The 70,465-nt window shown below is 49.2% G+C and overlaps 2 protein-coding genes across 12 annotated transcripts in view; both read left to right on the forward strand.

Annotated features, from left to right (window-relative positions):
- Window positions 1-390: 390 nt before the first annotated feature.
- HEYL (hes related family bHLH transcription factor with YRPW motif like) lies at window positions 391-16,640 on the forward strand. 4 transcript variants are annotated; one of them, XM_016959758.3, is made up of 5 exons: window positions 391-540; window positions 7,367-7,433; window positions 8,503-8,586; window positions 9,771-9,852; window positions 12,897-16,640. In XM_016959758.3, exons 1-5 carry the CDS (start codon window positions 461-463, stop codon window positions 13,568-13,570), a joined length of 987 nt encoding a protein of 328 aa, XP_016815247.1. In that variant the 5' UTR covers window positions 391-460; the 3' UTR covers window positions 13,571-16,640. The 4 variants fall into 4 exon arrangements, with proteins under 4 accessions (XP_016815247.1, XP_016815257.1, XP_016815250.1 ...); XM_016959768.1 differs by having other exon boundaries at window positions 445-540; window positions 7,371-7,433; XM_016959761.3 differs by lacking the exon at window positions 391-540 and adding an exon at window positions 6,922-7,097.
- A 51,148-nt stretch (window positions 16,641-67,788) lies between these two features.
- Window positions 67,789-70,465, forward strand: part of PABPC4 (poly(A) binding protein cytoplasmic 4) — a 16,076-nt gene continuing 13,399 nt past the window's right edge. For 4 of the 8 annotated variants that reach the window (XR_010147084.1, XR_010147085.1, XR_010147086.1 and 1 more), the window contains exon 1: window positions 67,811-68,944. Coding sequence is in view for 4 of the 8 variants with exons in the window: in XM_513344.9 (XP_513344.3) it covers window positions 68,752-68,944 (193 nt within the window). In the remaining 4 variants the exon portion in view is untranslated. Of the gene's footprint in view, window positions 68,945-70,465 lie in introns of all 8 variants that reach the window. The other 4 variants (XM_513344.9, XM_009454443.5, XM_003307994.7 and 1 more) reach the window with 3 other exon arrangements.

Here is a 70,465-nt window from a genome sequence, read left to right on the forward strand (position 1 = left end):
CTCGACAAACTTGATGTGTCTGCTGCCTCCAGAACACCAGGAGGCAGGAGCGCGCGGGGTTGACCCTTGCGGAATCCCGGGCATCGAAGCGGCGCCTCTACAGGCCAGCAGCGCCCAGGCGACCCAGGGACAGACGGGGACTCCTGGCTTCCCCGCGGGGCCTCCCAGGGCACCTGCCCAAGGCCACCCAGCGCGCGGCAGCCGAGACAGCGGAGCAGAGCCGGACCTCCCAGCCGTCGGTGAAGGCGGCGACCGCCTAGGGCCTTCCCACGGCTCGGCGGCGCGTCACCGCGGGGGCGAGGGGGCGCCTGGGCGCCCGGAGCTGCGGCGCAGGAAAGGGCCCTGGGAAAGGGCGGTGGCGGCGCCCCCGAGGCGGGGCCGGGGCGGGGCCGGGGCGGGGCCCGACTTCCCGACTGGGAGCCTTAGCCGCGGGGCTGAGACCAGGCAGCCTGCGTTCGCCATGAAGCGACCCAAGGAGCCGAGCGGCTCCGACGGGGAGTCCGACGGACCCATCGACGTGGGCCAAGAGGGCCAGCTGAGGTAAGGGCCGGGATGCGGGGACTGAGCAGGCGGAGGGCGAGCGGGGTGGGGGTCGGCCCGACGGGCTCGCCGAGCAGGCGGGCCAGCCCTCCAGCACCGCCTGGGCAGAGGCAGGTGAGCGCGGGGGTCACAGGTGTCGGCGTGGGGGGCGTGTGCGGGCCGTGCCGTTACACGCACGAGTGCGTGGATCCTGCGCGCTCTCGGTCGTGCAGGGCTGGGGATGCTGGCATGGAGGGAGAGTTCAGCTCGGGGGATCAGGTGGCTAGTGGGTAATCATCTATCTGTTGAAGTGGCCTAGGGGAGGCCATTGGCAAGTTTTCCCTGGAGATCTTAGAAAACTCTCATAGACTGATGGTACTCTGGCCCCTGTCCGGAATCTGCTGACGATGCAGAGTAACCCCATTCTTTCCCAATTTTACCCTAGTTTGGATGCAGTTTTCATGTAGTCCACAAATTATTTCAGGAAGAAGAAAATTTGTCCTCCTTTGAGCAAATTGGAGTTTGGATTTAGGGACTTAGTATTGAAGAAAATAATAAGCGACTTGCAAGGGCCTAGACTCCAATTCCAGTGTTCCTCCTGTCGTGCCCCCATACTGCCAGTGTCTTTCAGCTCCTGGTAGATAGTCTGACCTGCTTCAAACCTGTCGAACAAACTGTGCTTGTATAGTTCTGCTACCTCGCAGTTCTGTAAACTGTCTAAGCTTCAGTTTCCTTATCTGTTAAATGAGCATGAATAATAGAACCAACTTCATGGAAGTATTGGGAAAACCAAATGAGGCAAAGTATGTCAAGGGCTTAGCACAGCACATGCCTAGGCACACACCATGTGATTCCCAGCACCCTGAAAGAGCTGCAGGGCTGACCGGGAGTCTGCAGACCTGGGTCCCAGCCCCAAATCTGCCACCAACTCACTATGTGGTCTTGGGCCATTGGTTTCCCTGACAGAGTCTGTCATCAGTTTCCCCACAGTAAAACAAAGACAGCAGTGGAAAAGAAAGAGATATACTTCATCTCTCTTGGCTCATCTAGACTCGACTCTCTAGAACAGAATTGGAGGGGAATTCAGTTAATTCTTTCTTTCTTTCTTTTTGACATGGTCTCACTCTGTTGCCCATGCTGGAGTGCAGTGGCATGATCATAGCTCATGGCAACCTTGATCTCCTGGGCTTAAGTGATCCTCCTGCCTTGGCCTCCCAAAGAGTTGGGATTACAGACATAAGCCAGTGAGCCAGGCCCAGTTAATTCTTAGGGATGTTTTTGAGGACATTTTGTAATTTTAGTGCTCTCCAGTTTTCTGAGATCCAAGGATCCTGCCTCAGTCTCAAATCCCAGGAAAATGCCATAATAGATATTCCTCTTGCATCCTGTACATTTGTTTTTAGGGAGTATAACACAATTTGCTATGCAACATATTAGCCTTTCTTAATTGTTTAGCAGAAACTGCTATTTAGAAAAGCAGTTATCTTAGCCTGTGCCTGTTAAGGGCCAGGAAAGGGCACAGCACCATGTGGTGGTGGTGGAGCGGGGTCTCAAATTCAATGGCATTGGGTCTTCATAGATCAGAGGCACAAAATTGATGCCAGAGAACTAGGTTGATCAGAGCTGGCTTCTGTCCTCCACAAGTTTGCAGCCCAGTCAGTGACCTGCCAGGTCCTAAAAACACCATGGACAGGATGGAAAGGAGACAGACTGTGGGCTGTGAGGGCACTTAAGCAAAGAGAGGTCACTCTCAATCAAAGATGGCAAGGAGGGCTTCTTGAAGATGGTAGCATCTGGGCAACTGCTCACATGAGGCATAAAGGATCAGTGGGCAGTTTTTTCCTATACATACAGCATTTCCTATATATACAGAGCCCATTTTTAGACACTGTTCTTAGAGGAGCAGACCCCTCTGAGGAGAGAAAGCAGTTGGACATCTGGCAGAAGCTGACTTATAGACGCCCCTTTGTAGCACTCACCAAAGGGCCCTTCCCCCAGCAGACATCAATGCTTCAATTCAGGGAGCACTGAATGATGCCTGCTGTGGCCCAGACCCCGGGCTGGGCATAGGGGGCCCAGATGTATCCTGCTCAGCCTCTGCCCTCAGGGAACTCTCAGGGAAGAAGACCTTCATGTACAAAGAAAGCAGATAAACACTGACAAGGGCCGCAGGACGGAGGCAGCCAGCCTCTTGGGGTCAGGGGCAGGGCGCAAATCCCCCACACTCAGAAACATGAGAGTAAAGAGCAGGGTGTGTTCCACCGTCACTGTGGCATCTGCCTGGTGGCAGTCCTGCCACATCTGTGAAACTCACCCACAGAGCTCTCATCTCAACCTGGCCCCATGACGCAGGATGAGTCCAAACTGAGAGTACAGCCTCTCCTCTCCCTCTGCAAACATCTAATGAGCACCTGCCACATGTCAGACACTGGATCAGGGTCCTGTTCCTGCACAATATAAGGTGGTGGTCTTGGAGTCAGATAGACCTGAGTTTGAATTTTACCACCATTAACTTTGGCCAGTGACTTTTACCCCTTTCTGAACCTCAGTTTTCTCCCGTTCAAAATGGGAATACATTAGCGTTCCTGCCTCACAGGATAAGATTTGATGAAGTAACATACATAAAGTTACATAGCTCCCTGCTTTGGCACAAAGTAACTTCCAATAAACGTTGCTGTCAAAGCGGTCACCATTCAGTTGGGGGGCAACATATTTATGAGACAGCATGGTCTAATGAAAAGACCGGAAGTGTGAAGACTGGACTTACTGGAGTGATTCTTAACTCCAGTGTCTCTGTCACTCCACCTGTAAAATGGTTATTTTTCCTAAATGTGAAATGGCCCCAAAAATACTTCACTTACAGTGCTATTGTGCAATAAATTAGACAAATGGATGTGGAAGTGCAGTATAGAACAAAAAGCACTGGCTCTGAGATCTACATGACAGGATGATGTATATATGGGGGGCACTGGCAAAAGCCCCAGATTAAAAGCCACTAGAGGCCGGGCACGGTGGCTCACGCCTGTAATCCCAGCACTTTGGGAGGCTGAGGTGGGCGGATCACGAGGTCAAGAGATCGAGACCATCCTGGCTAATATGGTGAAACCCCGTCTCTACTAAAAATACAAAAAATTAGCCGGGCATGGTGACACGTGCCTGTAGTCCCAGTTACTTGGAAGGCTGAGACAGGAGAATCACTTGAACCTGGGAGGCGGAGGTTGCAGTGAGCTGAGATTGCGCCACTGCACTCCAGCCTGGGTGACAGAGTAAGACTCTGTCTCAAAAAAACAAAAAAGAAAAGAAAAGAAAAGAAAAAAAAAAGCCACTAGAGTAGACCTGGCTGTAGTTCCGATTTTCCTCTAATTTGCTGTGTGGCCTGGGGAAGATCCCTTCCCCTCTGAGTTTCCTTATTTTACAAATGGACTCAGTTCTCTCTGAGATTCCTTCATTTGGGACATTGTGATTCTGCCTTTGGCTGACACAAAATGATTAGGGTCATCTGCAAGGGTTCCACGGGGGAGTTCCCAGGGGAAGTCAGCACTGAGGGTGGTCAGGACCACCTGGAAAGCTTCCCCCCATAAGAGACCGCCCCAGAATTCTGGCTAGGAGCCACTAGAGGCCTATGGAGCAGATCTTGATGGTCAACATATCTTCTCTGGGTCCATGAAAATCTGTGTCATTTTCAGATTCTCAGACAAGAGAATCCCACACCTCATCCCACTGTCAGGGCCAGATCGCGGGCTGGAAGGGAGCTCTGGCTGGGCTCTTGGGAACTTTAAAAATAAGGGGACTGGAGGGCTATTCAGACAGACAGGAAGTAGGAATTAGAAGGGAAACAATGCTGAAGCAGAGCCAGAAGATGCGGATTCCCTGCTGGCTTTGCTCCTTAGCAGCTGGTAGGCTGGGCAAGCTGCTTTAGCTCCCTGAAGCTCAGCAACCTCATCTGTAAGATGGGCTTTTGTAAGGCTCAAAGGAGGGAAAGACATATAATGTTGCCAAGAAAACTGTAATGTGAGGTTTGCCTCTGAGATATGGGAAGAGGAGAAGGGGGGAAATAATACGACAGGGACAAGCTGACCAGGAGATTGGAAAAAGGGATGGCAGCACTGCTTTGCCCTGAAATGGGTGCGTCAGCCTCCAACAGATGGTCCCAGCGGAGGGATCAGGCTGAGAGGCAGTGACGTGTGCAAGGCTAACCTAATACCCGGAAAGACGCTTTATCAAGCTGGGGGGAACAAAGGCCGTGTTTCTTAGTGTGTCTTGGCTCTTGGGGTTTGTCCCCAGTGAACCAGTGAGGCTTTGTAAACAAGCTGCCCCATAGATCTCAAGATCTGGCCTTCCAAGCCCTGGACCTAGCTTGCTGGGTCCTCCCTCCCAGGAGCTATTACAGACCTCTTACCAGGTCTGCTTGTCCAGATGTTTGGGTGGGAGATATCCTTTTCCAGATGTGTCTGGACAAAGCCAGAGACGTAGCAGTAGGATTTGACAAATGCTATCTGGTCTCTTCTGCAACCTTCTCTGAGCAGTTGATGAAAATGATCCAAATTCAAATGCTAAAAGGGTTGGGACCCTTGGGCTGGGACCCTTGTGTTAAGTCATATACGCCCCCATTCCACAAAGTCCTAGGCCGTAGATTTTATGGTGCTTACATCTCTGTTCCCCAGTGATGCCAAAGACATGGGTGAGAGAAGAAAGCTCTACCATGAGTTCTGCTGTATTCCAAGCCCTTGCTGAGTACTGAAGCTGCAATAGTGAATGTAACAGACATGGTTCATGGCCTCATGGAGCTTATGGATTTGTTGGAGAGATAGACATCAATCAAATAACCATATAAATATAAAACAACGAACTGGCATAAATGCTGTGAAAGCAGGGTGCTAGGAGAGTATTGAGCAGGGGACACTAGTGGGAGGAGGAATGTTAGAAAAGGCTCCCCAGGGAGGTGCCATCTGAGTTGAGATCTGATGGGTTGTAGAAGTTATGGGGCAAAGGGACTGGGGCTTGGGGTGATGTGTGGACCAGAGACGGTGGACCTAGGCTAGGGGACAGTGCATGCAACTGAATGAAGGAGTTGGTGCATTCATAGGCTGGGGCATACAGAAGAAGATGGTTGAGTCTAGAGGGGTTGACAGGGGCCAGTTGGACCACCTGAAAGATGGTGGCCTTGATCTTAAAAAACATTGGGGCCAGCCATGGTGGCTCATGCCTGTAATCCCAGCACTTTGGGAGGCCAAGGCGGGCAGATCACCTGAGGTCAGGAGTTCAAGACCATCCTGGCCAACATGGTGAAACCCCGTCTCTACTAAAAATACAAAAATTAGCTGGACGTGGTGGTGGGTGCCTGTAATCCCAGCTATTTCGGAGGCTGAGGCAGGAGAATCACTTGAACCGAGTGGCGGAGGTTGTAGTGAGCCGAGATCATGCCAGTGCACTCCAGCCTGGGCAACAGAGTGAGACTACATCTAAAAAAAACCCAAAACAAACAAACAAAAATTGGGGAGCCACTGAGGAGTTTTAAGTGAGTGATATGATCAGATTTCAATGATCACTCTGCCTGCAGTGTGGAGATAGGCTTGTAGAGAGTAAAAGAGGGTGTAAAAGGACCCAACAAGAAGCTCTTGCAGTCACCCAAATGAAAGATGATAAAGGCGTAGCATTGAGAGAAGTGGCGGAGAGGAAGAGGACAGACGTGAGATATATTTTAGATATAGCATGGGCAGGTTTTGATGAGGTGGGGGTGAGGAGGAGGAGGAATCAAAGACAGCATCAGCTTTCCACCTTGCAGAACTGGGGTACCTTCACTGAGATGGGGAAACCCAGGGGCAGCAGGAGCAGGTGTGGGTGAAGGCCAGCTTGCAGATTCCTGTTCAGATGTGTGGCGTTGTGTCTTCTGAAACGGCAGGGGAGTCACCTTGTTTGTTGTTTGTTGGTGCAGTGTCTGCCCACTGGAGCTGAGTTGAGGAAGGGAAGGGCTGGGGTCTGGCTGAGTGCACCAGCACCCACCCAGGCCTGAATAGGGCCTTAGAAGTGTTGGCCAAATGAATGATGCCTCAGTGGACCCAGCGAATCCTCACCATTCTAAGAGAGCTTCTGAAGCAGAAAACCTTAAGAAGGGTTAGCAGTTGGGCTGGACATTATTTTGGTCAGAGTCTGGGCAGGAAAAGCCCCCCCAGGGCTGAGCCTCTTCTCTGTAATGGGAGCTCCTGGGGTGTGAGCAAACATCCATCATTCAACCGGGGCTGCAGAGGGAAGGCCCGGAGTGGGAGGAGAGGCCGAGGTTGGAGGGACGGGGCCTTCTGGGAGGCCAGGGCAGTGTCCCAGAGCATCCGAGAGGGGCATGTGACCCAGATGCCGCCTCCCCTTCGCCCCCGGCCGCACCGCGTGGGAGGAGGCGGCAGCTGCAGGCGGGGCGGAGGGCGGGCGGCCGGCGCGCCCGGCCCGTGGGAAGCAGCGGCATCTGCTCTTTCCACGCTCGTTCCCAGCGGCTCCCTCTGAAACCCAACCCGCCCGGCCCAGCCCCGCCTCGCCCGCCCCGCCCCCGGGGATCGGGTTACAGGAGCCGGAGCTACCGCGCCGCGGTACGCGGTTCCCCGACGGCCGCCGCGAGGGGCGAGGGGCGAGGGGCGAGGGGCGAAGGGCGAGGCCGAGCAGGTCCGGACCAAGAGCCCAGAGTGGGCCCAGAGTGCATGAGAGGACTTGACCCGGGTTGAAATGAGCCCCCAGGAAGAAGGGGAGAGCAAGCTGCCCCTTCCAGGCCCAGCCTGTGGCTCCTCCTGGCCCGAGGTCGGCCCAGGCCGGGGAGACGGTCCCCCAGCCCTGAAAAATCAGCTTTTCTTTTCCTTTTCAGCCAGATGGCCAGGCCGCTGTCCACCCCCAGCCCTTCGCAGATGCAAGCCAGGAAGAAACGCAGAGGGGTGAGTGTCCGTCTCAGCCTCTGAGTTGCCCAACAAAGGGTTGCCATGAATCCCCTGCAGTCTGGCGGCGGGGAGAACCCTAGGCAGAAATTTCACCATGAAGCTAACTGCTTGGGTTCACATCCCGGCTCTGTCACTAGCTATCAGGGTGATTCCAGGCAAGCCTGTTAACCTCTCTGAGCCTGATTTGCTCCTTTGTGTAACTGGAATAATGAGAGGGCCCACCTCAAAGGGCTGCTTTACAGATTAAGTGCATTAATGTAATGCTCTAAACAATAGCAGACACACAATAGGCCATTATGATTGTTGTTCCTATCTTCTGTCTCCTCTCTGAGTCCAGAACTTTCATCCCCCTCAGTGTGCCAGGGTGGGGGAGGGGACAGAAGAAGGATCCCCACTTGCCGCTGTCATCTGTCCATCATGTTCAGCCCCACTTTCCTCCCAGGATGCAGCTGTGCTTCTGCACTGGGAGTCCAGACACCTGGGGTCTGGCAGAGAGCAGCCTGACACTCACTGACTGTAAGCCCTTAGGCAAACCACTTCCTTCCAGCCCTCATTTTCCTTATCTGTAAAATGGGGTCATATCTGTCCTGCTCCCGGTGTTCTGCTACCAGTATTGGAGGGAAGAATGAGAGTGTGTGGGTGGAAGGGCCCTGCAGCTAGAGAGAGCAACACGTGGGACTCCCCAAACCATCTCATGACCTCACAGATGACGGGGTCACCCTCCTGGCCCAGCACGGGCCTCCAGGGCCTTCTCCAGCACCGTGGCTGGTGTCCTCATTGTGATTGGCTGTGCCCTGCTGTACCAGTGGTTAAACATCTTGAATATCACCCCTATAGACCGAGACAAGAGATCTGAGTTGTACTCCCAGCTCTGCGCTTTCTTGCTGTGTGACCTTAAGCAAATCACTGTCCTTCTCTGGGCCTTGGTTTTCTCCACCATAAAGTAAGACTAGATTGATCTCCCTCACAAAAATACTGTGTGGGTAAATATGAGTTGATGACCATCAAGGCACTTTGGAAACTGTGATGACACACCTGTGAGTAACTTCTTGTCATGATTGTTTAGATCATAGAGAAACGGCGTCGAGACCGCATCAACAGTAGCCTTTCTGAATTGCGACGCTTGGTCCCCACTGCCTTTGAGAAACAGGTATGTGACATTGCTGATTGTGCTAGAGGAAATACTGTGTGGGTGGCAGATAAGGTTCGTTTCTCATGGCATCTCTTGTTGATTGGTAGCAGCTGCCTGAGATGCTGTGATCATTTACCAATATCTGTCACTGGCCAGGGTAAAAGGAATGGAAATTTATACTTAGGTGTCTCAGGTGGCTTTATGTCTATCATCCCATTGAATTGACTCCTCAAAATGATCCCAAAGGTTAGGGATTATTATGCCCATGGCACAGGTAAGGAAACAAGCACAGAGAGGTGAAGTAACTTATACCAGATCACGCAGCTAGTAAATAGCAGGGCACAGGACTGTGTGATTCTCAAGCCCTCATCCCTCTGCACTACAGACATTTCTAGAGTGACTTGAAAGTGGAAAAGGCTGCTCAGGGAGTGAGCACTCTACCATTGAGCATGTTAGGTGGGGGAACTACAGCGGGGAATCAGACAGTGGACTCAGCCTCAGAAATTCTCACCCTATGCACCAAGGCATAGGTCAAGGGTCCTCTGCCTTCCTTTATGCTGGTGAGAACAAGTCAGTCATCCCACAGATGTTCACTAAAACCGTCACAGGACCAGCCATGAACTAGACCTAGTATCTGCCCTCAAGGGACTCCCATGGAGCCTCTGATCTTCAGGCTTCACCTGGAAAGCTTAGGAAGCATTTCCCAAGAGAAAAAGAGGAAGAACAAGTGGTCTGGGGATAAGACGATGAGCTAGATCTTGGGCACATTGAGTCTGAAGTTGGATTCCCTGAAGAGCTGGTTTAAGAGGCATTCTGAGGATGGTGGCTAAAGCCATGGAGGTGACAAGCCTCTCTGCAGGGAGCAGCAGAATGCGAAGTGACACAGAAGGGACAGTACTGTGTTAAGAGACGGCAGATCAAGAGGCATGGTGAAAGGAGAGCCCAGAAACAGTGGTGTCATGCAAGTCAAGGGAGGAGTGGTTTCAGGAAAGATGATCGGCAGCTGTACAGTGGACAGATGGTCTGAGAGGAGAACTGAAAAGAATGTTCTAGATTTGGAGAACTTGGCCAAAGCAGAAGCCCATTTGCAGGCAGCAGTGGAGTGGGAGGAAGGTGAGAAAGTCGAGACAGTGAGTGCTGATGATACTGCACAGCTACATGGTCAGCTGCAGGCTCCACCCTTCTGTCTTCTGTACCCGCAGGGCTCTTCCAAGCTGGAGAAAGCCGAGGTCTTGCAGATGACGGTGGATCACTTGAAAATGCTCCATGCCACTGGTGGGACAGGTACCCATGCTCTTCTCTTTCAGGCGTCATTCATACAACAAATATTTTGAGGCTGGGCCCTGGGGATATGCTGGTGAGCAAAGTCCACACGCTGCCCACTCTGAGGAGCTCAGTCAATGGAGGGAACATTTGCAAAGCTTCTCTCTCTCCTTTCAGCATCTCGCTCTCCACTTTCAGTGTCTCCATTTGTCGCAACCTTTTCCTCAGTTCAGCTCCCTCCAGTCTTAGACCTGGGAGGCGCTTTCTTCTGTAACAGACTGTTCCTATGGGTCCCACTCTTGTCCAACCCAGGACCTCATTAAGGATTCACCTGAATGAGCTAATTCTCACTGGGATCCCAATCTGACCCCCCTTAACCCAGGGAGGAGCCTGGTATCCTACCCACTGGTCTAGCCTTCTGGGCTACTGTGGGGTCCTTGGCAGAACTGGGGTGACATATCATGCTCACCACAGGTCTCAGGATTGTAGCAGGACACAAATTAACTCATTTTGTTATTTTAAGCCCATCAGTTACAATAAAGTAAGGAAACAGTGGCTTTAAAGACATTTCCAGACAAATAGAAATTCTGTCTACTCAAAGTTTCTCTGTGTATTTGGTGATTTCAAAATTGGGAAACCTTGAAAGCTCCACAGGCCTTGGCCACAAAGACCTAAGTTCCAGAGACCTAACTTACTGCTACAGAAGAGGACAGTAGCATTTTAAGTGGCCCATTCTGGTGCTTCTGAAGCCTCAGTGTATACCATTGTCACCTTGGGGCAGGCAGAATCAGGAGTCATCCCCCAGAGATTCTGAGGCAGTAGGTCTAGATTGAAGTTTAGGAGTTTGCAAGTTTAACAAGCCACCCAATTATCCTGGTGCAGGTGGTCCATTTGGGAACTTCTGCCAAAAAAAAATGCATTGCTAAGAGTGGAGACTTCCATCTCTAATGAACCAATGGGGGAGATTCAAATTACATTTATGGGTATCCAGTGAAAAGAAAAGTAGTGACTAATATGTGGACATCATTTGACAGTTTTAAAATGCTTTCACTTGTGTTGTTTCATTTGATTCTCACAAGAACCTGCAAGATGGGGGTTAGTGTTACCACCATTTTCTGACTGTGAACTAATGGGAAGACAGAACTGTGGTTCACGGTATAGGCTTTAGATTTGAATCGGGCTCTACTGGTTACTAGCAGTATGACCTTAGACAAATGATTTAACCTCTCCCTTCCTCAGTTTCCTCATCTCTAAAATGGGAATAATTAGAGGGTTTTATGAGGATTAAATTAGATAACTTGATGAAATGCTTAGTAAGAATTCAGCAAATGTTAGTTAGAAAAAAACAGCGGGCCGGGCGCAGTGGCTCACGCCTGTAATCCCAGCACTTTAGGAGGCTGAAACAGGCGGATCACAAGGTCAGGAGATCGAGACCATCCTGGCTAACACGGTGAAACCCCATCTCTACTAAAAATACAAAAAAAGAAATCAGCCGGGTGTGGTGGTGGGCGCCTGTAGTCCCAGCTACTCGGGAGGCTGAGGCAGGAGAATGGCATGAACCCAGAAGGCGGAGCTTTCAGTGAGTCGAGATCGCACCACTGCACTCTAGCCTGGGCGACAGAGCGAGACTCCGTCTCAAAAATAAAAGAAAAAGAAAAAGAAAAGAACAGCAAAGGCCAGGCGCAGTGGCTCACACCTGTAATCCCAACACTTTGGGAGGCCGAGGTGGGCGGATCACCTGAGGTCAGGAGTTCGAGACCAACCTGGCCAACATGGTGAAACCCTGTCTCTACTAAAAATACAAAAATTAGTCGCTGTGATGGCTGTTGCCTGTAATCCCAGCTACTTTGGAGGCTAAGGCAGGAGAATCTCTTGAACCTGGGAGGCGGAGATTTCAGTGAGCCAAGATCTTGCCACTGCACTCCAGCCTGGGGGACAGAGCAAGACTCCATCTCGAAAAAAAGAAAAAAAGAACAGCAAACGCAGAAAGGTGAAGGGATTTGCTTGAACTTACATGGCTAAGTGTATAGCAGATTTGGTTCTCACCCACAAGTTGACCTGACTCCAAACATAGTCTCCAGCTGAGCTGTTCCTCTGTGGGGGCCGTGAACCAAGGACTAGATATTTGCTGCCATCGTCATGAGACCAGTGCTGGCTGGGGTTGTTGTGTCTTTGCCCAGAAGGTGGTCAAGAGAGGAACAGGTATGGAGAGGCAGTGAGGATGTGAATATTTGTGCAGGAAGTTCACCTGGTTATCCATCAAAGAGAGGGTCCCTGGCCGATAACAGCAGCTGAGGATCACAGTGGGGTCTTGCTTTCCAGATTGCCTTTTGAGCCAAGGGACAAACTCAGATGCCAACAAGGCCAAGCCAGTAATATAAGTGATAGCTAACTTTTCATTTATTCAGCATTTTCTGTGCACTATTTTAATTTCACCCTCACAACTCTATACGGTAGGCACTGCTATATCCCCATTTTACAGCTAAGGAAATTGAGGCACAGAGAGATTAAAGAGACTTGTCCACAATCAGGCAGCTAGTTAAGTAGCAGAGCCAGGATTTGAACCCAGCTCTCCTGGCTTCCAACGACCTCACACTTCACTGCTACACTACGCTGCCTTCTCCAAGGGGCCTCCTCACTCTGATGGCTGCTGCTGCCACCTCCCTTCCTGGGCATCTGCCCCTCTCAGCAGGCAGAGTTGTTCTACACCTCCAAGTGCATAACCTTTCATATCTGTCAAGTATCTACTTCAATGAAGTTATCTTGGCCACAAAGTTTTTTCTTTGCATTAATCATGAATTGTGATGAAAGCAATATTTTACATTTTATAATGCTTCATAGTTTAGTGAATTCATTGATCATTATAACCCATCATCCTCCACCCCAGGAAGGGATTTTTGTTCTCACTTTGCAGATGGGGAGTCAGGCTCAGAGAGGCAGGATGACATGGCCACGGCTGCCCAGGGAGTGAGTGGAGGAGGCAGGTCCAGAACTCAGACAGTCAGACCCAGGCTCCATGCTTCTCCCCACACCTGGCATGACCTTCATCACGCCTCCCTTTGCAGGATTCTTTGATGCCCGAGCCCTGGCAGTTGACTTCCGGAGCATTGGTTTTCGGGAGTGCCTCACTGAGGTCATCAGGTACCTGGGGGTCCTCGAAGGGCCCAGCAGCCGTGCAGACCCTGTCCGGATTCGCCTTCTCTCCCACCTCAACAGCTACGCAGCCGAGATGGAGCCTTCGCCCACGCCCACTGGCCCCTTGGCCTTCCCTGCCTGGCCCTGGTCTTTCTTCCATAGCTGTCCAGGGCTGCCAGCCCTGAGCAACCAGCTCGCCGTCCTGGGAAGAGTGCCCAGCCCTGTCCTCCCCGGTGTCTCCTCTCCTGCTTACCCCATCCCAGCCCTCCGAACCGCTCCCCTTCGCAGAGCCACAGGCATCATCCTGCCAGCCCGGAGGAATGTGCTGCCCAGTCGAGGGGCATCTTCCACCCGGAGGGCCCGCCCCCTAGAGAGGCCAGCGACCCCTGTGCCTGTCGCCCCCAGCAGCAGGGCTGCCAGGAGCAGCCACATCGCTCCCCTCCTGCAGTCTTCCTCCCCAACATCCCCTGGTCCTACAGGGTCGGCTGCTTACGTGGCTGTTCCCACCCCCAACTCATCCTCCCCAGGGCCAGCTGGGAGGCCAGCGGGAGCCATGCTCTACCACTCCTGGGTCTCTGAAATCACTGAAATCGGGGCTTTCTGAGCTGCCCCTTCACCACCCCGCCCCAAGGAATAAGGAAGGTTCTTTTACCAGGAGCCCAAAAAAGGGCACTGCCTTTTCTTCTTTGCTTCGTGGACTGGCTCATATGTGAAGGCATGTTCTCCAGCCATCAGAGGCCCCCTCCTCCTCCAACCCATCTCTCCTCCTCACTGTTATCCCAGCTTATCCACCCAGCTCTCCTGGAGCTGTTCTCGTCTCAGAGGCTTGGTTCCATTTCTCACTTGAACAGATGAGTCCTGGGAGAGACCCTCAGAGATGCGCCCAGACCCCTTTCCTGCCCTCTGCACACCAGCAGCAGGCATGAACCTTGGGTCTGGGAAAAAGCTTTAACCTGCAGGGCACCAGGACCCAAGGCAGGCTGTTCCTTGGAGCGGTCAGACCCCAGTCAGGAGCAATGACTGACTGGCTGCAGCCTTCCCACGCCAAGAGGCTGGAACATAGTGTCTGCCTCGCTTCCTGGAGATAGTAACTGAGCAGGGGCTACAAAGAGGTCTCCTGGGAACCCTGTCTGCCCCTTCCCACCTGTCCTTGGGCCACACCATCACACTGAACCACAGGACAGACCCTTTCTCCACCACAGCCAAGGCCTGGAGACTGGGGGCCCAGCAGAGCCTGCTCCCACCCTCCTCCCAGCAGCAGACACCCACCCTCTCACTGACTAACAGGTCCCTGCACACAGCTGGCCTGGTAAACCCAGCTGGGAGGTTTCTAGGCAGCAGCAAAACTCTGTGACAGGGTGTCCTCACACCAGGCCTTGGACAGCTCTCCCAGACAGGAGCCAGGGTTGAGCAATGGAGAGCCCAGCCCCCGCGTCTTACAGTCGCCATCCTCCAGGCGTGTGGTCCCTCCCCATTGGGTGCACAGTGCAGAGGGGCCGTGGCCCCATGTGATGGTGCGCAGAGAGGAACCTCTTGGGATTCAGCACCAGACGTCTGTGCTGCCTGGTTTGCATCCGGCTCACAGAGCCCAGACTGCTGGAACAGCCAAGGACTGTCAGGCTGGACAAAAATAACTGCGAGGAGGGGCAAGAGAAAGGATGATTCGAGGCACCTCGGCCCTTCAAGGTCATGCAGTGGGTCGAGGGCCTGAGATCCTGTTCACCAGGACTCCACAGAGCTGGCTCTGCTCAGAAGCCATTTCATTCCCCGGCTCCACCCTAGGGCACTTTTTCTAACAGAGGAAACAAATGGTCCAGCAGTCGTTCCCAGCAGAACAGCAGAGCCTGGACTGACACCCAGTGGGACCAGTGTTGCCACACCAGTTGATAAAATGCAGAAACCCTTCTGTACTCGTTGGTAAATATCTACTCCCCCAAGTGACTCCAGGTGCCGCCCACCGCCTGGCACTTCCCCCAGGACTCCTACGATCTGGTTACTGCCTGGCCGATCCAAGGCTGTGGAGTCCCAGAGCCAGCAGTTCACTGGTGCTCATTCCACACTGGTTAGATACTTCAGTTGTCACCCCTGGGAAGATTCTCCCACCTCCTCCCTTTGATGGAACCACCCTCCCCAGAGGCTGCATTGAGGAGACTCCACAGACGAAAAGTGAGTTTGCAGAAACCTTGGGGAAAAGGGCCCTTTCAAAGAAGTGGATAAGAGGGAGGAGATCATTGAGTGACCCAGAAAGCTCTTTTGAAAAGACAGACTCCTCAAGGAGAGATAAAGAGGAAAGCACCTCTTTCATTTTTAGTGTGAGCTAATTCCATCAGACTGCTGTCCTCCTGGACCCATCTGAGATGTGCAGTAGCAAGGAGAGGGGGGATCATTTTAGAGAGTGGGTCATTGGCAGGGAGTGCTCCTGAGGGAGGCAGAGGGGAGACTGTGGTAGAAGGAAGACAGAACTCACACGTGCTCCCAGGATTGGGGACAGGGACAGACGAGGTAACAGAAGGCAAAGGCCAGTTTCCCCTTTATCATGAAGGGGCCCACTCAGGACAGGAACAAGGACAACTCCTCCTCCTCCTCCTCTCCTGCTGCTCCTGGGATACCAGGTCAGTGATGTAGTCTTGCAGTTTGGCAACTTCCTAGCCTGAGAATCCCTAGCGGGGCTGTGGGAAACACATTTCCACGTTGCAAGTATGCAACTCCAAAGAATCTGTGATGCCACTGAAATGAGATGGGAATGATCCAGCTCTTTCAGCATCTTGGTTGAACTTGCTTTCATTGTCCCTGGGATATTGTGGAAGGAAAGGTGACTGTGTGATCTGATTCCGTGGTCAAGGACTTGCATCTTCTGTTTCTATCCCCAAGCCTTCCTGGTGTCTCCAACTCCTACCCCATTGCATGGGTTGTTGCGGACATCCAATAAAGATTTTTTTAGTGCTTCTGGAAACTTCCAGTAGATTCTACTTCTAAACTATCTCTGGAGTCCATCCACTTCTGTCTGCACCCACAGCCACCCTGGCCAGGCCACATCACCTCCCCCAGATCACTGCCCTGGCCTCAGAAAGGTCTTCCCTCTTGCTTTGTCAATCAGTTCTTAGTAGCAGCAGAGAGAAATTGAAAGCTGCAGGTCATATCATATCATCTTTAGTTTGAAAACCTCACTCTCTTACCCTATTATTCTAAAGGTCTTCTTCTTTTGGTCCCAACCTCACTTCCAGCCTCATTTCTTGCCAGTCCCAGACTTGCTCCCTGAGCTTCTGCCACCTGCCCTTCCTTCATTTCCTCGACATTCCAGCCTCGTTCCCACCTCCAGCACTTTGCATATGCTGTTCCCTTTGCCAAGAATGCTCTTCCCCTACCCTGTGCATGGCTGAGTTCTGCAGACCCTCAGGCCTTGGCTTCAAAGTTGCCTCCTCCAAGAGGCCTTCCTCAACTACTGTACTTGTGGAGTTCCTCTATCACAAGGCCTCTGTTCTTTCCCTTCATGGAGAATTTGCCACTGCATATCCATTTGTGTAATTTACTTGTTGGTTGACTGTGCCTCCCACTCGAGTGTAAGCTCATGAGGCCAGGTGCCATGCCTGGTTCACTCTCCACTCTGTACCCAGCATTGAGCACAGGGCCTGGTCCATAGTTGGCGTTCAATAAATACTTGTTGAAGAAGTGAACTGAGAAGGTGAGATATCTTCTGGACTCATGCCGTGGATGGTCCGGGCCCCTCTAGGTGTGAACCCCCTGCTGGCCAACTTTGTGGGGAGGCTGCAGAGCAGAGGGAGAGCCAGGGCCAAGGGACTGGAAGTTCTGGCAAGTGGCCAGGAGGCCCTGGCCAAAGGCAAGTGCGAGTGTCCACTCCGAGTGCACACTGACAGCTGGGAGCAGGCAGGCTGTCCTGCCAGCAGGAATTGCTCTCCATCCTTGGCTTGGCTCTGTGATGGATTTGGCTCGCAACAAATCCAACAAACACAGAGGTCTGCTCTGTGCCAGCCAGGCACAGTGGAGCCAGAGCTGGGAAGGACACAGTTGCTTTGAGTAGGGGGCACACCCTCCATCAAGATGATAATTTGGTGAGATGAGAGTAGGGAGGTTTGTTAGGAAGGCTGAAGGGAGCAGAGTTGGGGTATGTGGCCCTGCCCGGGGTGTCAAGCGGGTAGGGGGCCCTGGGAGGAAGCTTTCCAGGAGGAGAAGGAAGGGAACCATTCTATGTGCAAAGACCTGGAGACCTCATCAAGGAGAGCTGTAGACGTTGGCTCTGAGTTGAGCACGGGCCCTCAGTGACAGGGTGAGAGGTGGGCTAGCCTGGGCACTGAAGCCAGACTTCTTTATTAATGAGTTGTATGTAGTCTTGGGCAAGTTACTGAACCTCCCTTATCCTCAACTTTCTCATCAATAAAGCGGGGAAGATGCAGTAATGGCTACTATTGGTTGAGTGATAACTGTGTACCAGACACTGTACCCAATGCTTTTCTTGGAATGTCCCATTTTACAGATGAGGAAACTGAGCTAAGACATCATCTCCTAAGGTTAGGTGGTAATTGAATGAGATAACACGTAAAGCTCTCAATAGAGTGCCTGGGTCATATGAACCGCTCCAACAATCTTAGCCGTTAGTGTCATTAATGAGAGGAGGCTGGATCCAAATTGAAAGGCCAGGAGCATCATGCAGAGTCTGGGCTTCAGCCTATAGGCAGTGAGAGCCCTGGAAGATTTTGCCAAGTGAATGCTCAGGTGGGACCTTGTTTAAGAAACTTGGCCGGGCACAGTGGCTCACACCTGTAATCCCAGCACTTTGGGAGGCCGAGGCGGGTGGATCACCTGAGGTCAGGAGTTCGAGACCAACCTGGCCAACATAGTGAAACCCCATCTGTACTAAAAATACAAAATTAGCAGGGCATGATAGTGCACACCTGTAATCCCAGCTACTTGGGAGGCTGAGGCAGGAGAATTGCTTGAACCCGGGAGGCAGAGGTTGCAGTGAGACAAGATTGCACCACTGCACTCCAGCCTGGGCAACAGGTGAGATTCCACCTCAGAAAAAAAAAAAAAAAAACGAAAAAAAAAGAAACTTGGCACTTGGAGTGATGTGGGGTGACTGGGGAGGAGCAGTGTTCAGACTCAGCTCCACCTATTCATGGGAAACACTTAGATGCTATTTTAAAATATCCGTGGCCAGGCGCGGTGGCTCATGCCTGTAATCCCAACACTTTGGGAGGCCGAGGCAGGTGGATCATGAGGTCAGGAGTTTGAGACCAGCCTGGCCAATATGGTGAAACCCCGTCTCTACTAAAAATACAAAAAGTAGCTGGGCATGGTGGTGTGAACCTGTAATCCCAGCTACGCAGGAGGCCGAGGCAGAAGAATCGCTTGAACCCAGGAGGCAGAGGTTGCAATGAGCCGAGATCGCACCACTGCACTCCAGCCTGGGCGACAGAGCGAGACTCTGTCTCAAAAATAATAATAAATAAATATAACAAAAAATAAATAAATAAAAATATCGGTACCCAGGCCCCAGAGATTATGATTTAACTTGCCTGGGGTGGGGCCCAGGCACCTCATCAGGAGGCGGGAAGAAGGGTTGGGATTTCTTTCCAAGCTGAGGTAGATTGGCATTCAGTAGGTGACTGGACTCGAACCTGTAGGCCTGGAGAAAGCTAATGCTTTCTGAGGAGCAATGCAGAAATTAATTTCCACAAGGGCCTCTCTGTCCCCTGGTCCCTCTCATAGTGCCTGGCCCATAGTAGGTGACTAAGAAATATTAGGTGTGCTGAAAGCCTTAGGAACTTGTAATTTACTAGCACTGAATATTTATGACTTTGTGGAAAACTCAAGACATTAGCCTCCTTCCCTCCTTCCTGGAGAGAGACAGTAGGAAAAATCAGGTCTATTAGCTGATCCCATTAATAACAGTAAACATTTGTGAGCCATTGATCTACACTGTCTCATAAAATTCTCACATAGCTCTGTGAGTAACTACTGCTATCATCACCATTTTACAGAAGAGGAAACTGAGACTCAATTCGTTAGTGAAAGTGCCCAAAGTTCACAACACTAATAAATATTCCAGCCAAAATTAAGACCTAGGCCTGTCTGATTCAGTCTTAGCCAATACAGGACACTGCTTCCTTCCCAGGCTTCCCCTTGGGATGCAATCCCGGCGATGTTCCGTGGCAGCCATGCAGGCCTGGTGGCTGGACTGCCGTGTTATCCTGGGAAGCCTTTGGTTCTGCCATGCTCTTCTCCCCTGTGCTTAGTAAGGAAGGGTAAGGCTCAGCCTCTATAACAAAGAGGCCTAGCAATCATTCTGCGGATGAAAGAAGATGGAAGTTTATTTCTCTCCCATGTAACTGCCTGGTGAACATTCCAAGTCAGCAGGAAGCTCCATTCAACACAGACATCCTGAGACCCGGATTCCTTCTGTCTTGATCCCTCACCACCCACTAGGGCACTGTTGTGCCTACAAGGCTGAAGCTAGGTGTCCACAAGTTCAAGCCAGCAGGAAGGGGAAGAGAGCCTGGTAGAGACATGACCACCGTCTTTTTTATTTTTTATTTATTTACTTATTTTTGAGATAGAATCTTGCTTGGTTGCCCATGCTGGAGTGCAGTGGCTGGATCTTGGTTCACTGGATCTTGGTTCACTATTGCCTCGACCTCCCAGGCCCAAGGAATACCCAGCCTCCCAAGTAGCTGGGACCACAGGTGTGCACCACCACACTTGGCTACTTTTTTAGTTTTTGTAGAGACAGGGCCTCCCTATGTTGCCCAGGCTGGTCTTGAACTCCTAGACTCAAGTGATGCTCCCACCTTGGCTTCCCAAAGTGAGGGGATTATAGGCGTGAGCCACCACACTCAGCCTTGACCACAGTCCTAAACACTCAGAAGGAGCACATCTCCCTCCAGCCATGTTTCACTTGTGAGAACTTAGTTGGCTGCATCAAACTGCAAAGGAGGCTGGAAATGCATTTGAGCCAGTTCTTTGAAATACACGTGAATGGATATTGGCAGATAGTCTCTCTCCCCTCACCTTTACTTCATGGCTCAAAGAGTGAGAGGAATGAGGGAATTAAGGACATTAGAAGCTACTCACTGGTGTGTGCGCACACACGCACACATTGACCTGGAGGTCAGTTTACTTTGAGCTTGAGGAACCAGGTATAGAGGCACCACCTGCCACTCTGATCCTACAAGGGTGGGTTGGATGTCTCCCAGTGGAGCAGTGTCTGTACTGGGCTTGCCTCCCCAGAGAACTCCCTCAGAAAACCTAGTGTAAGACAAGAAGGTTTGTTGCTTTAGGATGGCCAAGGGCCACAAGCTGCCTGGTGATCAGCATGACCTGGAGGGATTGAGTACCATGTGGCATCCTGAGGGGCTCCTGTCACCATCCTGGCTCTGGCCTAGGCAAGAGGTACTGGCCGATGCACACACCTTCCCTGTCCTGTTGACTGTCACTGATTTCTCCTCCCCATTGCCCAAGACACAATGAGCCCTGTAGCTCTGGTGCAAGGCCGTGACCTCAGAGGGCTGTGGGGTGATTTGTGAAAGTTGAGTCTCTCATGGATTGGGCTGCTGAGAGGCGCTCATTAATTACTTGGTAGTGGCAGGTGAAAACAGGGCAGGTGTTGGATATCCAAATATAGACACCAGGATCTCTGGACTCTTTCTTTTTGCTTCATGTGGGAATCAAAAGGAGCAAGGCTGTTGTTCAGCCCCTGAAGCTCAGAAAGCTGGCTGACTGACCTACACTGCCCTCAGCCCAAGGGCCATTTCAAGCCTACGCTTTTGCTCAGGGCTTTCAGCAAAATCTGGGTTCCACTGCTCTGCTCCAAGAAGTCCAGTATAGTCACCCCCCATATTCTGGGCACCCCATATATTCCATTAGAGCCTTTGAAAATTAATGGACCGACCGGGCGCAGTGGCTCACACCTGTAATCCCAGCACTTTGGGAGGCTGAGGTGGGTGGATCACTTGAGGTCAGGAGTTCGAGACTAGCCTGGCCAACATGGTAAAACCCTATATCTACTAAAAATACAAAAAATTAGCCGGGTGTGGTGGTGGGCACCTGTGATCCCAGCTACTCGGGAGGCTGAAGCAGGAGAATCTCTTGAAGGCGGAGGTTGCAGTGAGCCAAGATCACACCACTGCACTCCAGCCTGGGCAACAAGAGCGAAACTCCATCACACACACACACACACACACACAAAAAAAAAAAAAAAGAAAGAAAGAAAAAAGAAAACTAATGAACCATCCATTGCCTAAAACTCCAGCAACCCTAAAAGGACCCAATCAACCAGAAGAAAAAATACTAATACCTCATATCATACAGCAACATAACATTTCAAAGTGCTTTCACATGTGTTAGTTCATGCATACCTGACAACAGTTTAACTGAGGGAGCCAGGGCAGGAATTATTATCTCCATTATGCAGATGAGGAAACTGAATCTTATTTCAAGTAAAATGATCTGCCCTAGATCAGAAAAACAGTAAATGAGCTGGGCATGGTGGCTCACACCTATAATCCTAGCACTTTGGGAGGCCAAGGTGGGAGGATCACTTGAGCTCAGGAGGTCAAGACCAGCCTGGGCAACATTAGTGAGACCTCGTCTCTTTTAAAATGGCAAAGCTTGGCCAGGCACGGTGGCTCACGCCTGTATTCCCAGCACTTTGGGAAGCTGAGGCAGGTTGATCACCTGAGGTCAGGAGCTTGACAACAGCCTGGCCAACATGGTGAAACCCCATCTCTACTAAAAAGTACAAAAATTAGCTGAGCATGGTAGCAGGAGCCTGTAATCCCAGCTACTCAGGAGGCTGAGGCAAAAGAATCGTTTGAACCTGGGAGGCGGAGGTTGCAGTGAGCCAAGATCGCACCATTGCACTCCAGCCTGGGCAACAAGAGTGAAATTCCATCTCAAAAAACAACAACAACAACAAAAAAAACCAAAGCTTATTTGGATCATAGTGGAAAATCCAATCACAAACAGCCACAGAGAAATAATATATGTTACCCAGCAATTACCAAGCACTCACCATAGGCGGGCACTGTACCAAGGGCTTTGCATGCAGAGTCTGGGCTTATCTGCATGACTCCATGATTTAGGTTTCAGTTGATTATTGTCTCCAATTTACAGATAAGGAAACAGAGGCTCAAAAAGATCAACTAACTTGTTCAAGGAGACACAGCTATTATGGGTCATAGCTCTTAGCTGTCAAGTTCTACAGCCTGCGAAATGCTGTATCTTCTGTATCCACTCCTTCCAAACAATTGAGAGAGGGTATCCAGGCCTCTCAACAGCTCCTGGCTTATATCACAAGGCTTTGGCCTCTGACTCATCAGTATCAACTCACCAACCCTTCAGGACACAGAGACCAGCTCTGTCTGCCTCCATCCAGTAATATTCATGGGGCACCGAGTCTGTGCCAGGTTCTCTTGTAGGTGCTGGATATAGCAGTGAAGAAAACGGAACCCCAGAGGCATGGAGCTGACGTTCCTGTTGGAGGAGACAAATGAGAAACCACTAGGCAAATATATATGTACCATGTTTGATGGTAAAGGGAGATAAGGGGACAGAGAGTGATGGGAGAGGTGATATTTTTCTATAAGATGGACAGAGAAGGCCAAAGGTAGCAGCGTGGACAGAAACTTCAGGGAGGGAGGGGGCCATGAGACTCTGAGGGGAGGGAGGCCAGGCAGGGAGCAGCAAGGGCCACCCTAGAGTGGAATTGCAGTGTAGACAGCAGGAGAGAGTGGCAGGAGACAGTCCACCAGGGGGAAGGGGAGCGGGTCACGGGAAGGGTTTAGATTTTCTCTGAGGCAGGCAAGAGGGCATTGGAAGGTCCAGAGAAGAGGAGATTCATAACCTGCATTCCCTGTGAGGAGGGTCCTGGGGCCCCAGTGGGAAGAGCCGACTGAGATGGGACAGGGTGGAGGCAGGCAGGCCATTAGACCCCTCAGTCCCACTGACCTCCTTCCCACCCCCTCAATCATCCCTCACAGAACCCACCATCACTCAAAGCCACTCCTTTCAGGAATCCTGATTTCAAACATCCCATTCTCCAGCCACCACTTCCCTTCCTTCCTCTTCCTCTGCTCAGGATCCTTGTCACAGAAATTCTCCCCCTTCAAGGAGGTCTTCAAACCATTGACTGTACCACCCGCTTACCAGCCATTCCTGGCTTCACATCCCTCCCTCCCTAGCTAGTGGCCCATTGACCCTCATCTCTGTCGTCGCCCCTTGCAAGCAGCCTCTCTCCTTTAACCATCTCTCCCTCCATTGCCGTCACGAGGTGTGGAACAGATTTCAGAGTGGCTCCTTGCCCCTGCCCCATGATGTCCATGCCTTGTGTGGTCCCCTTGCATCCGGACAGAACCCATGACTTGCTTCTAACCAAAAGAATATGGCAAACGTGAGGGATGTCACTCCCGTGAGCAAGCTGCATCACGTGGCACAGATAAGGGGATACTGCTCCCATGACTGCCTTACCTTGTGTAAGACTGACTCAGGGCTGGGTGCAGTTGGCTCACGCATGTAATCCCAAAACTTTGGGAGGCCGACGCAGGTGGATCACCAAGTCAGGAGATCGAGACCATCCTGGCCAACATGGTGAAACTCCGTCTCTACTAAAAATACAAAAATTAGCTGGGCATGGTGATGTGCACCTGTAGTCCCAGCTACTTGGGAGGCTGAGGCAGGAGAATCGCTTGAACCTGGGAGGCGCAGGTTACAGTGAGCCGAGATCGTGCCACTGCACTCCAGCCTGGCAACAGAGTGAGACTCCATCAAAAAAAAAGAAAAAAAAATTGACTCAGCCGGCTGGAGGCAGAGACGCCCCTGCTGGGTGGAGGCAGTAATCAGCCATGTTGGAGAAGCCCCCGTGGCAGGAACTATGGGTGGCCGCAAGGGCTTCAGGGGCATCCTGCAGCTGGCAGCCAGAAAAAGACCAGGTGCCCAAGCCAGGGCCCAGTCATATGGCACAAGGATATGAATTCTACCAACAACCTGAGTAAGTTACTCAACCTGAGTAAGTGGCTTTTCTCCTGGAGGATCCTCCAGGTGAGCCTGGCCAACACCCTGCGTGTAGCCTTGTGCAATACTGAGCCAAGGACCCAGCTAAGCAAGCCAAGCCATACTCCTAAGCCACAGAAGCTATAAGATATTCAATGGGCATTGTTGAAAGCACTAAGTTTACGGTCATTGTTACATAGCAATCAATAACTAATACACCAGGCGAAACCTGACTCCTGCTCTACACCTGCTAGAAAAGAGTCATTCAGGCTGGCGCAGTGGCTCACACTTGTAATCCCAGCACTGAGGGAGGCCGAGGCAGGCGGATCACGAGGTCAGGAGATTGAGACCATCGTGGCTAACACGGTGAAACCCCGTCTCTACTAAAAATACAAAAAATTAGCCACGCGTGGTGGCAGGCACTTGTAGTCCCAGCTACTCGGGAGGCTGAGGCAAGAGAATGGTGTGAACCTGGGTGGCGGAGCTTGCAGTGAGCCGAGATTGCGCCACTGCACTCCAGCCCGGGGGACAGAGGGAGACTCTGTCTCAAAAAAAAAAAGAAAAGAAAAGAAAAGAGTCATTCAATCACGGTGACTTTGAGTGGGGGAACCTACTCTACTTCTGCACCCGGCTGGCTCTCCTGGTTTCCATGGTGACTCCGTGATTACTTGGCCTCTCTCCTCACAGCCCCCTCCCCTTTCCCACATTATTCTCCAAAAAAATGGTCCTGTTTCATGCCTCATGTTGAATATGGAGGGTTCTGGTAGTCTCGAGGATAGTAGTATTTTTAAAAATCTGTGTTATCGAGGTGTAATTTATGTACAACAAAATTCGCCAATGTTAAATGTAAAATTTGGTGAGTCATACCAATGTAAATACTCAGGCAATCACCTCATAATTGTGATATAGAGCATTTCTACCACCCAGAAACTCCCTCTAAACCCTTTGCAGCCAATCACCTCCTCCAGTCTCAAGCATTGATCTGGTTTCTGTGTTTCTGCCACCATGGTTGTTTTTTGTTTTTGTTTTTGTTTTCGTTTTTGCTTTGAGACAGAGTCTTACTCTATCACCCAGGCTAGAGTGCAGTGGCACAATCTTGGCTCACTACAACCTCCGCCTCCTGGGTTCAAGCCATTCCCCTGCCTCAGCCTCCCCAGTAGCTGGGATTACAGGCACACACCATCATGCCCAGCTAATTTTAGTATTTTTAGTAGAGACAGGGTTTCACCATGTTGGCCAGGCTGGTCTCGAACTCCTGACCTTGTGATCTGCCCACCTTGGCCTCCTAAAGTGCTGGGATCACAGGTGTGAGCCACCACGCCTGGCCCACCATGGTTTTGTCTATGTATAAATGGAATCAGACAGCAGGGAAACTTTTGAGTCTGCCTTCCTTCACTTAGCATAATGCTTTAGAAATTCATCAAGTTCTGTGAATAACTTGCTCTTTCTTTTTGTTGCTGTGTAGTATTCCATTGTATGGATGGATCCCAATTTGTTTATCCATTCACCTTTTGATGCATATTTGGGTTGAGTCCTGAGGATGGTTTTCAGTCACAGAAAAGACTATTTGGAAGTTTATTTCTGGAGTAAACAATTAGTTTCTATTTATTAAAGTTACTAGTTCAAAACACTACTAGTTCTTTCTTAACCTTAAGATTCAACCTATTGGCCAGGCATGGTGGCTCACACCTGTAATCCCAGCAATTTAGGCAGCCGAGACAGGAGGATTACTTGAGGCTAGGAGTTGGAGACCAGCCTGGGCAACATATCAAGACCCCATGTCTACAAAAAATTAAAATTTAATAATAATAAAATATTTTAAAAGTATAAATAAAATTCAGCTTACAAACTTTGTTTGAAAATCTAGATTTTAGCAAATGCTTCTAAGGGGCTTTTTACAACTTTATATCTTCAAACATAAATGAATAGGTTTGATTTTCTTTTTCAGTATCTCAGTGTGGAAGAAAAGTTAAATATTAAATTTGAACTCAATTGAACATGGACACAAACAATGGTCACCAAGTCCCTGAACAGGTTGTGTGAGCCCCTTGAGGCGTTCATCCAGCACTGTTTCGGAGGAATCTCTATTTCAATCTATTCCTATACGTTAGTTATTGAAAAACAACAGACAATCGCAAAAACAAGTTGACCTTTTTGTGTTCCTTGAGACCGATCATGAAGGGCCCTCGTGACCGGACCTCATGCCAAACAACTCATTACAAAAAGAGCTAGGGTCCCAGCTGCGCTGAAGCTTCATGAGACCTCTCCTCATCTGTGTATGGATGAGTGGCCGACTCTGGAGCCCAGGCTGTTGCTTCCCAGTCTGGTGGTGAATCCTCCACAGTCTGGTGAGTGTAAATATATGTATATCTCTTTTCCCTTCTCCCCTTCCCATTGCAATTTGCTTATTATGTCATTTACTTATATCAATTTGCTTATTATATTAATTTCCTTATTTTATCATTTGCTTATTATATCTGCATTGCCATTTACGTGGGATAAAGCTTGTTTACCCTTAAAGGTATTGTGTGCGTGCCTTTTCTTCTCCCCTCATGCAGCTCCTGCGGCTCCCTCACAGAACGCTCAGTTATCTGTATAAACAAAACCTTCCTGAAGATTTAAATCATTCTTATACATCAAGTAAATCCAAGTTATAAATAGGATGAATCTTAAGTTCTCTCAAAAATCTGTTTATCTAAAAAACTAGGGCCGGGCACTGTGGCTCACACTTGTAATCCCAGGACTTTGGGAGGCTGAGGCTGATTGCCTGAGCCCAGGAGTTTGAGAACAGCCTGGGCAATATAGTGAGACCTCATCTCCACAAAAAATTTAAAAATTAGCCAGACATGGTTGCGCACGCCTGTGATCCCAGCTACTCAGGAGGCTGAGGTGGGAGGATCACTTGAGCCGGGGAGGCAGAGGATTCAGTGAGCTGAGATCCAGCTACTGCATTCCAGCCTGGGAAACAGAGTGAGACCCTGTCTCAAAAACAAAAACAGAAAACAAAACAAAAACCCTAAATGTATCTAGATTATTTCTTTGAACAGAAATATTAATGCTAAGGTTTTTTGTCTTTGTTTTTTATGAGAACGGGGTCTCACTCTGTAGCCCAGGCTGGAGTGCAGTAATGCAATCTCATCTCAATGCAACCTCTGCCTCCCGGGTTCAAGCGATTCTTCTGCCTCAGCCTCCTCAGTAACTGGGATTACAGGCACGCAGCACCACACCTGGGTAATTTTTGTATTTTTAGTAGAGACGTGGCTTCACCATGTTCGTCAGGCTGGTCTCGAACTCCTGACCACAAGAGTTCCGCCTGCCTCGGCCTCCCAAAGTGCTGCGATTACAGGCGTGAACCACCATGCCCGGCCAATGCTAAGGTTTAAATTTTTGGTTTAGCATGCTAGCCTTAGTTCTAAATCTTCCTGAGGTTATGTTACATAAGTATCCTCATCAAGGACACTTTAAGGAAGAAAGTTCCATCACCGGTAACAGAGGTTAATTAATTTTTCATCTTCTAAGGTTACAGATGTGTTCCACAAAGAAAAAAAAAAAAAAAAAAAAAAAGGCCGGGCACGGTGGCTCACGCCTGTAATCCCAGCACTTTGGGAGGCTGAGGTGGGCGGATCACGAGGTCAGGAGATCGCGACCATCCTGGCTAACACGGTGAAACACCGTCTCTACTAAAAATACAAAAAATTAGTCGGGCGTGGTGGTGGGCGCCTGTAGTCCCAGCTACTGGGGAGGCTGAGGCAGGAGAATGGCGTGAACCCGGGAGGCGGAGCTTGCAGTGAGCCCAGATGGCACCACTGCACTCCAGCCTGGGTGACAGTGCGAGACTCTGTCTCAAACAACAACAACAACAACAAAACAAAACAGACCAAAAAAAAAACCACAGTCCTCCCAGTTAATTGAGATCATGTGCCCCCTAAGAAAGACACCTGTGGGGCTGCAGTGGCCAGCCATGCCCTCAGCACGGCACAAATTCTGTTTGTGCCACTGAATCTCTCCCCAAAGGGCTGCTGAGAGGCCTGGTTCTATAGCTGGGCTGGGAGTGAGACAGAGCCCCTTGCAGGCTTTAGAGCTCTTCCTGTTGATTCAGGACTGAAAGCTTTTCATTCAACCTGTGATGTCAGAAAGCTGGGTGACTGACCGCCACCGCACAGTGACTTGATGGCCCCTTTGAAGCACAGGCCCACAAGGATTTGCAGGTAAATTGCAAATGGCCAATATCCGGTACAAACAGCCACCCACTGTGCCTGTCCCCCTGGCAGCCACTGCTTTTGGATTACTGCCCCTTCACCCTTGGTAATGCAGGCACACGGGCACGCAGTGCGGGACTGGTGGGCAACTCCGCCCACGGCCAGGCGCAGGATCCACTAGGCAAAGCCAGCTGGGCTTCTGAGTCAGGTGGGGACTTGGAGAACTTTTATGTCTAGCTGGAGGATTGTATATGCACCAATCAGTACTCTGTGTCTAGCTGGGGGTTTGTGGATGCACCAGTCACCACTCTGTATCTAGCTAATCTGGTGGGGACTTGGAGAACTTTTATGTCTAGCTAGAGGATTGTAAATGCATCAATCAGCACTCTGTGTCTAGCTAAAAGATTGTAAATGCACCAATCAGCACTCTGAGTCTAGCTAAAGGTTTGTAACGCACCAATCAGTGCTCTGTGTCTAGCTAATCTAGTGGGGACTTGGAGAACTTTTGTGTCTAGCTGAAGGATTGTAAATGCACTAATCAGCTCTCTGTGTCTAGCTCAAGGTTTGTAAAGGCACCAATCAGTGCTGTGTCTAGCTAATCTAGTGGGGACTTGGATAACTTTTGTGTCTAGCCAATGGATTGTAAATGCACCAATCAGCACTCTGCGTCTAGCTCAAGGTTTGTAAACACACCAATCAGCACCCTGTCAAAACGGACCAATCAGCTCTCTGTAAAATGGACCCATCAGCTCTGTAAACTGGACCAATCAGCTCTCTGTAAAGTGGACCAATTAGCAGGATGTGGGTGGGGTCAGATAAGGGAATAAAAGCAGCCTGCCAAGCCAGCAGTGGCATCCTGCTTGGGTTTCCCTTCAGCATGTATAATGCTTTGTTCTTTTGCCCTTTGCAATAAGTCTTGCTGCTGCTCACTCTTTGGGTCTGCATGCCTTTATGAACTGTAACACGGTGAAGGTCTGCAGCTTCGCTCCTGAGGCCAGCGAGACTACAAACCCACTGCGAGAGATGAACAACTGCGAACGGGAGGAACGAACAACTTCAGGCGCACTTGCCTTAAGAGTTTTAACACTCACCGCAAAGGTCTGCAGCTTCACTCCTGAAGCCAGCGAGACCACGAACCCACCAGAAGGAATAAACTTTGGACACGCTATCTTTAAAAACTGTAACAGTTGCTGTGAGGATCCGCAGCTTCATTCTTGAAGTCGGCAAGACCAAGAACCCACCAATTCTGGAACACAGTAAGACATCCCTGCCCAAAGCTAAACCTAACTCATCAAGGGAGGCATAGGAGACAAGACCCACCTGCCTTCTCTGGACCAACTGGTGCCAGCTCTGGTGAGAAACTGAGGCCTGTCTGCTGGGCCTCACTCAGGACCCAGTTAATGGGTGACTGGGTTTGAAGATTTCTAAGCTTGTTCCTGTTGTCTGTGAGTCACTGACCTGAAGGGCCTGGCCCCGTGCACTGAACAGGGGGCAGGAGTGAGTGTCACCCCCGCTGCCTCGGCCCCAGGACGGTGCTCCTGGTGGGAGACCCCGCCTGGGGAGGCGCAGGGCGGCTGGGAGAAATTCTGAGGACAAGGCCCGCGCTGCAGGCGCAGAGGGAGGAGCACAGGCCCCGGTCCCGCGCAAGCTCTGCTGTCCTCCCTGTGTGGTCGGGACGAGGCCTGGCTCAGAGCCGCCAAATTCACATCTGCAACCCAGGCCCCTGAGGGTGCAGGCTTGGACATCAGCAGCCAAGGCCCAGAGGCGTCCAGAACGAACACGTCCAAAGCCCAGCTCCTGCCCCCGCGGCCGGCTCCCGGACAGACTCCTCCCCAAATCTTCCTGCTCTCGGGAAATGGCAACTCTGTTCTTCCAGCTACTCAGCCCGAAAGCCCTGGAGTTGACCCTGACACCTCTTCTCTCACAGCCCGCACCCAGAGTGCCCGCACATCCTCTCCGCTCCATCTTCAGGATACATCAGAAAGTGTCCGTGTCTCACCGTGGGCGCCACGGCCGAGGTCCAAGCCCGCACCAGGTCCCCTCGCCCCTGCGCCTCCTCCGGAGGCTCCCTCCCATCACCCGGGTGCCTGCAGCCCCCGCTCCTCCCGGCCGCCAGAGGGCGCTTTGAACACTGCAGGCCACCGAGTCTCCCTTCTACTCTGAGCCCTCCAGGGACCCCCAACCAGTGCAAAGGCCGGCGCCCTCCCAGCGGCTCCAGGCTCACCATCGGCTCCCCACCTCACTTCACCGCTGGCCCTGTTTCATCGTCCTCGCCCCATCCTTCCCTCCCTTCTGCGACCGTGGCCAGTATTAGAGCATTCCTGAGAAGAGAGATTTATTTTAAGGAACTGGCTCATTTGATATTCAGGTGAGAGGCAACTCTGAAATCCACAGGGCAGGTTGGCAGCCTGGAAATTCAGGAAGAGTTGATGTTGCATTTTCAAGCGCGAACGCTGGAAACTCAAGTCGAATTTCGATGTTGCGGTCTGGAGGCAGAAATCCTCCTTCCTCGGGAGACCGTAGTCATTATTCTTAAGGTCTTCAACCGAGTGGCCCGCCCACCATATAGAGGGTAATCTGCTTTACTCAAAGTCTACTAATTAAATGTTAATCACATTCCAAAGTTTGCCTTCGTAGCAACAGCTAGACTTGTTTGTCCAAACCATGGGCACCACAGCCTGGCCAAGACGACATAAAATTAGCATCACATGGCCCCTTTCCCCTTTCTTGAAGGCCGGTGTGGTCCAGCCTCCAGCCCTTATCCTCACTCCTCTTTGCGCAATATTCTGCTCCTACGCATGCGCATGAGTCTTAGCCTCCTAGCTGGCTGCCTCACCTCCTTTGGATTTTTCTGGATGTCGCCTCAGAGCAGCTGCCTCTGACAGCCCCATTTAGGTAGCAAGCCTTCCTCCACCAGCACTCCCAGTCCTCTTCCATGCTCTATTTTTGGCCATATTCGTTCATATTCATGGGGAAAAAAATACAAACTTTTCTTATTTTGTTGTCCATCTCCCTTTCTAGAATATAAGCTCCAACAGGTAAGCTCTGTACGAGTATGATTGCTACCCCAGTACCTAGAACAGTGGTACTAGAACAGGGTAGTTGCTTAAGAAATACTGGTTGAGTTAATAATAGCTTGAATTTAAGTACTTATTAAAAGACCATACGCTGTTCTAAACACTTTTTGTGTTTTGTTTTGAGATGGAGTCTAGCCCTGTCGCCCAGGCTGGAGTGCAGTGGCGCGATCTCGGCTCACTGCAAGCTCACCTCCCGGGTTCACGCCATTCTCCTGCCTCAGCTGCCAGAGCAGCTGGGACTAGAGGCGCCCGCTACCACGCCTGGCTAATTTTTTTGTATTTTTAGTAGAGACGAGGTTTCACCGTGTTAGCCAGGATGGTCTCGATCTCCTGACCTACTGATCCACCCGCCTCGGCCTCCCAGAGTGCTGGGATTACAGGCGTGAGCCACTGCACTCAGCTGTTCTAAACACTTTTAATGTATCATTTCATTTTTGCAATAATTTTACAAGGTAAGTTCTAATATCCCCATACACAGATCAGACAATTCAGGCACAGATCACTTATGGTGCTAGCTGGTATGTGAAAGAGCCAGAATTTTAATCCAAATGGTCTGACTCCAGAGACTGAATTCTTAGCCACTCTGTTATGCTGCTTTCCATGAGTGAATGAATTTTTTTTTTTTTTTTTTTTTTTTTTGAGACAGAGTCTTGCCCTGTTTCCCAGGCTAGAGTGCGGTGGCGCGATCTCCGCTCACTGCAAGCTCCAGCTCCCGGGTTCATGCCATTCTCCTGCCTCAGCCTCCCGAGTAGCTGGGACTACAGGCTCCAGCCACCACGCCCGGCTAATTTTTTGTATTTTTTAGTAGAGATGGGGTTTCACCGTGTTCGCCAGGATGGTCTTGATCTCCTGACCTCGTGATCCGCCTGCTTCGACCGCCCGAAGTGCTGGGATTACGGGCGTGAGCCACCGCGCCCGGCCAAATTTTTTTAAAAAAGAATGAAAGAAGAATAATTGATTTGTACCCACACCAGAAACCATGAAATTTGGAGTCAGAAAAACCTAGGTTAACATTCCAGATTTGCTATGTACTGGAATATATGATTTGGACAACTTTCTTTCCTTTTCTCTCTCTCTTTAATTTTTATTTTTTCACACAAGGTCTCACTCTGTTGCCCAGGATGGAGTGGGAGTGCAGTGGCATGATCTCGGCTCACTGCAGCCTTCCCCTCCAGAGCTCAAGAGATCCTCCTGCCTCAGCCTCCTGAATAGCTGGGACTACAGGTGTGCGCGCCAGCAGGCCCAGCTAATTTTATTTTTTTGTAGAGATGGGGTCTCCCTATGTTGGCCAGGCTGGTCTCAAATTTCTGGGCTCAAGCAATCCTCCCACCTCGGCCTCCCAAAGTGCTAAGATTACAAGCATGAGCCACCACACCTGGCCTGAACAAGTTTCTTAGATTTTTTTTTTTTGAGACGGAGTCTTGTTCTGTGGCCCAGGCTGGAGTGCGTTGGTGCAATCTCGGCTCACTGCAACTTCCGCCTTCCGGGTTCACACCATTCTCCTGCCTCAGACTCCCGAGTAGCTGGGAGTACAGGCGCCTGCCACCATGCCTGGCTAATTTTTTGTGTGTTTTTAGTAGAGATGGGGTTTCACCATGTTAGCCAGGATGGTCTCGATCTTCTGACCTCGTGATCCGCCCACCTCGGCCTCCCAAAGTGCTGGGATTACAGGCATGAGCCACCGTGCCCGACCAAGTTTCTTAGATTCTTGAAGTCTGAAGTTCCTAAGGACAGAGAAGGGGGAAAAAAATTGACTTTTTTTTTTTCTTTTTCTTTTTTTTTTCATTTGAGACGGAGTCTTGCTCTGTCGCCCAGGCTGGAGTGAAGGGGCGTGATCTCGGCTCACTGCACCCTCTGCCTCCCGGGTTCAAAAGGTTCTCCGGTCTCGGTCTCCCGAGTAGCTGGGTATTACAGGTGCCCACCATCATGCCTGGGTAATTGTTGTATTTTTAATAGAGACGAGGTTTCGCCATGTTAGCCAGGCTGGTCTCGAACTCCTGAGCTCAGGTGATCTGCCCGCCTCGGCCTCCCAAAGTGGTGGGATTACTGGCATGAGTCACCACGCCCGGGCAAAAAAAAAAAAAATCTACCTTTTAATCCACCATACGTTAGCTTCTTTAAAGCCCTTTTGTCACACTGGATCCGGTTTTATAAGCCATCACTGCCCTCTAGTGGTCAGTTGAAATAACGGCATAACTGCTATGATAAATACAAACTCCCCAAATGGTGTCGCCCAAAGGCTAGTAGTTTCTACAGATAAAACAGCCCATCGTTTTTTAGTCTCCTGGATGCTGTTAGTCTTCAAGGACTAAGATCAGGGTTTCTCCAAAGGAGCCAGGGAGGATCATCCCATGTAGGCCCTTGTAGGAGAGAATGGCTCCAGAGGAATTATCCTGATGAAAAATACGTCACCCACACTTCCACACCCAAACAAATGAGCAAAGGATAACAGGCTTGTTGGGACTCACAGCTCAGTTGTCCAGACCTTCAAAGAATATATTCTCACTATGTGATTCATTTTATGTGTCAACTTGACTGAGTCATGGACTGCTCGGTTTATTTGGTCAAACATTGTGAGTGTATGTGTGAGGCTGTTTTTGGATGGGATTAACACTTGACTGAATAAAGCAAACTGCATGCCCCCATGTGGGTGGCCCTCATCCAATCAGGCCTGAATAGAGCAAAAAGGCCACCCCTCCCTCAAGTAAGAGGCAATGTCTCCTGCCTGACCGTATGAGCTGGGACATGGGTCTTTTCCATTCTATAGATTTGAACTGAAACATTGGCTTTTCTTGGATCTCAAGCCAGTAGACTTTCAGACTGGAACACACATTGGCTCTCCTGGGTCTCCAGCTTGCTAACTGCAGATCTTGGGACTTCTCAACCTTCATAATCACATAAGCCAGTTTCTCATAATAAATAAATGGGTCCTGGCCAGGTGCAGTGGCTCACGCCTGTAATCCCAGCACTTTGGGAGGCCAAGGTGGGCGGATGACAAGGTCACGAGTTCAAGACCAGCCTGGCCAATATGATGAAACCCAGTCTCTACTAAAAATACAAAAATTAGCTGGGCCTGGTGGCAGGCGCCTGTAGTCCCAGCTACTCGGGAGGCTGAGGCAAGAGAATCGCTTGAACCCGGGAGGTGGAGGTTGCAGTGAGCCAAGATTGTGCCACTGAACTCCAGCCTGGGCGACAGAGCGAGACTCCATCTCTAAATAAATAAATAAATAAATAAAAATAAGTCCTGTTGGTTCTGTTTCTCTGGAGAGCCCTAATACATTTTTTTTTTTTTTTCGAGACAGGGTCTTGCTCTGTCACCCAGGCTGGAGTCCAGTGGCGCTATCTCGGCTCACTGCAACCTCCGCCTCCCGGGATCAAGAGAATCTCGTGCCTCAGCTTCCAAGGTAGCTGGGACTAAAGGCATGTGCCATCACACCCAACTAATTTTTGTATTTTTGGTAGTGATGGGGTTTCACCACGTTGGCCAGGCTGGTCTCAAATTCCTGACCTCAAATGATCTGCCCGCCTCGGCCTCCCAAAATGCTGGGATTACAGGCGTAAGCCACCACGCCGAGCCCTAATACATTCTGTTTTATACAAACTGTTTTTACTGGGTGGAAAAAAAGGGAAAACTGCCTAACTTGTTTTGTAATACTAGTATGCCCTTGTCATCAGCCCACGACAGGGCAATTAAAGGTAAGAACATTTTAGAACAAGCTTAGTTATGGTTATAGATACAAACATCCTAAATAATAAAACAGAATCCATATGACATCTAAATTAGAAGCAAATATGTAGTAGAGTTTAGCCAAAAATGCAAGGATAGGTTAACAACAGGGAAAGAATTCCTGTTCTGAACCTTAATACATTAAAAGATAAAAAGTATATAATCACTTAAATAAATAATCATTTGATGAATTCATTCATTTTTCAAATCTTAGCAAATTAGGATTAGTAGGATAATACCTTAACCCTATAAAGGATATTTGCCAAATTCCTAAACATCAAATTCAACGGTGAAACTCTAGCATTCCCATAAAAGTTAAAAATATGAATGCTCTTTATTCAAAATTTGATGGGCATTTCTAGCTAATGTAATAAATATAATAGAAATCAGAGGCTTAGGAAGTAGGAAGAGGTAACACCATTCTTATATGCATGATTCATTTTCTATCTGGAAAATAAAAATCTACATGCAGAGCATTAGAATTGATAAGAGTATTTGACAGGTTAGTTGAATACAAGATCATCCTACACATTCTGATAGCACTCTTGTTAATTGCTTATTGGAGTAACAACAAATAAGAACATATTGTGTCCAGAGTCGGTTCCTTCTGGTGGGTTCTTGGTCTCACTGACTTCAAGAATGAAGCCGTGGACCTTCCCAGTGAGTGTTACAGCTCTTAAAGATGGCACGGGCCCAAAGAGTAAGCACCAGCGAGTTTTATTGTGAAAAGTGAAACAACAAAGCTTCCACAGCTTGGAAGGGGACCCAAGCCGGTTGCTGTGGCTGGCTGGGGTTGGGGGGGGTGGCCAGCTTCTATTCCCTTATTTGTCCCCGCCCATGTCCTGCTGATTGGTTCATTTTACAGAGCACTGATTGGTCCATTTTACAGTGTGCTGATTGGCGCATTTTACAAACCTCTAGCTAGCCACAGAGCGCTGATTGGTGCATTTTTCAATCCTAGCTACAGAGTGCCAATTGGTGCATTTTACAATTTTCTTGTAAGACAGAAAAGTTCTCCAAGTCCCCACCCAACCCAGAAGTCCAGGTGGCTTCACCTCTCAATATGGCTGGGCTTGGAGGCTCACACCTGTAATCCCAACACTTTGGGAGGCTGAGGTGGGTGGATCACCGAGGTCAGGAGTTTGAGACCACCCTGGCCAACATAGAGAAACCCTGTCTCTGCTAAAAATACAAAAATTAGCCAGGTGTGGTGGTGCTTGCCTGTAATCCCAGCTACTCGGGAGGCTGAGGCAGGAGAATCGCCTGAACCCGGGCAGCGGAGGTCGCAGTGAGCCGAGATGGCTCCCCTGCACTCCAGCCTGGGGGACAGAGCAAGACTCCATCTCAAAAAAAAAAAAAAAAAAGAAAAAAAAAGCTGGGTGGGGTGGCTCACGCCTGTAATCCCAGCACTTTGGGAGGCTGAGGTGGGTGGATCACGAGGTCAAGAGATCGAGACCATCTTGGCCAACATGGTGAAACCCCATTTCTACTAAAAATACAAAAATTAGGTGAGCGTTGTGGCACACACCTGTAGTCCCACCTACTCGGGAGGCTGAGGCAGCAGAATCACTTGTACCTGGAAGGCAGAGGTTGCAGTGAGCCGAGATCACACCACTGCACTCCAGCCTGGCGACAGAGTGAGAATCTGTCTCAAAAAAAAAAAGAAATAATGTATTATTTATAATGCATTTCCAATAGCAACAAAAATTATAAGGCACCTAGGAATATACATGTAACATATTGATCTGCATTGATCAATATACAAAATATACATATAATAAAAGATGGCTAGATGTTTTCTCAGAAAACTATGAAACATTTTTAAATGTAAAGGAATACAAAACTAAACATACTCTTACCATACAACACAGCAGTCATGCTTTTTAATATTTAACCAAATGAGTTAAAAACATATCCGTCCAGAAAACCTGTGCATGGATGATTATAGCAGTTTTATTCATAATTGTCAAAAATTAGAAGCAACTAAGATGTCCTTTAGTAGGTAAATGGAGAAACTGTGGTACATCCATACAATTGAATATTAATTCAACTCTAAAACTAAATCAGCTATCAAGCCACAGAAAGAAATGGAGGAAACAAATGCATGTTACTAAGTGAAAGAAGGCAATCTGAGGCTGGGCACAGTGGCTTATGTCTGTAATCCCAGCACTTTGGGAGGCAAAGGCGGGTGGATCATCTGAGGTCAGGCGTTCAAGACCAGCCTGGACAAGATGCTGAAACCCTGTCTCTACTAAAAATACAAAAATTAGCTGGGCGTGGTGCTGTGCGCCTGCAGCTACTTGGGAGGCTGAGGCAGGAGAATCGCTTGAACCCAGGAGGCAGAGGTCGCAGTGAGCTGAGATCGTGCCATTGCTCTCCAGCCTGGGCAACAGAGCAAAACTCCATCTTAAGTAAAAAATAAAAATAAATAAGCCAATCTGCAAAGGCTATGTACTGCATGATTCCAACTAATTGACATTCTGGAAAAGGCAAAACTATGGAGACAGTAAAAAGGACTGTTGTGGTCATGGGTTAAGGGGAAGGGAGGGATGAATAGGCAGAGCACAGATTTTTTTGTTGTTGTACTTTTTTGTTTGTTTGTTTGTTTGTTTGTTTGTTTTGCAATGGCACGATCTCCTCTCACTGTAACCTCTGCCTCCCAGGTTCAAGCCATTCTTCTGCCTCAACCTTCTGAGTAGCTGGGACTACAGGCATGTGCCAGCACGCCTGGCTAATGTTTACATTTTTAGTAGAGACAGGGTTTTGCCATGTAGGCCAGGCTGTTCTCAAACTCCTGACTTGAGAGGTGAAGCCAGCTGGACTTCCTGGGTGGAGTGGGGACTTGGAGAACTTTTCTGTCTTACAAGAGGATTGTAAAACCCACCAATCAACACTCGCAGCTAGGATTGTAAAATGCACCAATCAGTACTCTGTAACTAGCAAGGGGATTGTAAAATGCACCAATCAGCGCTCTGTAAAATGCACCAATCAGCAGGATCCTAAAAGTAGCCAATCGCAGGGAGGATTGAAAAAAGGGCATTCTGATAGGACAGAAATGGAACATGGGCGGGGACAGATAAGGGAATAAAAGCTGGCCACCCCAGCTGGCCACAGCACCTTGCTTGTGTCCACTTCCGTGGTGTGGAAGGTTTGTCCTTTTGCTTTTCCCAATGAAGCTTGCTACAGCTCACTCACTGGGTCCGTGCCATATATATATATATATATATATATATATATATATATTTTTTTTTTTTTTTTTTTTTTTTTTTTTTTTTTTGAGACTGAGTCTTTCTCTTGTCGCCCAGGCTGGAGTGCAGTGCGCCATCTCGGCTCACTGCAAGCTCCACCTCCCGGGTTCACAGCATTCTGCCTCAGCCTCCCCAGTAGCTGGGACTGCAGGTGCCGGCCACCACACCCTGCTAATTTTTTTGTATTTTTAGTAGAGAGGGGGTTTCACTGTGTTAGCCAGGATGGTCTGCATCTCCTGACCTCGTGATCCGCCCGCCTCGGCCTCCCAAAGTGCTAGGATTACAGGCGTGAGCCACTGCTCCCGGCCAGGTCTGTGCCATCTTTAAGAGCTGTAATACACCCCATGAAGGACTGCAGCTCCATTGCTGAAGTCAGCGATACCACGAACCCACCATCAGGAACCAACTCTGGACACATGACTTCAGGTGATCCATCCTCTTCGGCCTCCCAAAGTGCTGGGATTACAGGCATAAGCCACGACGCCTGGCCCAGAGCACAGATTTTTAGGGCAGTGAAATCATTCTGTGTTATATTATAATGGTGGATACATGTCATTTACATTTGTCAAAACCCATAAAATGTACAACACAAAGAGTGAAACCTAATGTAAACCATAAACTTTGGATGACGATGTGTCATTGCAGGTCCATCAGTTGCAACAAATGCTTCACTCTGGTCAGGAATGCACCGCTTTGATGTGGGAAATAGGGGATATGGATATTGGGGAGGCTGTGTGTTGGTTGGCGGGGAGGCAAAGGATGTGTGGAAACTCAGATTTGCTGTGAACCCAAAACTTCTCTAAAAAATTAAGAAAAATCTAAATAAATGGAAATATTTAATTTGTTCATGGATACAAATATTCAATATAGTAATGTGGCAGTTAACCTATAAGTAAATCTGTAATTCCAAAGCTATTCCAACAAAACAAACTTACCAGCGTTTTTCATGGAACAAGACAAACTGATTCCAGATCCACGTGGATATAAAAAGGTCGGGCCAGACGCCGTGGCTCATGCTTGTAATCCCAGCACTTTGGGTGGCCGAGGCAGGCGGATCACGAGGTCAGGAGTTCGAGACCAGCCTGGCTAACACAGTGAAACCCCGCCTCTACTAAAAATACAAAAATTAGCTGGGCGTGGTGGCAGGCGCCTGTAATTCCAGCTACTCGGAAGGCTGAGGCAGGAGAATCGCTTTAACGCGGGAGGCATAGGTTGTAGTGAGCAGATATGAGGCCACTGCACTCCAGCCTGGGTGACAGAGCTAGACTCCATCTAAAAAATAATAATAATAAAAATCAATAAAGGTCCACGAATAGGCAAGAAAGGACCAAAAGGGAGGGAAGGGAAAGAAGGAAGAAAGGAAGAAGGAAGGGAAAAGAAAAGAAAAAAAAACTAGAAATAAAGGAAAAACAATGCCAATTAAAACCACACAACCGGCGGAGCATGGTGGCTCACGCCTGTAATCCCAGCACGTTGGGAGACAGAGACGCGCGGATCACCTGAGGTCAGAAGTTCAAGAGTAGCCTCGCCAATTTGGCCAAACCCCGTCTCTACTAAAAATACAAAAATTAGCCAGGCGTGGTGGCGGGCACCTGTAATCTCAGCTACTTGGGAGGCTGAGGCAGGAGAATCGCTTGAACCAGAGAGACAGAGGTTGCAGTGAGCTGAGATCATGCCACTGCACTCCAGCCTGGGTGACAGAGACTCCATCTCAAAAAAACACAAAGTAAAATAAATGAACCAGTTCTGTATGTAGAAATACAATGTGACAAAACGAGTTGCAGTAGTATGTCTACAGACAAATATTTTTAAATTACAGTTTGTAAAATTATTAAAATGATATAACTTCTTGGCCTTTGGACTAAGATCAGGTGTAAAAATTATCCAAATAAATAAAATCACTTCACACCCATTAAAATGGCCACTATCACAAGAACAGGAAATAAGAACTCTTAATGAAGATGCAGAGCAATTGGAACCCTTATGCCCTGGGTTCCAATTCTCTGAACATTGGGTCGGTGGGAATGGGAAATGGTGCAGCCACTATGGAAAACGGTATGGAGGTTCCTCAAAAAATTAAAAATAGAACGACCATATGATCCAGCAAATATCATTTCTTAGTTTTTGTCCGAAATAACTCAAAGCAGGATCTCAAAGAGATAGTTGCACACCCACATTCATTACAACATTATTCACAATAGCCAAGAGGTAGAAGCAACCCAAAAATGGCCATTGATGATGCAACAATAAAGAAAATGTGGCTTATTCACATAGGGGAATATTATACGACCTTGAAAAAGGAAGGAAATGCAGTCACATGCTGCAACATGGATGAACCTCAAGAACATTATGCCAAGTGAAATAAGCCAGTCACAAAAGGACAAACACTATATGATTACACTCATGTGAAGAATCTAAAGCAGTCAAAATTACAGAAGCAGAAAGTGGAAAGGTGGTTGCTGAGGGTGGAGGTGGGGGAGGGAGAATTCATGTTTAGTAGATACACAGTTTCAGTTTTGCAGCGAGAAAAAGTCCTAGATGTCTGTTTCACAAGCCTTTAAATACACTTAACGCTACTGAACCTGCACTTAAAATGGGTCAGAGGGTAAACGATGTTACGTGTTTTTTTTTAAGTACATAGAAGTCATCATTTAAACCATTTTAAAGTACACAACTCAGTGGTTTTCAGTATATGCAGATGTTTTGCAACCACCACCACTGCCTAATTCTAGAACAATTTTATCACCCAAAAAGGAGCCCAGCACCCATTAATCAGCCACTTGTGTTCTCCTCTTCCCCCTTGGCAACCACTAATCTGCTTTCTGTCTCTGGATTTGCCTATTCTGTGTAAATGTAGTCATGTAATAGGTAGCCTTTTGCATCTGGCTTCTGTCACTTAAGATGTCTTCAAGGTTGATCTGGCGGGGCACGGTGGCTCACGCCTGTAATCCCAGCACTTTGGGAGGCCGAGGTGGGTGGATCACCTGAGGTCAGGAGTTCGAGACCAGCCTGGCCAACATAGTGGAACCCTGTCTCTACTAAAAATACAAAAAATTAGCCAGACGTAGTGGCAGGTGCCTGTAATCCCAGCTACTCGGGAGACTGAGACAGGAGAATCGCTTGAACCCAGGAATCGCTTGAACCCAGGAATCGCTTGAACCCAGGAGACAGAGGTTGCAGTGAGCCGAGATCATGCCATTGCACTCCAGCCTGGGCAACAAGAGCAAAACTCTGTCTCAAAAAAAAAAAAAAAGAAATAAGCCAGTCACAAAGGGACAAATACTGTATGATTACACTCATGTGAAGAATCTAAAGCAGTCAAAATTACAGAAGCAGAAAGTGGAAAGGTGGTTGCTGAGGGTGGAGGTAGGGGAGGGAGAATTCATGTTTAGTAGATACACAGTTTCAGTTTTGCAGCGAGAAAAAGTCCTAGATGTCTGTTTCACAAGCCTTTAAATACACTTAACGCTACTGAACCTGCACTTAAAATGGATCAGAGGGTAAACAATGTTATGTGTTTTTTCAAGTACATAGAAGTCATCATTTTAACCATTTTAAAGTATACAATTCAGTGTTTTTTAGTATATGCAGATGTTTTGCAACCACCACCACTGCCTAATTCTAGAACATTTTTATCACCCCAAAAAGGAGTCCCACACCCATTAATCAGCCACTTGTATTCTGCTCTTCCCCATTGGCAACCACTAATCTGCTTCTGTCTCTGTGGATTTGCCTATTCTGTATAAATGTAGTCATATAATATGTAGCCTTTTGCATCTAGCTTCTGTCACTTAAAATGTGTTCAAGGTTGATCACACAGGGTGTGGTGACTCACGCCTGTAATCCCAGCACTTTGGGAGGCCTAAGCAGGCAGATTGCTTGAGCCCAGGAGTTCGAGACCTGCCTGGGTGACATGGCAAAACCTCATCTCTACAAAAAATACAAAAATTAGCCAGGTGTGGTGGTGCGTGCCTGTAGTCCCAGCTACTTGCGAGGCTAAGGTGGGAGGATGGCTTGAGCCCAGGAGGTAGAGGTGGTAGTGAGCAGAGATCGCACCACTGCACTGCAGCCTGGGTGACAGACCCAGAGCCTGTCTCAAAAAGAAAAAAAAAAAAAAAAAAAAGGGCCGATCCATGTTAGCATGGATTGGCACTTGATTTATTTTTATTGCTTAATAGTATTTCATTATATGGATAGGCCACATTTTGTTTATCCATTTATCAGTTGATGGACGTTTGGATTGTTTCCATTTTTTTTTTTTTTTTTTTTTGGCTATGAGGAATAATGCTTCCATTAACACACATTCTGTTTTGCTCATCGAAATAGATTGGAAGGAAACACATCAGATTAGTAGTAACAACTGCTCCTGGGATTGAAAGGAGGGGAGGAATTGGACTGGGCAGAGGAACAAAGGGAACTTCAGCTCTGTCTATGATGCTCTATTTGTTTTATATAAAAAAAAATCTGAAGCAAAAATGTTAACAGTTGCTTATTCTGAGTGGTAAGCACATGGGCATTAGTTAAGTTCACCTCTGAGCTTTCTATATTTTAAATGTTTAAACTAAAACAATGCATACTCTGGACCTATGCCTTCCTATAGCATAACGGGGTTGTGGGGTCCCGGATAAGCAAACATTGAAGTGTGGGGAGAGGCCAGGAGGAAGAGGCCAAGCCATGGCTAGGGGGCGCAGGCTTGAGGCCCTTTGAGACCCAAGGCAGAAACTCTGACCCCACCCGCATGGCTCTTCTGGGACCCTTCCCCCGCCCAGGAAGAGGTCCTAGATCTAATCTCCATGACTCCTCAAAGAAAAGCCAGGACAAGGTCCAAGCTGGGAGAGACTGTCCTGACCCCATGTCTCCTGCCTTCTCTGCGTGCTCTGAAAGGGGTCATCCACCCCAGTGTCCTTACTTTCCACCTTCCTCAATCTTCTGCTCAGGACCAGCTACATCATTTGTGAGGCCAGGTGCAAAATGACAGCATGGAGCCCCTTGTTCGAAGGCTGATGCCGAGGCAATTCCTAACTCCACAGAGGCAGCCACAATCTGAGTGGTGTCAACATGCCAGGGACTGAGGCAGGAGCCACCAGGGTGAGTAACTGGGTGCATGCATCTGTTCGCACATGCTCCATTCAGATGAGTGCTTAGCACGTGCCTGGCCCAGCTGGGCCCTGAGCATAGAGGGTGAGCAAGACACAGTCCAGCTTTGAGAAGCTTACATTCTAGAGGGGGCATAGATGTAATCACAGACACACAAGAGATCATCACAAATGGCAGTAAGTGCTACGAAGAAAAAGTAGAAGGACCATGAGATAACGACGGCAGGGTCCCCTGATCACGAGACTCCCAGGGAGGGACACTGGAGCCACGATCTGAGGGCCATTATTTTAGCAAAAGTTGGGGATATAGTGCAAGGGTGAGATTGGGAAGAGCATTCCAGAATGTTCCTGGCAGATGAGCATGTGACATCTTCAAGGACCTGCAAGACCAGTGTAGCTAGAGCCAGGGAGGGAGGGACAGACAGCCCCCGATGAAACTGAAGAGAGGTCTAATTTCCTGAGCCTTGTTCTAGTACCATCGATGGTGGCTCCTCTTGTACTATCATTTCTTTAATATTTTTCTTTAAATTGGCTCCCTTTGTATCCTCCTAAGCAAGAATATTCATGAAATTAAAGAATGACATAACACTTCTATTTTTCTAATTCACAGGTAAAATTTAAAAATTTTTCCACATCCACCTAAAATTGTCCACCTTATCACCTCAGTTTGGAAAAGACTTTTGCCAGCTCCTTTCTTAAGAGCCTTGGGAAGCCTCTAGCAGGATTTCAGCTGGGTGAGAGGCTGGCGACATGGTCTCATTTACATTTCTGAAAAAGGACTCTGTCTACCATGTGTAGAGTGGATTGCAGGGGAGACGGAGAAGGAGGCTGTTGCAGGCATCCGGGAGGAACCACTGGGGGATCAGATTTGGGTGTTCAGGAGGAGAAGGGAGCTGGCCTTTCCCACCAGTGCCCACACAAGCCCCGCCCTCCAAAACCAAAATCTTCTTTCTTTTGTGTCCTTGTGCTGACTCAAGGCCAGTTCAGTGGGTTCTCCTGTGATCCTCCTGTGATCCTCCTGTCTCAGTGTCAGCTCCAGGATTCAGGACGGTGTGTCCAGTGCCCCTGTGAGAGCCCAGATCCCTGGGCCAGTCAGGCTGACCACAGTCGGGACTTTGGGTCACACCCAGTCAGGCCCTGTGGTCTCCAGTACGGCAACAACAGCATCCACAGATGGGCCACTCTGTGCATGTTTCAGGAACTGAGTTATATGATTTCTTTCTTTCTTTCTCTCTCTTTCTCTTTCTTTCTTTCTTTTGATACAGCCTGGCTCTGTCACCCAGACTGGGGTGCAGTGGTGTGAACACAGTTCACTGCAGCCTCAAACTCCTGGGCTCAAATGATCCTCCCACCTCAGCCTCCCGAGTAGGTAGGACTACAGGTGTGTGCCACCACACCTGGCGAATTTTTTTTTTTTTTTTTTTTTTTTTTTTTTTTAGAGATAGGGTCTTACTATGTTGCCCAGGCTAGTGAATTCCTGGGTTCATGTGATCCTCCCAGCTCAGAAGTTATATGATGTCTATCACTCTATCACCTACGTATTGATGACCCCTAAGTCTACATGGCCCAAAGTCCACACCCTTAACCACTGGGCCATACTGCTTTTTTTCCCTCATGACCTATCCCTCATAGCCTTCCTCACTCCCAAGCTTTCTACCTTCAGGAAGACTTGACTCCCTCTGACATTGCTTCCCTAAGGGCTTCTGTCAGCTCTCCCAGCCTCCTCTGGGAAGGGCCCTTCCCCATTGCTGCTTCTAAACCATTGCTCCTCCATCTCCTGCAAAACAACAAAATCTCTCCGCTTTTAAGACTCCTGCAAAACTGCCCTGTACTCCTCCAGTTCACAAGGTATATGATGAAGGAGTTGGGGAAGGGGGATGTGCCAATGTGCCCACCATGAGCTAGATACCAGGGTGCAATGGTGACCAAGAGTGACACAACCTGGCACCCCCCCATGCAGTGGGGAAAGGAAGCAATTCCAGGACGTCCACCCAAAGAAGGGAAGGAAGGCTTTCTAGAGCAGGCGATTTCTGAGCTGAAGATTTCAAAAAGACTGGAGCAATGCTGGAAGGTGGTAAGCACAGTCATGGATTGGAGAAGGAGGGAGAGGAAAGCAGAGACAAGGAAAAGACAGTTTTGGAAGCCTTTGTTAAGACATTTAAAGTTTACTCTGGGCCTGGCATGATGGCTCATGCCTGCAATCCTAGCACTTTGGGAGGCCAAGATGGGTGGATCACCTGAGGTCAGGAGTTCAAGACCAGCCTGACCAACATGGCGAAACCCCATCTCTAATAAAAATACAAAAATTACCCTGGCGTGGTGGTGGGCGCCTGTAATCCCAGCTACTCAGGAGCCTGAGGCAGGAGAATCACTTGAACTCGGGGGCGGGGGCAGAGGTTGCAGTGAGCCAAGATCACGCCACTTCACTCCAGCCTGGGTGAAAGAATGAAACTCCATCTCAAGGAAAAAAAAACAAAGTTTACTCTGAAGGCAATGGAGAGTTACTGAAGCAATTGAGCAGGACTGGATTTAGATTTGTTTCTTTATGCATACATACATATGTATATAAACATACATACACACACACACACACACACACGCACACATACTTATTTAGAGACAAGGTCTCACTGTGTTGCCCAGACTGGAGTGCAGTGGTGTGCTCATAGCTCACTACGGCTTCTAATTCCTGGGCTCAAGCAGTCCTCTCACTGGGACTATAGGCAGGCACCATCATGCTCAGATAATTTTGTGTGTGTGTGTGTGTGTGGAGGCAGGGGTCTTGCTGTGTTGCCCAGGCTGGTCTCAAACTCCTGGCTGCAAATGATCCTCCTGCCTTGGCCTCCTAAAGTGTCTGGATTACAGGTGTGAGTCACTTTGCCCAGCCTGGATTTGCATTTTAGAAAGATGCTGGCTGGGCGCGGTGGCTCACGCCTGTAATCCCAGCACTTTGGGAGGCTGAGGCAGGCAGATCACCTGAGATCAGGAGTTTGAGACCACCCTGACCAACATGGAGAAACCCTGTCTCTACTAAAAATACAAAATTAGCCGGGCGTGGTGGTGCATGCCTGTAATCCCAGCTACTCGGGAGGCTGAGGCAGGAGAATCGCTTGAACCCAGGAGGCAGAGGTTGCAGTGAGCCAAGATCAGGCCATTGCACTCCAGCCTGGGCAACAAGAGCAAAACTCCGTCTCAAAAAAAAAAAAAAAAAAAAAGGAAAGAAAAGAAAAGAAAGAAAAACAAAAAGAAAGAAAGATGCCTCTGGCTGCTGTGGGAGAATGGAAGGGGGTGGGAAGAGACCCAGGCTGAGAGACTGTTTGGAGTAGAAAGGATAATTAGGATGGGCCTAGAGATCCCATGAGGTATGAGCAGGATGTGGCTGGATGGGGGAGTAGAGTGAAAAGAGAAACAGGTTTATGCCCAGGCTCTTGTGATGTGGGCAATTGGGTGAATGGGAAGGACCAATTGAGTACCTGCCCTATGCTGGGAACTGAAGATGCTGGGAACTGAAGCACGAACAAGACCTACCAGACCCCTACCCTCATAGAGCTTACCCTTCAAATAAATGAATTTATTCATTTATTTTCATATGTTCTGGGATTTTCATATGTTCTGGGATGGTAATAAGCAGAGCACCACGATAGAGAAACAGACGCACCTACTAAGGAAGGGTGGCTTCCATGAGGAGGAGATGTGTGAGCTGAGACCTGGAGGATGAGAAAGGCTCCAGCCAGAGAAAGTGAGTCCTGGAATAAAGATACAGCTAATGCAAAGACCCAAAGGGCCAGGGTAGCTGGAGGGGATGTCATACACCAGGGAGGAGTGCTTGGAGGAGAGCCTGGAGACTAAAGGCCTGAGTGTCACCATCAGGGCCCAGAGGAAGTGCCTGCGGTGTGGAGTACACCAGGCAGGGACACAAGAGGAGGGGCAGGGAAAGACCCTCAGTTCAGCCTGGGGCTTCACGAATTTCAGGTGGCCCATGGTTCATCCAGGGAGCATGTTGGAGCTCGCTAGAGTGGAGCTGGGCTGTGGATGCACCTGTGGGGGTCACTGGCGTGGATAGTAATCAAAGCCAGGCGATTAGAGGAAACCACCCAGGGAGAGCAGCGTACAGAGTCAGGTCTAAACTTGCACTTGCAGCAGAATGACCTGGAGGGATTGCTAAAGCACAGATTGCTGCCAGGCATAGTAGTATGAGCCTGCAGTCCCAGCTACTCCAGAGGCTGAGGCAGGAGGATCGCTTAAGCCCAGGAGTTCAAGACCAGCCTGGGCTATGTAGTGAGACTCCCACCATCATGTATCTTAAAACAAACAAACACACATTGCTGAGCTGAGCTCCCACTCCTGAAGTTTCTGATTCAGTAAGTTTTTTTTTTTTTTTTTTTTTTTTTTTTTGAGACAGGGTGTCGCTCTGTCGCCCAGGCTGGAGTGCAGTGGCGTGATCTCGGCTCACTGCAAGTTCCACCTCCCGGGTTCATGCCATTCTCCTGCCTCAGCCTCCCAAGTAGCTGGGACTACAGGCGTCCACCACCAGGCCCGGCTAATTTTTTGTATTTTTAGTAGAGACGAGGTTTCACCGTCTTAGCCAGGATGGTCTCGATCTCCTGACCTCGTGATCCACACACCTCGGCCTCCCAAAGTGCTAGGATTACAGGCGTGAGCCACCGTGCCTGGCCCTGATTCCGTAAGTCTTGGGTATTCCCAGGTGACTGTGAGTCTGCTGGCCCAGAGGCCACACTTTAAGAACCATTGATATTACATGGGGAGAGAGCACCTAACAGTAAGAAACAGGACCGTGTAAGGGATGACAGAGAAAGACCAACTTGTAAAGACATTTCTGAGAAGGGGCAACTGGAGAGGTAAAAGAAGTTGTGTGAATAATTGAATAATATCTGTCTCCCCACTAGGCCATAAGCTCTAGGAAGGTGGAAGTCAGGGCTGTTTTGGTCTCTATTGTATCCCCAGCAACCTAGCACAGAGCCTGGTCCCAGAAGACACCAATGTTTGTGAAATGGAACTAGGGAGATGTAAGTCAACTCACAGACGCCAAGGAAGGGAAACATTTCATGGAGGAGGCAGGCAATGGTATCAAATGCTCCAGAAAGGCAAATAAGATATGATCTGCACCCTTTGCCCACTTCAGCACCCCTCATTCTCAGCCAATTTTTCCAGAAAACAGGTCATCCACCAGGAGCTGCCTCCCCTTTCCAGAATCCTCCTCCCATCCTTTGTTTCTTTCCTCTCCTCCTTGGGAGGAACAGTGGAAGGCAACACACTCTTCTGTCCTGGCTGAATGCCTCCCCTAGAGCCCCAGGTCCCACCCCCTCCTTATTCCCTGGGGACTTCGCCCCATGACACTTCACTCTCTCCGGGATCATCCATCTTCTCCCTTCAACCAGCTTATCTTCAGCAACAAACACCCTCTAGTCACTGCCATCTTGAAAAGCCTCCCTGGTTGGATTTACAGTTGGAAATCCCACCTAGCTAGCACCACTGCCACCGTTGCCACCCCTCGGGCTACTCCTCAGCCCCCTCACTGGCCCTTCAGTGCAGGCATTCCAAAGGGTTCCAGTGTTTCACCTTCTCCTCTCCGCCGACTTCTGCCATCATGCAAATGCTGATGACTCACTAGCCTACGTGGTCATTTGTTCACTCAGCCAACATTTCTGGAGCAACTACTCCATTCCAGACATTGTGTTAGACAGTAGGGACACAGTGGTGGAGAAGACATTGTCGCCTGACTCTGTGCGGTTTATAGTCTAGTAAGACAGGTGTGCTAGAATTGCTAGAGAACAATAGGCAGAGAAGGTAAGTAGCAAAGCAAAGTGGAAGCAGTGCTACCTTAGATGGGATTGGCATGAAAGGCCTTTGGTGGGAGGTGATGTTGAAGGGGCACCTACAGAGTGAAGATGAGCCAGGCAGTAAAGAATCGGGCAAAGAGCCTTCCACGCAGAGGGAAGAGCAATTTGCAAAGGCCCTGAAATGCAAAGGGTTCAAGGAGCAGAAAAAAGAGCGGTGTGGCTGGAGCATCGTAAAGAAGGCATGAAGTGGAATGAGACTGAGGAGGCAAGAATCAGTTAGCACATGCAGGGCCTTCAAGCCACAGTAAAGAGTCTGGATGCTGTTTTTATTTTTATTATTTATTTATTTGTTTATTTTTGAGATGGAGTCTCGCTCTGTCGCCAGGCTAGAGTGCAGTGGCAAGATCTTGGCTCACTGCAACCTCAGCCTCCTGGGTTCAAGTGATTCTCCTGCCTCAGCCTCCCGAGTAGCTGGGATTACAGGCACGCACCACCATGCACAGCTAATTTTTTGTATTTTAGTAGAGACGGGGTTTCACCATGTTAGCCAGGATGGTCTTCATCTCCTGACCTTGTGATCTGCCTGCCTTGGCCTCCCAAAGTGCTGGGATTACAGGCGTGATCCACCATGCCCGGCCTGTTTTTATTTTTTTATTTAATTTTGTTTTATTTATTTACTTATTTATTTTTCTGAGGCAGAGTCTCTTTCTGTCACCCAGGCTGGAGTGCAATGGCACCATCTTGGCTCACTGCAACCTCCACCTCCTGGGTTCAAGTGATTCTCTCACCTCAGCCTCCCAAGTAGCTGGTATTACAGGTGTGCACCACCATGCCTGGCTAATTTTTGTATTTTTTGGTAGAGATGGGGTTTCACCATGCTGGTCAGGCTGGTCTCGAACTCCTGAGCTCAATTGATCCACCTGCCTCGGCCTACCAAAGTGCTGGGATTACAGGTGTGAGCCACCACACCAGGCCATTAATTAATTTATTTATTTTATTTATTTATTTATTTATTTATTTATTTATTTATAGTCTTGCTCTGTTGCCCAGGCTGGATGGAGTGCAGTGGCGCCATCTCAGCTAACTGCAAGCTCCTCCTCCCAGGTTCATGCTGTTCTCCTGCCTCAGCCTCCTGAGTAGCTGGGACTACAGGTGCCCGCCACCACGCCCGGCTAATTTTTTGTATTTTTAGTAGAGACGGGGTTTCACCGTGTTAACCAGAATGGTCACAATCTCCTGACCTCATGATCCGCCTGCCTCCGCCTCCCAAAGTGCTGGGATTACAGGCATGAGCCACCATGCCTGGCCCCAATTTTTTTTATTTTTTTGAGATAGGGTCTCACTCTGTAGCCCAGACTGAAGTGCAGTAGCACAATCACAGTTCACTGCATCACTGCAGCCTCAAACTTGAGTAGTTTGGACTACAGGCATGTGCCACCCGGCCCGGCTAATTAAAAGAAAAACAAAACTTTTTTTCTGTAGAGACAGGGTCTTGCAATGTTGCCCACGCTGGTCTCAAACTCCTGGCTTCAAGCAATACCTACTGCCTCAGCCTCCCAAAGAGCTGGGATTACAGGCGTGAGCCACCTACTCTGGCTGTTGTGTGGAAAAGCAGATTGGGCCCGGCGCAGTGGCTCACGCCTGTAATCCCAGCACTTTGGGAGACCGAGGCGGGCGGATCACGAGGTTAGGAGATCGAGACCATCCGGGCTAACACGGTGAAACCCCATCTCTACTAAAAATACAAAAAATTAGGCGAGCGTGGTGGCGGGCACCTGTAGACCCAGCTACTAGGGAGGCTGAGGCAGGAGAATGGCGTGAACCTGGAGGCGGAGCTTGCAGTGAGCCAAGATCCCACCACTGCACTCCAGCCTGGGCGACAGAGTGATACTCCGTCTCAAAAAAAAAAAAAAAAAGAAAAAAGAAAAGCAGACTGGAAAGGAACAGGAGTTGCAGCAGGCAGCGAGTTTAGGAAGCTATTGTATTGGTCCAGGTGAGAAATACAGACTTGCAACCTCTCTTCTGAGAGCTGCCTTCAGATACCCAGCTTTTCTCTGGACATCCGCCCTCCCTCCTGAGTCCCCATCTTTAACCCAGTCCACATCTTTTCACTGTCGTCTACTCAATGCCCTAAACTAAAAACCTAGGAGTGTCTTTTTCTCCCCCACTCTCTATTGCATGCAATCACTAACTCCTGTTGACTTTATTCCTAAATTTCTCTGGGATAAATCCTTTTTTGTTTGTCCCTACTGCTATTGTCCTCATTTGAGCTCCATTAAATAGCCTTCTCATGAGTAACCTCTTCCCTTCTCTTACGGGTCGAATTGAGCCCCCCCTTACCCCACCAAAAAACAAAAAAGATTTGCTTAAATCCTAATCCCCAGAATGGGACCTTGTTTGTGTAGGGGAGAAAAAGTAATGTCTTTTCCCCACCATTGCAAGGTTCATGACTGACACCCCTGTAACAAAAGACAGATGAACAAAAAGAGAAAAGCACAAAACACTTATTTCACCAAAGTTTTATATGACATGTGAGCCTTCTGAAGTGAAGACCCAAAGACCCAGGAAAAGGTAGAGTAAATTACATCAGGAAAAAGAAAATGGCCCACATGTCTTTTCTGGAGAGAAGTTTTCTGGCTTCTTCAGTTAGTTGATTACTGTCCCCTTGGACTTACAGTGATGGAACTTAATTGTGAGATGCCTGCCTCCTGTGCTGTTCATCTCAACCTCCCCAGTATCCAGCATACAATCTATGTCAGATAATTGCTAGATGAATGGGTGGATGGATGGATGGATGGATGAGTGGATAGATGGATGAGTGGGTGGACAGACGGGTGGGTGGGTAAATGGGTAGATGAGTGGGTGGATGAATAAATAGTTAATTCTCCCTTATAACCTCCCAACATGCTATCTGTACTTCATTCAGAGCTCATTGTTCTTTCATTTTTGGATTTTTTTGTGCCTAATGCCTATGCCATTTCTTTCACTAGACTGTGAACTACTTGAGAGAAGGGTCTGTGTTTGCTCTGTGGTAGCTACTCTTTCAGAGCCAACACTTACAAAAGTGGTGGTGGGGGGGGTTGTTTTTTTGGAGAGGGGGTCTTGCTCTGTCACTCAGGCTGGAGTGCGGTAGCACGATCACGGCTCACTGCAGCCTTAACCTCCCAGGCTCAAGTGATCTGCCCACCTTATCCTCCCAAGTAGCTGGGACTGCAAGCATGAAACATTATGCCCAGCCAATTTTTTTTTTTAAAGACAGGATCTCACTATGTTGCCCAGGCTGGCCTCAAACTCCTAGACTCAAACGATCTTCCTACCTTGGCCTCCCAAAGTGCTGGGATTACAGGCATGAATGAACCACCGTGCCTAGCCTACAAATGTGGTTTTATTGAGTCCGCACAATAATTCTTTGAAGCAGACACTCATATATATCATTGAGATGTAGTTCGCATACCATAAAATTCACCTATCTGAAGTGTGCAGTTCAATTGTTTCTAGTATACTTACAGTTGTACAACCATCATTATAATCGATTTTCTCTTTCTTCTTCTTTTTTTTTTAAAGAGACAGGCTCTAGCTCTGTGACCCAGGCTGGACTGCAGTGGCGTAATCATAGCTTGCTGCAGCCTTGAACTCCTGGGCTCAAAGCAATCTTCCTGCCTCAGCCTCCTAAATAGCTGGGACTACAGGCATGTACCACAATGCCTGGCTATCATAATCAATTTCAGAACATTTTCATCACGCCCAAATGAACCCCCCCTATCCATTAGCGGTCATTTCCCATTTCCTTCTGAATCTCCCCAACCCCACCCCTAGGAACCATTGGTCTCCTTCCTGTCTCTAAGGGTTTGCTTCTACTAGACATTTCATAGAAATGGAATCATACAATATACAGTCTTTTATGACTGGCTTCTTTCACCTAGCATGGTGTTTTCATGGTTTCTTCATATTGTAGCATGTACCAATACTTTATTTTTTATTGCTGAATAATCTTGCATTGTACAGATATCATAATTCCCTGGGGCTAGAGTGGGGCAGAGTGGGTGGTGGCAGGACATAATAGAGTGAAGCTTCTCAAACTATTTGGGATTTTGTGCGTGTGTGTGTGTGTGAGATAGAGTCTTGCTCTGTTGCCCAGGCAGGAGTGCAGTGGCATGATCATGGCTCACTGCAGCCTGGACCTCCGGGATCAAGTTATCTTCCCACCTCACCTCCAGTGGCTGGGACCACAAGCGTGCACCACAATGACCAGATAATTTTTCATGTTTTTTGTATAGATGAGGTTTCCTCATGTTGCTGGAGCTTGTCTCAAACTGCTGGGCTCGAGTGATCCACACACCTCGGTCTCCCAAAGTGCTGGGATTTAGAGGCCTGAGCCACTTGTACCTGGCTGTATTTGGGATCTTGATAAAATGCATATTCGAATTTCGTAAGTCCTGTGATTCTGCATTTCTTTTTCTTTCTTTCTTTCTTTCTTTTTTTTTTTTTTTTTTTTTGAGATGGAGTCTCACTCTGCTGCCAGGCTGGAGTGCAGTGGCAAGATCTCGGCTTACTGCAACCTCTGCCTCCCAGGTTCAACCAATTCTCCTGCCTCAGCCTCCCGAGTAGCTGGGACTACAGGCGAACGCCACCATGCCTAACTAATTTTTGTATATTTAGTAGAGATGGGGTTTCACCATGTTGGCCAGGATGGTCTCGATCTCTTGACCTCATGATCCGCCCACCTCGGCCTCCCCAAGTGCTGGGATTACAGGCATGAGCCACCGCGCCCGGCCCAAGATTCTGCATTTCTAAGAAGCTCCCAGGTGATGTTGAAGATGCAGAAGATTTCTACCAGAAGGGCAAGGGATTTGAGGCTCTTTCTTTTTTTTTGAGACAGAGTCTTGCTCTGTCATCCAGGCTGGAGTGCAGTGGCATGATCTCGACTCATTGCAACCTCTGCCTCCTGGGTTCAAGTGATTTTCCTGCCTCAGCCTCCTGAGTAGTTGGGATTACAGGTGTGCGCCACCATGCCTGGCTAATTTTTTTTTTTTTAGTAGAGATGGTGTTTCACCATGTTTGCCAGGCTAGTCTTGAACTCCTGACCTCAGGTGATCCACCCGCCTCAGTCTCCCAAAGTGCTGGGATTAGAGGCGTGAGTCACCGTGCCCAGCTGAGGCTCTTTCTTGTAGAAGGCATCCTTATGGTTTTAATCACACTGGTTGCCAAGGTCACTTCCTTCTGGGTAGGTCAGTTCTTTCTGGACATCAAATTGCAAATGAGAAGTCAACATGGAACATGGTAAGTATGAATTAGAGCAAGAGTAGCTGGCTACCTTTTTTTTTTTTTTTTTTTTTGTAATACAGAGTCTCGCTCTGTCGCCAGGCTGGAGTGCAGTGGCGGGATCTCTGCTCTCTGCAACCTCCAACTCCCTGGTTCAAGTGATTCTCCTGACTCAGCCTCCCGAGTAGCTGGGATTACAGGCACGCACCACCATGCCCAGCTAATTTTTGTATTTTTAGTAGAGACAGGGTTTCACCATGTTGGCCAGGCTGGTCTTGATCTCCTGACCTCGTGATCCACCTGCCTCGGCCTCCCAAAGTGCTGGGATTACAGGCGTGAGCCACCGCGCCCAGCCAGCTGGCTACTTTTAAGGGATGATTTGGTACAGCTGTAAGTGGAGGCTGCTGAGGCATCCTTCTTTTCTCTGGATCTGTTTCTGGGTCAGAGCCAGATCATGGGTCAGGAAGCTGAGTCGCTTGCCTGCAGAGCTATCCTGGGCAGCATGCACGTCCCCTTCTCTCCTGAGCATCCCTCTTCCTGCTTTTGGTCACCAGACTTTCATGACAGGCTCCTGGTCCCAGGTGCTCAGGAACTGGATTGCTGAACATGCTTCCTGTTGACATGAGATGAATTTGTGGGTATGAACTGCTTTGCCAGCAGGGCACTGTGGCTCATGCCTGTAATCCCAACATTTTGGGAGGCTGAGGCAGAAAGATTGCTTGAGCCCAGGAGTTCAAGACCAAGCTTGGCAACACAGGCAATATAGTGAGACCATGTCTCTAAAAAAAAAATTATTATTATTATTTTTTTGAGATGGCATGTCATTCTGTCGCCCAGGCTGGAGTGCAGTGGCACAATCTTGGCTCACTGCAACCTCCACCTCCTGGGTTCAAGCAATCTGCCTGCCTCAGCCTCCCGAGTAGCTGTGGCTACAGGCGCATGCCACCATGCCTGGCTAGTTTTTGTATTTTTAGTAGAGATGGGGTTTCACCATGTTGGCCAGACTGCTCTTGAACTCCTGACTTCAGGTGATCCACCCGCCTTGGCCTCCCAAACTGCTGGGATTACAGTAGTGAGCCACCATACCAGGCCCCAGAAAATATTTTTTTAATAAGCTGGACATGATGGCACACACCTGTAGTCCCAGCTACTCAGGAGGCTGAGGTGTGAGGTTTGCTTGAGCCCATGAGGTCGAGGCTGCAGTGAGCTGTGATTGTGCCACTGCACTCCAGCCTGGGCAACAGAGTGAGACCCCATAAAAAAAAAGGAATGCCTGCATGGAGGCTCAGGCCTGTAATCCCAGCACTCTGGGAGGCCGAGGCGGGCGGATCACGAGGTCAAGAGTTCGAGACCATCCTGGCCAACATGGTGAAACCCCGTCTCTACTAAAAATACAAAAATTAGCTGGGCATGGTGGTGCACACCTGTAATCCCCCCTACTTGGGAGGAGGAGGTAGGAGAATCACTTGAACCCAGGAGGCGGAGGTTGTAGTGAGCCAAGATCTCACCACTGCACTCCAGTCTGGCAACAGAGCAAGACTCAGTCTCAAAAAAAAAAAAAAAAAAGAAAAAGAAATGCTTTGTCTACCTTAAGGGCCATCCACAAGAAGCACAATCGTTGAGAGTCTGTGTTAGTTTGGGTCCTCAGAAACAGACACCAAAATGGGGTAGGATGTGCAAGAAATTTATTTGGGGAATTCCTGTAAGGAAAAAGGGAGGGGAAGGGAGTAGAAGTAGGTGGGGCAAGCCTTCATACCATGATGCAGGTCTGATAGTTGTGTTAAAGAACAAAATTGTTCAAGGATACTCGTTAAAACATGGTAAGGAAACTTTACTCAGGACCATCTTGCAGTGGGGGAGATTGGGCTCCACTCTGAATACAGCATGGACAAGAGGGAATTTACTGCCAAGGAGCAGGGTGGGGGTCAGTGGATGGAAACTTTCTAAGAGGAAGTATCAGAAGTGAGGAGAATTCTGGCTAAACAGACCTAACAGGATTCTTGCTGAATGCAGGCCTGGGTGATCAGACATCACCTTGGGGATGGTGGAAGATAAGGAATCTGATATTACGGATTGGGGTCGGGGGGTTTGGCTAAACTGACTCAGCAGCGTTCTTTTGTTAAAGCTGGATTTTACAAGGAAGTGCACGGATTGGCCTAGGAGAAGTTTCAGAAGTCTGACTAGGCTGGGCGCAGTGGCTCACGCCTGTAATCCCAGCACTTTGGGAGGCCAAGGTGGGCAGATTGCTTGAGGTCAGGAGTTCAAGACCAGCCTGGCCAACATGGCGAAACCTTATCTCTACCGAAAAACACAAAAATTAGCCTGGCGTGGTGGCATGCACCTGTGATCCCAGCTACCTGGGAGGCTGAGGCACAAGAATTGCTTGAACCCGGGAAGCGGAGGTTGCAGTGAGCCGAGATCATGCCACTGCACTCTAGCCTGGATGACAGAGCGAGACTCCACCTCAAATAAAACAAACAAAAAAAAACCTGACTAAAGTTTGGCCAAGCAAAGAATCTTCGTCAGCTTTGCAAAAAAGTGGAAGAGAAGGTTGGGTACAAATTGCTTCACACTGTAGCACCGTTTTAAGAAAATGTTGGCCTGGTAGATAAGGAGTTCTCAAGCAATGGATATGTATTAGGAGAGTCCCATGCCAGGCAGGAATAGGCTGGCATTTATGCTTCCACTATGCTCACCGTTGGCTGGAGTGGCGTGGTGGAAGCATAGTCCCTACGTGAATGTGACAGGGGATCCAAAGGGACAATAGCTATCAATCAAGTACACACCCCACGGCAGCGACTCTTGAAGGAGTTAGGAGTAGCACACTTCCGTGACTGCCACACTTTTCTTTTTCTTTTTTCTTTTCTTTTTTTTTTCTTCTGAGACGGAGTCTCGCTCTGTTGCCCAGGCTGGAGTGCAGTGGCCGGATCTTGGCTCACTGCAAGCTCTGCCTCCTGGGTTTACGCCATTCTCCTGCCTCAGCCTCCTGAGTAGCTGGGACTATAGGCGCCCACCACCACGCCTGGCTAATTTTTTGTATTTTTGTAGTAGAGACGGGGTTTCACCGTGTTAGCCAGGATGATCTTGCTCTCCTGACCTTTTGATCTGCCCGCCTCAGCCTCCCAAAGTGCTGGGATTACAGGCGTGAACCACCGCGCCCGGCCCGTGATTGCCACACTTTTCTACCAGCTGCCAGGGGCCAGGCCACAAGCAGTTTACTCAACTGCCTGAGCCTCAGGTCTCTCTCTGCAAAGTAGTGATGGTACCTACTTTCCTTGACTGTTGTGAACGTTAAGTAAAATCATGAGGCCGGGCACGGTGGCTCACACCTGTAATCCCGGTACTTTGGGAGGCCAAGATGGGCGGATCACCTGAGGTCAGGAGTTCGAGACCAGCCTGGCTAACATGGTGAAACCCTGTTTCTACTAAAAAAAAAAAAAAAAAAAAAATTAGCCGGGCATGGTGGTGTGCACCTGTAATCCCAGCTACTCGGGAGGCTGAGGCAGGAGTATAGCTTGAACCCGGGAGGCAGAAGTTGCAGTGAGCCGAGATCACGCCATTGCACTCCAGCTTGGGCAACAAGAGTGAAATTCCATCTCAAAAAAAAAAAAAAAAAAAGAAAAGAAAATGATGCATGTAAGCCCCAGTAAATGTTAGTTTTTGGTTATTTATTTATTTTTAGAGACAGGGTCTTGCTTTGTCACCCAGGCTGGAATGTAGTGGTGTGATCACGGCTCACTGCAGCCTCAAATTCCTGGGCTAAAGTGATCCAGTGATCCTCCCACCTCAGCTTCCCAAGTAGCTAGGACTATAGGTACATGCCACCATGCCTGGCTAATTTTTTTTTTTTTTGAGACAGAGTTTCGGTCTTATTGCCTAGGCTGGGGTGCAATGGCGCAATCTTGGCTCACTGCAACCTCTGCCTCCCGGGTTCAAGCAATTCTCCTGCCTCGGCCTCCCAAATAGCTGGGATTACAGGCATGCACCACCATACCCAGCTAATTTTTTTGTATTTTTAGTAGAGACGGGGTTTCTCCATGTTGGTCAGTCTGGTCTTGAACTCCCAACCTCAGGTGATCCGCCCGGCCACACAAAGGGCTGGGATTACACGCATCAGCTACCGTGCCCGGCTCTGGCTAATTTTTTAAATGTTTGTAGAAATGGGGTCTTGCTATGTTGCCCAGGCTTGTCTTGAACTCCTACCCTCAAGTGATTGTAGGCAGCATTGGAATTAGAGCAAGAAAATATTTAAGTCTCAACCCACTCTTGCCAGCTTTGTTATCTTGGCCAGTTACTCCACAGGGCCTACAGCAGTGCCTGGCGTGTAGGAAGCACTGTGTAGTATTGTCTGTTTATGTCATTATTTCCAAATAATAGTATTGGGTCAATTACTTCTGGGAAAGGCCATACTGTAGATGGCATTCAAGGACCCCTGCAAGATCTCAACTTTACTTTGCAGTTTCCTTCCTCACTAGACACATGCACACACACATACACACTTCTGAGTTCTAGTCCTATTCAGCTGCTCACAGCAACCTTGAAAATGTCACATTATAATAATATAGTATTATTATCCACTGTACATTAAATGCTTCCTGTGTGCCTAGCACCGTGTAAAGGTTTACATATATTATCTTATACCATTTCTAATCCATTGATGAGGAAACTAAGGCCAAGGACTGGGAAATGACTTACCCAAGCTAATAAATGGCTTGTCTGCCTCTGGCCTTCTGTTTGCAGAATGCTCTTCCCACTTCCACTCCAAAACACTATCTTCTTGGCCAGGCGTGGTGGCTCACACCTGTAATCCTAGCACTTTAGGAGGCTGAGGTGGGAGGATCTCTTGAGGAGTTCAAAACCAGCCTGGACTACATAGTGAGACCACGTCTCTACAAAAACAACAACAACAGCAACTATCTTCTTCTAAAGGTCCAGCTCCATGACCACCTCCAGGAAGCCTTCCCTGATCACCCTTGGTACAGATAATCTCTCTCTTTTGGTCAGGCGCGGTGGCTCACGCCTGTAATCCCAGCACTTTGGGAGGCCGAGCAAGTGGATCACAAGGTCAGGAGTTTGAGACCAGCCTGACCAACATGGTGAAACCCCGTCTCTACTAAAAATACAAAAATTAGCTGGGTGGGGTGGCACATGCCTGTAATCCCAGCTACTCAGGAGGCTGAGGCAGGAGAATTGCTTGAATCCGGGAGGCAGAGGCTGCAGTGAGTCAAGATTGCACCACTGCACTCCAGCCTGAGCGACACAGCGAGACTCTGCCTCAAACAAACAAACAAACAAACAAACAAACAAAAAACCTCTCTCTTTTGCCTGGAGCCCCTGTCTGTGGCACCCATCTCCATATGCCTTGGGATGTAATAATTGATCCAGGAGTCAGTTGGTCACTAGACTGTGACCAATTCCAGGAAAGGAATAATGTCTTACTCATCTTCGTAGCCAGTGTTCAGCCTGGGGACTTGAACAGGAGAATAGCAGTTATGAATCTCCTCGTTCATACCCCTGATCTCCACAGATGATGGATTTTCCACATTTGTTTCAGCTTTTAATATCTGGTTCTTGGTCATGCCACACACACATTTAGTCCTGGTTTGAGGTCTGAAAATGATCTTGACACATAGTAGGCGCTCAATAAATGGTGGTGTCTTCATCCGTTTTGTGCTGCTATAACAGAATACCACAGATTGGGTAGTTTATAAAGAACAGAGATTTATTTCTCACAGTTCTGGAGGCTGGGAAACCCAAGACTGAAGGGCCTGCATCTGGCCAGGGCCTTCTGTCATCCCATGGCAGAAGGTGGAAAGGTGAGGGAGTGCGTGGTGGGGAGGGAAAGGGCCCAGCTCTTCCTTTTATTAGGAACCCACTCCTTTGATAACAGCATTAATCCATTCATAAGGGCAGAGCCCTTTTGACCTAACCGCCTTTTCTTTTCTTTTTTTTTTTTTTTGAGACAGAGTCTCGCAGTGTCACCCAAGCTGGAGTGCAGTGGCGCGATCTCGGCTCATTGCAAGCTCCGCCTCCCGGGTTCACGCCATTCTCCTGCCTCTGCCTCCCGAGTAGCTGGACTACAGGCACCCGCCACCACGCCCGACTAAGTTTTTGTATTTTTAGTAGAGATGGGGTTTCACCGTGTTAGCCTGGTCTCTATTCTTAAAAGGACTTACTGAGCTCATCACACAGGTGGGAGGCTTGGAGATGTGACAACTACTGTCTACAGTTGTGCAGCCTGTCTTGGTGCTTGGGCCAGACCGCTAGGATTTCAGAGACCCTGTCTCTGGACAAGGAGAGTCTTCCTCCCTGAGCGGCAGAACCATTGCTGCTTACAGGAAATCGAGGTTTTGTGAGGAGAATTGGCCTCCTGCTGGGTGGATGGGGCTGGGGTTTCCTTGCTCTTACCTTCAGATTCAAAGCTTTTTTCAACAACTTACACACACACACTGCTTGTCTCTCTCTCTCTCTCCAAGAAGAGGTTGTTCGGTGAACGTTTAGCTCACAGTTCTGTCCCCAGCACCCAGAGCAGAGAGAACCTGGCTCTTAGGAATGCCACATAAGTTTGCTGAGTGAACAAACAAATGATGCCAGAAGGCAAAGCTCTTACATTTCTGCTACGTGTAAAATCCTCAGCTTTCAGGAGGCTGAGGCAGGAGAATTGCTTGAACCCAGGAGGCGGAGGCTATGGTAAGCCGAGTTCGTGCCATTGCACTCCGCCTGGGCAATAAGAGCGAAACTCCGTTTCAAAAAAAAAAAAAAATTAGCTGCAGAGAGCAGCCTCTATATCCATCTCCCCACCTTGAAGTTCTTCCTTCTTCCTCTTCCCAACCCTGAACATATTCTTTCTCTTGACATGTCAAGACCATCTCTCAAGTATAGACCCACCAAGAATAGGTTCAGCCCCAGTGGAAAAAAAAAAATCATACCACTTCCCACCCCAGCAAGGGCAGATTTGTACTGATGTGCACAAGCCTCCTTTCAGATCACTAGCCTGGTTACTTGTCCAGCCTCTTCCAACCCTACTTTTTGTCCCATGAAGGCCTGTTTAGATTTTGCAGACCTGGAGTCTGGGTGACTCCTCTGGTAGCTTTGCATATCTTTCCCCTCTAAGACTAATTAAATGATAACCTTGTGTTTAGATGCAAGGAATCGAAATTGTTTTGGTTTCCCAGAAACTTGGGAGCCGTCCTTGACTCCTCACTCTCTCACCTCCTACATCCAATTAATCAGAAATTATACTAAGTACGTCCCTAATTGACACACATCCTCCACCTCCATGGCCACCACTTTAGCAGCCATTGCCTCATAGGTCTCCTTGTACCTATCCTCTAATCCTTTTCCATTTGCAGTCAGACAGGTTTTTTTTTTTTTTTTTTTTTGAGACAGAGTCTCACTTTGTTGCCAGGCTGGAGTGCAGTGGCATTGTGTCAGCTCACTGCAACCTCCTCCTTCTGGGTTCAAGTGATTCTCCTGCCTCAGCCTCCCGAGTAGCTGAGACTACAGGCACATGCCACCACGCCCAGCTATTTTGTATTTTTAGTAAAGACGGAGTTTCACCATGTTGGCCAGGATGGTCTCGATCTCTTGACCTTGTGATCCATCCGCTTTGGCCTCCCAAAGTGCTAGGATTACAGGTGTGAGCCACCGTGCCCGGCCTAGGTTTTTTAAAAATGTAACTTGAGGGGGCCAGGTGTAGTGACTTACGCCTGTAATCCCAACACTTTGGGAGGCCGTGGAGGGGAGGATCGATTGAGCCCAGGAGTTCGAGACCAGCATGAGCAACATAGTGCGACCACATCTCTACAAAAAATAAATTAGCAGGGTGTGGTGGTGTGTACCTGTGGTCTCAGCTACTCAGGAGGCTGAGGCAGGAGGATCGCTTGAGTCTAGGAGGTTGAGGCTACAGTGAGCCATGACTGTGCCACTGCACTCCAGCCTGGGCAACAGAGAGAGACCCTGTCTCAAAAAGAAAAAAGTAATTTGGGCTGGGCGCAGTGGCTCACGCCTGTAATCCCAGGACTTTGGGAGGCCCAGGCGGGCGGATCACGAGGTCAGGAGATCGAGACCATCCTGGTTAACATGGTGAAACCCCGTTTCTACTAAAAAATACAGAAAATTAGCCGGGCGTGGTGGCAGGCACCTGTTGTCCCAGCTACTTGGGAGGCTGAGGCAGCAGAATGGCGTGAACCCGGGAGGTGGAGCTTGCAGTGAGTGGAGATCCCGCTACTGCATTCCAGCCCAGGCGACAGAGTGAGACTCCCTCTCAAAACAAAAAAAAAAAAAAAAAGAAAGAAAAAAGTAATTTGAGTGAGGGCACTTTGCTCTTAAAATCCTGCAGCTTTACTCTTTGATCTGAGGATAAAGTCCTAAGTGTTTTAAGGCCATCTCTTTCATTTCCCACAACTCCACAGTTTGTCTCCCTTAGGGCTTTTTTTTTTTTTTTTTTTTTTTCAGACAGAGTCTCTCTCAGTCGCCCAGGCTGGAGTGCAGTGGTGCAGTCTCGGCTCACTGCAACCTCTGCCTCCCGGATTCACATGATTCTCCTGCCTCAGCCTCCCAAGTAGCTGGGATTATAGGCACCTGCCACCACATCCGGCTAATTTTGTATTTTTAGTAGAGACGGGGTTTTACCATGTTGGTCAGGCTGGTCTCAAACTCCTGACCTCAGGTGATCTGCCCTCCTCGGCCTCCCAAAGTGCTGGAATTACAGGCAATTACAGGCAGCAGCCACCACGCCTGGCACTTAGGGCCTTTATAGATGCTGTTCTCCCTGACTTCATTTAGGGACCCCCCTCCTTTCTTTTTATTTTACTTTTTTTTTTTTTTTTTTTTTTGAGACAGAGTTTCACTCCTGTTGCACAGGCTGGAGTGCAATGGCACAATCTCGGCTCACCGCAACCTCCACTTCCCCGGTTCAAGTGATTCTCCAGCCTCAGCCTCTGGAGTAGCTAGGATTACAGGCATGCACCACCACGCCTGGCTAATTTTGTTTTTTTAGTAGAGATGGGGTTTCTCCATGTCCGTCAGTCTGGTATCGAACTCCTGACCTCAGGTGATCTGCCTGCCTCAGCCTCCCAAAGTGCTGGGATTACAGGCGTGAGCCACCGCGCCCGGCCTCCGCCTCCTTTCTTAGTACAAATGTAGCTTGATAGTAATAGCTATTAACATTCATCCAAGGCTGGGCACATGGTGGCTTACACCTGTAATCCCAACACTTTGGGAGACTGAGGTGGGGGCGGATTGCCTGAGCTCAGGAGTTCGCAACCAGGCTGGGCAACATTGTGAAAACCTGTCTCTACTAAAATACAAAAAATGAGCCCAGTGTGGCGATGTATGCCTGTAGTCCCAGCTACTAGGGAGGCTGAGGCAGGAGAATCGCTTGAACCTGAGAGGCGGAGGTTGCAGTGAGCTGAGATCGCGCCACTACATTCCAGCCTGGGCGACAAAGTGAGACATCTCAAAAAAAAATAATTAATCCAAACAATTTATGTGTATTTATGTGTATTCATTTATTCTCACAAAAACCCTTTTAATTGTTAATAAGGTTTATTAGTATAGTTCAGATGAGAAATTTGAGGGTCAGAGATGTGAACTAGCTTGCCCAAAGTAATATAGGTAATAAGTTCCCCCAATAGACAATAAGCTTCAGGAGGTCAGAGCTTGTGTGGGTTTTGCTCATCTGTGCCTAGTATTCATTTGTTTATTTAACAAATATTTTGGCCAGGTGCAGTGGTTTATGCCTGTAATCCCAACACTTTAAGAGGCCAAAGTGGATCGCTTGAGGTCAGGAGTTTGAGGCTGCAGTGAGCTATGATCAGGCCACTGCACTCCAGCCTGGGCAACACAGTGAGACTTTGTTGCTTAAAAAAAAATACATGCAGTGGCTCATGCCTGTAATCCCAGCACTTTGGGAGGCCAAGGTGGGCGGATCACGAGGTCAGGAGATCAAGACCATCCTGGCTAGCACAGTGAAACCCCATCTTTACTAAAAAATAGAAAAAATTAGCCGGGCGTGGTAGCGGGCACCTGTGGTCCCAGCTACTCGGGAGGCTGAGGCAGGAGAATGGCGTGAACCCAGGAGGCAGAGCTTGCAGTGAGCCAAGATCGCGCCACTGCACTCCAGCCTGGGCAACAGAGCGAGACCCAGTCTCAAAAAAAACAAAAAAAAATACACAGGCTGGGTGTGTGGCTCACGCCTGTAATCCCAGCACTTGGGGAAGCCGAGACGAATACATCACCTGAGGTCAGCAGTCGGAGACCAGCCTGGGCAACATGGTGAAATCCCATCTCTACTGAAAATACAAAAAGTAGCTGGGCATAGTGGTGGGTGCCTGTAATTCCAGCTACTTGGGAGGCTGAGGCAGGAGAATCACTTGAATCCGGGAGGTGGCGGTTGCAGTGAGCCGACATCACGCCACTGCACTCCAGCCTGGGTGACAGAGCAAGTCTCTATCTCAAAAAAAAAAAAAAAAAGGCTGGGCGTGGTGGCTCACCCCTGTAATCCCAGCACTTTGGGAGGCCGAGGCGGGCAGATCACAAGGTCAAGAGATTGAGACCATCCTGGCCAACATGGTGAAACCCCATCTCTACTAAAAATACAAAAATTAGCCAGGTGTGGTGGCACGCACCTGTAGCTACTCGGGAGGCTGAGGCAGGAGAATTGCTTGAATACGGGAGGCGGAGGTTGCAGTGAGCCGAGATCGCAGTACTGCACTCCAGCCTGCCAATAGAGCGAGAGTCGGTTTCAAAAAAAAAAAAAAAAAAAAAATAGCCAGGTGTGGTGGCGCATGCCTGCAATCCCAGCTACTTGGGAGGCTGAGGCATGAGAATTGCTTGAACCTGGGAGGCAGAGGTTGCAGTGAGCCGAGACTGCACCACTGCACTCCAGCCTCGGTGACAGAGGAAGATTTCATACCCCCCCCCCAAAAAACAAGAAAACACACACACACACACAAACATATATTGAATATTTATTTATCTATTTATTTTTTAGTAACAGAGTCTCACTCTGTTGCTCAGCCTGGAGTGCAGTGACATGATCATAGCTCACTACAGCCTTCAACTCCTGGCCTCAAGCGATCCTCCTACCTCAGACTCCCAAGTAGCTGAGACCACAGGCATGTGTCCCCGCACCCAGCCAATTAAAAGAAAATTTTTTTTTGTAGAGATAGGGTCTCACTCTGTTGCCCAGGCTGGTTTCAAATGTCTGGGCTCAAGCGATCCTCCTGCCTCAGCCTCCCAAAGCACTGAGTATAGGTGTGAGCCACTGGCCTGGCCAGTTACTGAACATTTAGTACATGCTATGTTAAGCACTATTCTAGATTCCTGTTCTCATGAAGCTTATATACCAATGTGGAAAAGATAGATACTAAACAGGTAAACAGATATAGAACAACATAATTTTGGGTAGGAATAACAGGCTTGAAGACAAGAAGACAAGTTGGTGTGATAGTGATTAACAATGTTGACAGCTACTTTAGACCACAGGAGGTCTAGGAAGACTTTCCTGAGGAGGGAATCTATAGAAGGAGCACTCCCATAAATGTTCCTTTTTTTTTTGAGACGGAGTCTCGCTCTGTCACCCAGGCTGGAGTGCAGTAGCATGATCTCAGCTTACTGCAACCGCTGCCTCCTGGGTTCCGGCGATTCTCCTGCCTCAGCCTTCCAAGTAGCTGGGACTATAGGCACGTGCCATCATGCCCGGCTAATTTTGTATTTTTAGTAGAGATGGGGTTTCACCATGTTGGCCAGGCTGGTCTCGAACTCCTGACCTCAGGTGATCCGCTCACCTCAGCCTCCCAAAGTGCTGGGATTGCAGGTGTGAGCCATCGTGCCCAGCCAATGTTTCTTGATTTAATATAGTTATTAGAATATAAACTCCATGAGAGAGGGAGTGACTTCTGGTCCACTATGGTATCTCCAGCCCCTGTATTGACATTGGCATAGAGTAGGCTCAGATTAATCATTTATTTGAATTAATTAATATATAAATACACATATTTCTTTAGTCATTTACTTAAATCAGTGCTTTTGAAGGGGGATGTCTGTGTCTTTTGGCAATTTCTGTTTTTGGTTTTCACAGTGATGGCAAAGGTGGTTCCTGGCACTTATGGAAGAAGGGATGCTATATATCTTGTAATGCGTGTGGACAGTCCCATGTAACATAGTCCTATAAAGTGATATGACTTTTTTTTTTTTGAGATGGAGTTTCGCTCTTGTTGCCCAGGCTAGAGTGCAATGGCATGATCTCAGCTCACCACAACCTCTGCCTGCCGGGTTCAAGCGATTCTTCTGCTTTAGCCGCCTGAGTAGCTGGGATTACAGGCATGCACCCCCATGTCTGGCTACTTTTTGTATTTTTAGGAGAGACGGGGGTTTCTTCATGTTGGTCATGCTGGTCTCGAACTCTCGACCTCAGTGATCCGCCCGCCTCGGCCTCCCAAAGTGCTGGGATTACAGGCGTGAGCCACCACACCTGGCCTGTGATACGACTTTCAAATGACCTGCCAGACTCTCATGCAGATGAAAAGTCTTTTTATAATTATCCAAGCCTAGAAGAAACTTTAAACATAGGAACAGAAAGTATTTCTGTGCCCTTAAACACAAACTAAATGTCCGGGAATGCCACCAGCATGTCAATAGAGGGGATGCTTGTGTTTGGTTTCATTGAAGCTTTACCAAAATGTGCTCATCTTTTCAGAAAATCCCATCACCCATGGATACTGCTTGCATTTCTAGTTCCTGACAATTCTACCTCTAGGTCAACGGTATCCTGAAAACTTCTCAAATCTTTATTGTATTTGGACCCAGACATTTACCTATTGGACCACCTATTATTTTATTTTAACTTATTTTATGTCACCTTCATTTCACAATTTGGCATACCATTTAATTTTTTTTTTTTTTTGAGAGGGAGTCTCACTCTGTTGCCCAGGCTGGATGGAGTGCAGTGGCACGATCTTGGCTCACCGCAACCTCCGCCTCCCGGGTTCAAGCCACTCTCCTGCTCAGCCTCCCGAGTAGCTGAGACTACAGGCGCATGCCACCACGCCCGGCTAATGTTTTGTATTTTTAGTAGAGACGGGGTTTCACTGTGTTAGCCAGGATGGTCTCGATCTCCTGACCTCCATGATCCATCCGCCTCGGCCTCCCAAAGTGCTGGGATTACAGGCGTGAGCCACCGCACCCAGCCCCATACCATTTAATTTTAAACCTCATGCGTGTGTGCAGGTTAAATGGCTCCTAGGTTCCATTCCCGGGTGATGGGTGGGAGGGTGTTAAGATTTATTTGTTATAGAAAGGGGCCCTGGGGTCTCCCGCAGCCGCGAGCTGGGCGGTCCTCCCGGCGCCAGGGGTCGCTGTAGCGCCGCGCGGCCGCGCCGGGTCGCTCTCGCGTGGCCGCCCCGCCTCGGGCCCCCGGGCCGAGTGGGCGGGCACGACTGCGCCCAGGTCGCGAGGCGCCCTTCGACCAGCAGCGCCCGGGGCGGGCGGGTATAAATGGAGCGGTGGCTCCCTCGGCCGCCTCTCTCCGCCCCGGGTCGCTGCCGCCTCCGCCGCTTTCGGGCTTCGCAGCCTGAGGAAAAAAAGAGAAAAAGATAAAAAAAATCTGAAAACGCTTCAAAATCCTGAAAAAAAAAAGGAAAAGAAAAAACGAATCCTCGGAGAACCCGCGGGGAAGTCACTTTCGTACGCTTCCGGCCTGCCCCGCGCCCGCCGCCGCAGCGCTTGGCGTCCGTCGGTCTGCGTCCGTCGGTCTCCGTCCGTCGGTCCGGGGGTGAGCCGCCCGCCCGGCCCGCCGTGCCCTCCCCCCGCTCGGGCCCCGAGCCCCGCGCCCGCCCCGGCGCACCACGTGTCCGTGCTGCCCTTCGCCGCCCGCCCGGGGCTCGCTGAGTCGGCGCCCACAAAGATTTGGTTTCCCTCTGCCCCGGCGGTTGTAATCTTAAACCGCCGGAGCCCGAGGCCTATATTTATAGAGAAACGCGTGTCCCCGAGGCCGCCGTGGGCAGCGTCCGGTCGCCTCTTAAAGGATTTTTACCCTTCGGAAGGGGATTCCCCGTTTAATTTTTTTCCTACTTTGATTTTTTGAAATTTGGAGCTTCGCACCAGGACCGCGGAGAAGTGCAAAGTCGCGGGGAGGGCCGTATTGTGCGGAGAGCCTTTTGTCTGCGGTGCTGCGGCCGTGGGAGCCGGCCCCCGCCTCCCGTTTCCGTCCCGTCTCCGAGCCCGCCGACTCCAGCTCGTCCTCGCCGCGCCGGTGCCACCTGTGAGCCGCGGCGCGGGCCCGGGCTCCGAGGGCGCCCCTTTTGTCCTGCGGCGGGCCCGATAAGAAGTCCTCCTGGCGGGGCTCGGGGTGGTGGGGGGCGGGGAGATGAACGCTGCGGCCAGCAGCTACCCCATGGCCTCCCTATACGTGGGCGACCTGCATTCGGACGTCACCGAGGCCATGCTGTACGAAAAGTTCAGCCCCGCGGGGCCTGTGCTGTCCATCCGGGTCTGCCGCGATATGATCACCCGCCGCTCCCTGGGCTATGCCTACGTCAACTTCCAGCAGCCGGCCGACGGTGAGTAGAAGCTGTGCCCACACGTGCGTGGGAGCCCGGAGGACCCCGGGAGTCGTCTTCTGGCAGGGCCCTCCTGCCGAGGAGGGCGGCATCACGACAGCATGTTGCCACCGAAGCTGGGAGCAGGGTGCGGAGATTGAGAACGCGGACCTGGCATCAGATGACTCGAGTTTCAATCTTGTTTCTACCACTTGCTAACTGGGTGACCTTGGGCTACTTATTAGTGTTGCTGGTAGTGGGGTTGGAAACCAAGGAGACTGTAAAACAGGATTAGAGTGAAGCCACTGGCATTCCACTGCGTGTGGTCCTTGTCAGTGGGGCTGGGCTGTTAGAGATCCTTGCTTGTGCCCCTCACAGGCTGGCCAAAAGGCGGGACGTTTGAAACACAATTCCCCGCAAAAGTTTTACATTGTAAAGCTCCTGCCCGCTCCGCCACCTTTACTAACCTTGACTACCTGATGTTGTGATGATAAAGGATCAGTCAGGGCAGGCAGGAAGCAGGGGGAAGGTTTCTGTGCGTTAAACTTTCGCAGAGACTTAGGTTAGTGCCACAAAAGCTGCGTGTGCCAGGCCAGCTCCTTGGTCTGTGTGTTTGCCACTGGAGTGGAGAAGTGCTTTACTCTGGACAAATGGTATCCAGGCTCTGTGCTGTAGAGTGTTGTGGAGGTAGTTTAGGGAAGCGTCACTTGAAAATCTGGTGGCATTTGTCACCTCAGCTGTAACAGTGCTTTGCACTAGTCAGAGCCCTTTTATTTCATCTAATCTGAAGAAAATGGGACTCCTGAGAAGAAGAAGGAATGCAAAAAGTTGGAAGCCAAGTTAGGACTCCCAGCACAGTGCTCTGCCACCTCAGATTGTGGCCTTAGCGTGGAGCATGGAGAGAGGTATGCTGCAGGCGTGGCAGGAGGGAGGCCAGAGGAAACCTGATCAGAGGCTGCACGTGACTCCAGATTAAAAGGGAACAACTGCAGAGATCATTACTGGGAGAAACAAGTCATTCTATGGCAAAGCATCTCCAGGTCCCTAGTTTTGGGGTCCCCCCTTTGTTTTCTGTCTGAGGCCCAGAGTTACTACCTGCCCAGGTTGCGGCTGAGACCAGAGAATTGGACATGTTGAGAGGGACTAGGTATTGCTACTGTCAATCCAGTGTGCTCCAAGCTGAGTTCTGTCCATGGCCATAGGAGCGCAAAGGTAGCTGAGTGTGGTCTTTTTAAGGGATAATGTACCACATTAGCTGTTGTCTGCCTTACTGACTTTTGAACAAAAGTCGTGTCACTTAGAGATAGCAGAAGCCATTGGTCAGTGTGTCTGCCAACACATACTTCTGCAGGACTTCTCCCTGCTATAAATAAGTGCAGCCAGATTTGTCAGACTAAGCCGGCTTGCCTTGTGCAGTGCTGTCTGGAAATAGACGAGGAGCTGTTGTTGAAGTGGGCTCCTTTACTGCTAATTAATGAAATAGTTTGCGATCCCAGCTATCTATCTCTGATAGCCATCACAAGCAAACTCCTCTTTCCCTGG

The sequence above is a fragment of the Pan troglodytes genome, chromosome 1 (assembly GCF_028858775.2).
Source record: "Pan troglodytes isolate AG18354 chromosome 1, NHGRI_mPanTro3-v2.0_pri, whole genome shotgun sequence".
Lineage (NCBI taxonomy): Eukaryota > Metazoa > Chordata > Mammalia > Primates > Hominidae > Pan > Pan troglodytes.

Bases quoted from the DNA above. Each gene is read 5' to 3' on its own strand.
- HEYL (XM_016959758.3), top strand. From the start codon at position 461: ATGAAGCGACCCAAGGAGCCGAGCGGCTCCGACGGGGAGTCCGACGGA. The intron at 7,434-8,502 runs GTGAGTGTCCGT...ATGATTGTTTAG, and splicing joins CCAGGAAGAAACGCAGAGGG to ATCATAGAGAAACGGCGTCG. The intron at 9,853-12,896 runs GTACCCATGCTC...CTCCCTTTGCAG, and splicing joins CCATGCCACTGGTGGGACAG to GATTCTTTGATGCCCGAGCC.